Raw genomic sequence first — 72,089 nt, 5'->3', positions numbered from 1 at the left:
ACTCATGATCTGCTGGTGAAGAACGTCTCTGAATCAGATCTGGGACTGTACTACTGCGCTCTACAAGAGAAAAAGATTACCGAAGATGAAACTGGACGTGGTGTTTGGAAAGACGTTTTTCATTATGGAAACAGGACAACTCGACTCTCTCTGCTTGGTAAGGTTACTCATCCTGACCTGATCATTTTTGACCACTGGATCCTGTTAGAATTATAATGAAATCTTCAACATATATTTGCAAACGTGTGAAAACATCTTGTTGTCTTGTATGTCTTCACAAACTGCTTCATAGAAATGATTGAGTGAATTATGAGTAGTTTAAATTGATTAAAGCAGTATCATGTTCTTAATTCAGACACCACACCCCAGACCCCCTCCACCCCTCCTGTATCAGACTGTAGTGTCTGCTGGAAGCTGCTGCTCAGTGTGTGTCCTGTGTGTGTTCTCCTCTCCTCCACCTGTGTGTACTGCATCTGCAGAAACACAAACAAAGGTATTTTTTTTTTTTATCTCTCTTATTCTCTCTAACTTCCTGTTTCTCTATTAGCTAATATTTCTTCTTCTGACAACATTATTTCCATATATTAACATAATGTCCATAAACTTCAAGGGTGATCATTAATGGTGAAAAAAATTTTCCCATTACTGCAAGAATGTCTCAATCTCAATAATGTATTGAAGATATTTGTGTCTGGAACACAGCTAACATTTCATCTCTTAGCTCCGCCTTGCTGCTATACACATCCTGGAGACTGTAGCTGATCTGTTGAAGCACAGTCTGTGTTAGCCATCCTCTATCCCTTCATCAATAGTCAGCTTCTGACCGCAGAGTAGGCTTGTCTGGAAATGTATACACCACAAGGTGTACCACATATGAGTGTACAAAATAACAGAAACACCACATGGAATACTCACTGGCCCTTTTATCTGGTGCATCATGTGCTGCATATGTACACTTACCTGACAGTCTGGAGTAAAATAATCAGCATGTCCAACAGATCACTCTGCAAACTGAACATGCTTGGTCACTTTGGAAGTTGATTCACTGCAAGCGGTCACAGAATTCCAATATGTGATTAGACACTGACCACCCATGAAGGGCTCGTTCATGACAAACACAAACTGGAATGGAAAATGTGTCTAACTGTGTAACTACAATGTGTACCAAAGCAGTGATGGTGTGTGGGTTTGCAGTTGGGCTTTGTTTATTACTGATGAATTAGATATGAACATTTTGTGATTTATTTCATTGACAGGAGAGAAGAAACATGACGCAGAGAAGGGTGAGAAAAAACAGAACAAGACAAGTAGGAAGGTACTGGAGCACAAACACACACACTCACATTACACATCATGTATAAATATAAAAGACCATGTTATAAAGATTAATAATTAAATCTATTTACACTAATACGTGCATAAAACTTGCGCATAAAACTATTTTTTAACATTATACTTGTAGGAGCACTTCTCTGAAGGCCAGGTGGAAGGTGATGTTTGTTATGCGTCGTTGGACCTCCCGAGCAGAAGAGATAACCGTCTGACGAAGAAGAGAGTTGAGAGCTCCGATTTCAGTACATACTCTCGGGTTAAAACTGATCAAATGTAAAGCTGTAGAGAAGGATGTTTTCTTGACATTCAGAAGGTGGGGAAGCTCTTGTGACAGAGGCAGTGGTGTAACATTTGCACTTGGGCCCATAACACAATTAATACCCCCACCACCACCACCACCATACAAAAATTACTTTCTATAAATAATAATAATAATAAAAAATACAATGTAATTTGCATGTTTCATCATTAAAATCATTATTTTCATGTCTCAAACAAGTTGATGCCATCAAGGCATGCCACTCCACCCACTCACATCTACTGCATTTGGTTTGCTTTACAACATTAGAATAATGCAAATAAACACAAATACAGTAAAAAGAATTTGTTGTATGGCAAGTTATGTAGGTTAGATAAATACAGTTGGGAGAGCACAGGTGTGATTCCTGACTTCTCAATGTGCTCCAGTCAATGCCTGGATTTGTTCAGTTCCATCAGCAGTGCTGATTTAATTGATTAGATATACTAGGTGTTAGACAGTAACTGTAAATACTGGACTTCCTCCAGGATACTTTCCAGGAGGGTGGTGCCCTCAAGGGTACATCTCAGTACCTTTAGTCAGGGAACAAAATTGTACCATAATTTCCACTGAAATGATATTTTCTAAGTTGTATTGACTCCACACACCCCGTCTCGTCTCCAGGCTTTTTATTTGATTGTTGTTTTAAAATATTAGATTCTGAAATGGGATAAATATGTACTTTTTTATGAATAAATAAAAAAAAATATATAAATAAATTTATAATAAATTTATAAATAAATAAATAAAATAAAAAATATTTATAAATAAATTTATAATAAATTTATAAATAAATAAAAAAAATAAAAAATAAATAAATACTTTTTTATAAATATGTACTTTTTTCCGTTGGGAAAAAATATTGAATGTACACAATTGGACCTTAAAACCACTGTTGTTTCTTTGAGGGTACATTTACATTGTTTGTACCTTGATGAATGATTTTAAACAGTGTACCATAATCAGCTCAGTCATTCAAACATTCCAGTGTAAATATTACTCCATTCCATTTTAAATGCTTGGACATCTGAAGTGAAAGTTCAGTGATACTTTTAACTCACATTGTAACTGTAATTTTCTGTGTATGGGGCAAGTAAGTAGTCTGTAATATCAGTAAATTAAAGTACATGTGTAATGTAAAAAACTTTAATCTGCCTGAGCATAAACACCATATGGAAGAAAAGCTTCAACATGACTGAATACTGTTCTGTTGGGTGCTGTTTGTGTAAAATCAGCTGTAAGATGGATAAGCAAGGAAAAACATTGTGAGCTATTTTTTTTAAGCAAATGCTGAAAGAGCCATTTATTTAATGAAATCTGAAAATAACAGATTACAGATAACAGAGATCATCTCAAGTGCTGTACAAAGTGACAAACGGCTTAAGATAAAATATATAAAACATAAGACAGAACACATGTGAAATTAAAACGCCATGGTAAAAAGATGTGTTTTAAGACCAGCTTCTAAGTCTGTAAGAGACGGAGCAAACCTAATATCCATAGCCTTGTTGCTGCAACTGAAAAAGCATGAGCAGCATCATCAACATCAGCCACTCTAAAACAGGAAACCCACAATACGCACCTGCCACTCAGGACACATCAGACCACTGTTCACTGTCTTTACTGATCTTTGACTGATCTCACGTCTGTGCTGTATTGGGTAGACAACTTTTAGACCTGGTTAAAGTGGTTAAGTCTAGGATTTGAGTTAAATAGTACAAATAATTTATGAGTAAACTTAAGGAAGCTTGTGGATGACTGTATTTCTGCCACAGAAATCTGAGACAGCATTGTTACTTCAGGCTACGATCAAAGATTGAGAAACAGGCTCAGTTTCAGTTTCTTTTCAATTGACACAGATGAGGCACTTTTGTACTGGAGAGCTGTTTATAACTGTTTAACGCGGTGTGCTGGCCAACACACCCTTACAACTGGACATACATTCACTCACAAACACACACATATTCAGTTTAGACTGTAATGAGAACACATCGCTGATTGTAACAGCAGATAAACACATATGAGTGATGATTCACTTCCCTCCACCACATACACACAGTCTCAAGTCAGAGAGCTCACCAGCATAAAACTTCAGACATACAAAAACAGGAAACTCACAATGCATGCCCACCCTGCAGCTCTGGACACATCTGACCACTGCCCACTGACTGTCCTTAACAACTGATCTCAGAATTGGCTGTTCCTAACTTTAAAACTGACCTATAGTCTCAAATAAATTTGCTTCTAGGCTTAAATATTCAAACATTCACTCAGCTTGAGTTTAGTGGGCTACAAGTATTACTGATAACAGTGATCTATGATCGTCAAAATTGTTTTAGGCAGTTTCCTTTTATGTTTTAGAGTAATGGTGTGTAGTCTAGTCCTGTAATGCAGCTAATTCTTTACTTTAATATGTACCCAACTTTGCTCATTTGATGAATTTGACAATCAGCTGATCGGTTCATGAGCCCACTGGGTTTGAAATGGTTGAACAGTGTCCACGACTACTTTACAACCCCATGTCACTTAAAGATTTAATAGAAATGTTAAGAAAAGCTAATGTGATAGTCACATTGATCACACATAAATGAAGGTCTACCCTCTTAGGAAGTCAACAATAAAAGAGCATATATTTAGTTTTCACAGCTCTCATTGGGGAGTTGTTTGAAATATTATATCTTTAGCTCTCACGTCTCTCATTGGTGAGTTGTTGGAACAAGATTAACCACTATGCTGTGAGACATAATCGAAAACAGAAATGTTCCACTGACGTGGACCAATCAGACCTCAGCAAACACTTCCGCTGCAAAGACTCCCACCAACATCAGCCACCCAGTGCCAGTCTCTGAGATGGAGAGATCAAGAGTCTTTCTCATCACTCTCATGTGTAAGTAAACTTTCACACAGCATCTGGTGTTTGTATATCTTGAGAAAAAGAGACTTGTTAGATCTATTTAATAATGACATGCAAGATCTGCTCATCCTTCTTTATTCAGTCTAAAGTGTGATTGGTGTTGCAGGTGTTTTGTTCTCCAGGATCTCTGAAGCAGAAGTGGAGTTGAGAGCCAGACCAGGAGACAATGTCATTTTCTATTGTGACTGTTTTTGGGAGCAAGGAATTAATTTAGTTTGGATTAGAAACTCTTCACATGAGCATCAACCTCCTCTCATTATGTCGCCAGACAATTTGCCATTTATTACTTTTTCACGTTACACTTTTGTATGGAATTATTTCAACAAAACTCGTGACCTACTGGTGAAAAACATCACTGAATCAGACCTGGGTCTGTACTACTGCGCTATACATGAGAGAACACAGAGAGTACAGAAGATAAAACTACAGGTAGTGTCTGGAAAGATGTTTATCATTATGGAAACAGAACCACCCGACTCTCTCTCCTAGGTAAGGTTACTCATTCTGGCTTCCCTTAGTGTTGAAGATTCTCTTCTCTTAGTAACTTCGGCAATGTTCTAGGTTTTTTTAAGCATAAGCAAAGAAAAGTGTAGGAATATTTCTCTTGTATGTCTTTATCTGCTGTGATCTAGAGTTGATTCATATGCTGTTTATTTTAGTTTTATGTTTACTCTCTTTACCGTCTCTTAGCACTCCTCTGTTAATTAAAGTAGCCCTACTATCTCTCTGTGTTTTAGAGACCCCCTCCACCCCTCCTGTATCAGACTGTAGTGTCTGCTGGAAGCTGCTGGTCAGTGTGTGTCCTGTGTGTGTTCTCCTCTCCTCCACCTGTGTGTACTGCATCTGCAGATACACAAATAAAGGTCTCTCTCTCTCTCTCTCTCTCTCTCTCTCTCTCTCTGCTGGTTTGCTTTGTGGGTCCTAATAACATATTCAACATTAATTTCATGTCTTTAGTAAATTAGTGGCAGATCATTAAACAAGAAAGAGCTCAGTGGCTGATAAACTTGTACCAGTACCAAACTACCATTACAATATCACTACTGTACTGAGAAAGGGCCACCACCCAACAGGCTTACTGTGGCCAGATCCTGACCAATGACAATGGACACATGACAATACATGTATGACAACACATCTGTAATAGCACACCTATAATGTTCTTGGAGCACCTAGTATATAGGCAAAAAATACTATCCGGCTTTGCCTTGTTCCAGCCAGTCTACTTTTACTCCTCTTTTGTTAGCTTCACCTGCATTTGATTCATGGTTATCTTTTGATTTCAGCTGTTTCTCAGTGGGCTGCATGCGTACCCTCTTGTGTAGACTCGTGATACGTGGCTATGCAGATGACCACACACTAAGTCAACAGAGGGACTTTAAAAGCTATTTAATGTTGTTGTTTGTTAGTTTAGGTTATGTGTATGTGTAACGTGCTATTCAGTGTTGGAAACTGGGGTTTTGTGTTGAGAACTGGGTTGGGAACTGGGGTTTGTCGCCATCAGGGTGAAGCATGTGGGTTAGGGTGACTCACACGGTTTAGTGTTAAGAAACTGCCTTAGTTCAGCTTACCTGTGTTTTGCATTTGTATTTTGAGTTACCATTTTGGTAAACTGTTCTCCTCCATATGACCAGTTATGCTCCCTGATTTAATATCATGGTTGTTTATTTAACTAACAAAACAGTTCCTGAGTCAGCCCGCTGTACAGTTAGTGATTCTGTTTCCAGTTCTGTGCCTTGCCAATACCGTGAAGTACTCTCTGCTTTGAATTCATCCATTTTCATTTTCCTATACTTGCTCTAGAAGCCAGTTCAGTCAGAGTTTTTGCTCCAGTGCTTGTCTGAAGTTTATACTGAGCTACCAGTGATACACTTAGCTTGTACTCAGACTCATTGGCCATTTACTCAGGTACACCTACTATATAGGTGCTCTTTTTTGGTATACTGTTAATGACCTTAGCCCATCTGTTGCTGTAGAGAGTGTCACCCCTTTTTCATCAATGGGAAGAGACCACATAATATCTTGCTATGCTGTCTGTTTTATTTCACTAACAGGAGAGAAGAAACATTATAAAGTGGTGGGTGAGAAAAAAGAGAATCAGAAAGTTACAGAAAGCAAAAAGGTATCAGAACAAACGTTACACAGTTGATGATTAAAATGTGTATGATTAACTCTAAACATAATTTCTATCTTACTACACATAGACTTAATTTCTATGTATAATGTGACTGATAGGAACATTTCTATGAAAGTCACATGTCTTTAAATTGTCTGCAGGCCGATGAAGATGATGTTTGTTATGCTTCGCTGGATCTCCCGAGCAGAGGACAGAAACATTTGAAGAAGAAGAGAGTTGAGAGCTCTGACTTCAGTACATATTCTGAGATTAAAACTGATAAAATGTAAAACTGCTAAGGAGAATGTTTTCTTGACATTCAGCAGGTTGAGGCGTTCTTGTCACAGTCATGAACTCATTTAAATCAATAACTTGAATAAGTTTAGTGGTGAGAGAAAATATTGTCACCATATGTCATTTTCCTTTCTAATGTAATTCTCTCAACATATGTTACTCTTCTGTGTCTGTTATTTTCTTATAATCTTAACCATGTTTATTGTAGAGTTTTAGCAAATGGTCTTTTGCTTGCAGAAGTAGTGATAACTGTCACACTCTCACCTTGCCCCCTCCCTCCTTTGTTTGTATTTAAATGACCCTTCGTCTCATGACCTTAAGGTGATACTATCACCCCCCCATCTCTGCCCCCTACATCTCTATTCATACCCCCCGTCTACAACCCCTCCTTACCCCTCCTCAAAGTCCTTTTGTTCCCCCTTCCCCTTCTTTAGTTTTTCAATGTACATAAGGTCCTTCCAAAATATTCTTGTTAGACTGAACTCCAGACTGGACTGCAGACTGGACTAGACTAGACTGGTGACCAGACTGGTGACATACTGATGACCAAGCTGTGCCCGTGCATGATTGTCTGCATGCATGTGAATAAGACTAGACTCCTGATCCTGCTGATTGACTGCTGATCGACCACGCTGTGCCCGTACTCTGTATGTGGAAATAAACTCCAGTCAACGCCGAAGCTCCAGTCTCCTGACTCTTCTTGCCGAATTTCTAACAGTGGACTCAATTTTAGCTGTTTCAAAACATCAGATTCTTTTCCTACATCATTAGTCCATTTGAAATTGTTCAATTATTTTTTTTTTTTTTGTGGTCAATTTTTATTTATTTATTTTTTTTAAAAATTTGTTTCCTGTTAATCAAGCAGCATTTTATCGCAACATTACAGAACTGCAGGAAATAAAAAAAATTGAGATTGAGAAGAGGTGGTACAGTCTGGCAAATGTCTCGTTCAATGTGTGGAAAATGGATGGCAAAGCAGACGTTAATGATTGGCAAAAAGGAGCGATTGCATTTGGGTGCCAAAGACCAAAGTGTGAAGAAAGTAGCTGAATTTGCAGGTTTATTGAAGCCTAGAGTCATACAGGTCTACCAGCAGTGGCAAAAATCCCAGTCTACAGGAAATTCGTATCAGAATTGTGGTCAAAAGATGAATATGTTATATGATACACATATTTACTATTTGACTAATTTAGATACTTTTATCTGGTTTATAGTTAATGATCTTTCAGTTTAATAAAAAGGCTTATTTTTGAATATTTCCTTTTGATTTGTATTTCATGCGATAAAATTGGCTCTGTTTCAGTTTCAGAATCTCAAAATTATTTGAAATAAACTGATCAACAGTGCTAGCTTAAGAGGAAACTTCCTACAGAGATGTTTAAGGGTCGACCACATGTTTAAGGTCCTCCATGTAATCTGGAAAGTAAGAGCTACACCAATTGTATAAAAGATCCATAAAGTCTAAAACTTGCATGACAAGAGTACTGACAGCAGTTCCTTCTTCTGAAATCTCTGCAATATCCAAATATGAATGTTAGCTAAGTTCCATTTCTGAGTACAGATCCAATAGCTGTCTTCCAAGATGACTTTGACTGCCTTATTAGTTAGTTTCAATTGCATTTCAATGTGTTAAAACCTCTCAAATGTTAAGAAATTATAACCATGCAAGTGTTTGACCCAAATACTTTGTTCTGTATATTTAATCCAATGTTTCTCACTCTTAGTGGTATTCCAATGGGACCCTCTCATCGTTGTGGTCATAGTTCTAGGGTGCTTTTAAGAATTTTATTGTCCAGCAAGAGTTTTAGCACCATGGACAGCCAGCACTCACAGACCTGTGGTTCTCAACAGAAGTAAAAACTCAAATCCAAATGTTGAGATTGGAGGTTTTTCTTGCTTCTGGGTGGCTCCCAGTTTAAGTGTTTTGAATTTGCCCCTTTCTTATCTACCTTACCCAGTTTTCATTTCTGTTTTTATTAATAGTTAGTATTGTTTTCCTTCAAGACTGAATTCAGCTCTTCATTTGGGTCCATCTCCATTCCAAGTTGGTAGAATGCCCCAAAGTAGCCTGACCTCCAATGTTAGCATGCCTGGGATCGATTCCTGCATGAGGGAATGTATAATGCATTGAGTGTAATATACAATCAGCCCCACATGTACCATCGCTACATAGTTTTTGCACAATCCTCCCACATTTTGCTCACTCCTTCCTCAAATTCATGTGGATAAAGAGGAAGAACAAAGTTTTAGTTTAGGTTTGGACAGCAGTGTGCATTTGATTTGCACCTAAAATGAGTCTAAAAGGCTCAGTACACCAGAGAGCTTAAATGCTCTGTGTAAGTAAGCCTGTGTTTCAGCACCATGGACAGTACGAGCAGACAGTCAACACTCTTTGAACTGCATTTCTCTATAAATGTAAAAGTTCCTGATGCAATTTAGAGTGATTTCTTAAGAACTGCAGCTTTACCAGAAAGACTCAGGAGGGAAGAGTAAATGGAGACAATTTTAATTCTCAAAGGGATTTTACGAGTTGAGACATAACAATTCATTAGAAATGAAAGTCTTTGGTGTAGGCCCCATTCCCGGTCCAGGTCTTGGAGCGTAAATACCCTCACAGGTCCTGCTGGATCGGGATGGCAGGAGCAGAGACTACCCCTTGACAACCAGACAGGGACCAAACTGGTGGTGGTGGGAAGGAACGGGTGGAACATCGAAACATCAGCATTTGAAAACAGCAGAACATGTGCATAAATCATTTTGAAGACAGAGGTAGGTCAGCAGTAGTATGTAGCTCTATTTCATCAGGACCTTATATTGAACTCAGCTCTCATTATAGTGAAGCAATCAGAAATCTCTCTCTCTCTCTCTTGGTGATACAATGAGAATTGCTAGTCCTAACACATAGCTCACCTTTAATAACCAAAACAACCAAAAATATTTGGCCTTTTAATTTAAAAAGTCAATATTTTGTCATTTGTCTACTGTTAATGTAGAGAACTAGACAGAATAGAGGACTATTGAGTTGCAATCTGAAATACGAGAATCTTGCTCTTCTTTCAAGCTCATCAATGCACATTTAATTGATCCACATTCATACTTACACAAACAAAATGTACAACCCTGTTTCCAAAAAAGTTGCGACACTGAGCAAAATGTAAAAAAAAACAGAATGCAAAGATGTGCATCATCATTCTATGTTTAATTCTAAATAGTACAGAGACAACATTTCAAATGTTGAATCTGAGAAATGTATATGCCAATTTTGAATTTGATGTCAGCAACACATTTCCACAAAGCTGAGACAGGGGCAACAAAAGTCTGGTACATTTGTGTAATCTTGTGTAATCCTACAATAAAACACCTGGTTGAACATCTCACAGCTAATTAGGTTTGTTGAGAACCAGCCAGTAATATGACTGGGTATAAAAAGAGCATCTTAGAGAGGCTGAGTCTTTAACTAAAGATAGGGAGGGGTTTATCACTCTGAAAGACTGCACGGGCAAATAGTGCAACAATTCAAGAATAATGTTTCTCAACTTAAAATGGCAAAGAAGTTAGGAAAATGGTACATATACCATTGAATGATTCGGATAATCTCTATAAATCTCTGTATACAAGGAACAAGGCCAAAAACCAGTGTTGGCTGGACATGGTCTTCGGGCCCTCAGGTGGCACTGCATTAAAAACAGACACAATTCTGTAGTGGAAATCACTGCATGGGCTCAGGAACACTTCTGAAAACCACTGTCTGTGAAGACAGTTTGTTGTTGCATCCACAAATCCAAGTTAAAACTCAACCATGCAAAGAAGAAACCATATATAAACAGGATCCAGAAATGCCACTGCTTTCTCTGGGCCTGAGCTCATTTAAAATGCACAGAGGTGAATTGGAAAAGTGGCCTGTGGTCTAAGCATGCTAAACAGGCCTGCAGTCTCATTATAAAATGCAAAATATAACAAAGGAGACCCCAACTGTTGAGCAGCTGACCCAGGACTTTGTGGACTGGTGTCTGTGGAATCACCTCCTGATCAATGCTGGGGAGACCAGCATTTCACAGATGCAGTCACCTCCCTCCACCAGTGAACATCCAGGGAAGGGACATTGAGAGCGTGGACTCTTATAAGTACATGGGATTTCACCTCAACAATAGACTGGACTGGTCAAAAAACACTAGTGCACTTTATAGGAAAGGCCAGAGCAGATTCTACCTGCTTAGGAGACTGAGGTCATTTGGAGTGCAGGGGGCACTCCGGAGGACCTTCTTCGACACCATTATGGCATCAGCCATCTTTTATGGAGTGGTCAGCTGGGGTAGCAGCACCTCAACTGCAGACAGGAAGAGACTTGACAGACTCATTAAGAGGGCCAGCTCTGTCCTGGGAAGCCCCCTAGACCCAGTGCAGGTGGTGGCAGACAGGAGGATGTTAACCAGACTAGCATCCATGCTGGAGAACAGCTCCCACCCCATGACTGAGACTCTGGCAGCACAGGGCAGCTCTCTCAGGAACAGGCTGCCTCACCCCAAGTGTTTGACGGAGCTCTATCGCAGGTCCTTCCTTCCTGCTGCTGTTAGACTGTACAACCAGCACTGCTCCCAGCAGAATTTCTCAATTTTCAACATCTGAAATGTTGTCTTTGTTCTATTTTCAATCAAATATAAGCTTTAAATCATTTGCACATTATTGCGTTCTGTTTTTATTTACATTTTGCACAGCATCTCAACTTATTTGGAAACAAAGTTGTATTAGATAATAACATTTAATCACTTTATCTGATAAAAAGTGCACCCCCCCCCCAACCCAGCAGCAAACATCAGTCACTAAAACAGGAAACCACAATGAGACTCTGCAGCTCAGAGCACATCAGACCACTGTTCACTGACTGTCTTTACTGACTGATCTCACATCTGCTCTGTATTGTGTAGGTGGGAGATTCAGGCCTGTTTAAAGTAGAGAAACTGATCTGAAACTGAACTGAAACTGCAGCTCGGACGGCGCTTTGTCTTCTGCACCACATGCTGTCATGGAAACATCTGTGGTCACCAACAGCCACCAAATAAACCAAATGCACACTCAAGAAACACACAATAGCCCTCACTATGCATAGATCAGACCCCTTGAATACCTTTTATCACCATTCCAAACTCTCTTTCAGACAGTTTTGTTGGACCAGCTACTTCATGTCTGAACAGATTTGAATGTAAACAAAGGCCTAACCATTATAAGTTTCTCCAGAAACTTTCCAAGTCAGAATTGTTCACAGTGGTGGTGATAGGAACCAGACGTCCACCTCTAAAGGCTCGCTCAGATAAAGTTATTACATTAAATGGTTTTGAATATTCTGCTTGATGAATGAGGCATTATTTTACAATAGTTTTGAGTACATTTTGGCCTAATAACATATTTTAAAAAATATATTAATGGGGAAAAAGGAACACTTCAGGGTGTTGTGAAGCATTTAGATTGACCACTATTTTGTTATCATCAAAATTATATATATATAAAAACTCAGACACATATAGGTTGACTGGCAGATAAGGAGACTATAATAAAAATAAGCAGGTCAAAGTGCTGCGTTCATGCTCAGTTTAGAGGGTAATGGAAACTGTGGTTGCGATACACATATATATGTGTGCAGACTGAAACCCGCCCACACAGGTGCAAGTTTGACACCTCAGGCTTTAGACATGCAAAAAACAGGAAACCCACAGCAAGTTCTGCAACTCAGGACACTTTCAGACTACTGGACATTAACTGCCTTTAATAACAGATCTCAGACTTACGTATAATGGCCTCTCCTTAACTGACCTAAGTCTGACCTAAATTTGGTAACTGCCCTAGACTCATATTCAGTTTCACTCAGCTGAAGTTTAGAAAACAATACTGATAAAAATCAGGGGTGAAGCGATATATCAGTTTGTTTTCTTTGAAAGAAGGATCTCCATTTGAAACACTTCAGGCATTAAACAATGTATCTAACATATTAGAGGACATGATGTCCTCCTTGATACATCTTCCTGAGGTGAGGTGTAAAAAATCAAACATGTAAGCCCTCAGTGAGGGCAGGAGAAAGTAGCTCCTATAAAGGTTCCCTCTTTGCCTTGAAACCAAATATAAATGGTAGAAAACAATAAGGTAGCTAGTATTTTTGCCAGCAATTTGCAAATTAGAAGACAGCAATAGCATATCTACTTGTCTGCATAGTCATCATGGTTAACATTCTGTCAGTTGGTTCGAATGAAGTTCAAGAACAGCGACTATGAGCCATTCTAAAACAGGAAACCCACAAAAACACCTCCAAGCTCACTGTGCATTGTCTTCACTGACTGATCTCACACCTGTTCTGCACTGTGTAGACTCAACTATCAGGCCAGAGTAAAGTGGTGAAACTGACCTGGGATCAGATTTATGAATAACAGCATGTAATTAGCTCAGTTTAGACAAGATGAAGGAAATGAAACTGGTGTGTGGTACTTCAATGCACCTCGCATAAATACGCACACAATTATGGACACCTCTGTGGGTAGAGATGGTCATCTCAAAAATATACAGAGAAGAGCAAAAACTCTGTTCAGTTTCTAGAAGACCATAACACACAAAGAAACACACACTCAGGGCTGTGCTTGTTTTGCTAAAATGATGTTTCCTTTATTCATTATTTATTTGTCCTTTAATTTAGCCAGACAGGCCACTTCGGACACAATCTTATTTACAATGACGGCTTGGCGAATGCTAATAGACACCTGTAACCTGGCAACCGGCAAAAGACACTTGTAGTGAAGATGAAAAACTACCAACCCTGGATTTTCCCTTCCCTCCTTCCCTACAAGTATCTTTTGGTGCTTGCCAGGTTGCTATTGTTAAGCTGTTAGCCCACACTGCCGCAGTGCATGCACCTGAGTTGAGAGGGAAAGAGAGATCACTGCTCTGCCTCCCCGTTACTGCCTCTGCCCTGCATTTCAGCCACTGAGATTGGACATCAGGCATAATACAGTGGCCTTACTTCAGAACACGAGGTGGGAATCTCCTCCCAACATTCTTGGAGCAGAGACTAAAGGATAGAGAGGAAGAGCTCTGGGCCTTCTCGGAGCAGTGACCAGAGGTGTGAGGGGGAGAAGAGAGGGACTCCTGTGGAATGAGAGGCGGGGCTCAGGAGGGGCTGCTTGTGGCACAGGCGGTGTCCTCGACACCACATGCAGTTGTCATCATCTTTCCGCCATCTTGCGTGACTGTCGATCTCCTCTCGCAGGTTCTTGTGGCCGATGTCCTCCTCCTGCTGTCTCTTGTGGCTGTCGTCAGCAGGGTTTTGGCATTGTCTTTCCTCTACCTCTCACGGCCGTCATTGGTGCCAAAGGGACAGTTAATTTCACAGAGTTCATGAACTGGATTTAAAATAGGGAGAATGGTGAACCCAACCTATCAAAGACTTATTTGTGTCTGACTGTTAGTCTTACATATAAGTATTATATCTGTATTATAACTTTGTCATTACAAAATAAAAGAGGATTAATCACATACCTAGACAAAAGAATTATTTCCTAAGATGTGATGTAGCTTTTTTATTGGACCTAATAATTAGATGATGACTTCAGGAACTGTGTTTAACAAACGGAGAGAAGGAAACTCAAAAGTACTTTTATTATAGTCTTTGGAGTTAAACATGTAAAGCCTAAATAAAAGACCTGATCATAATTGCAATGCTGTTTCAGAATTTTTCTTTGTGTTTATGTTTATCGTAGTTAACATTATTTAGCTGATGGCCAACATGTATCCACAGAAATGAGGTTAAAAACCTCAGTGTGGAACGATCGGGTTAGCGATGAGTCTGAGTAAAAGGCCACCTTTTGAAGAGGTGAACGATCATGTGATTAGCTTGCCCATCTCTTATTGGTGGATTATCTTTACAACTATGCAGTGAGACATAATTAAAAATAGAAATGTTCCACTGACGTGGACCAATCAGACCTCGACACAGACATCCGCTTCAAAGACCCTCACCATCATCACCCACCCAGCACCAGTCTCTGTGATGGAGAGATCAAGAGCTGCTCTCATCACTCTCGTCTGTAAGTAAACTTTTACAGACTTTTTGCATATTTGGTGGTGGGACATTTTCAGTTTGTTTGTAATGCCTTTTAATCAATCATATGAGATCTTTTCATCCATCTTTGTTTAATATAAAGTGTGATTGGTGTGTTTCAGGTGTTTTGTTCTCCAGGATCTCTGGAGCAGAAGTGGAGATGAGGGTCAGACCAGGAAACGACGTCACTCTCTACAGCGACTGTGTTTGGAAGAGTGGATTTCTAATAGTTTGGTTTAGAAACTGCTCACATGAGCATCAACCTCCTCTCATTATGTCAGCTACAACTCAGAGTCATCATGCTAGGATACACAACGACTTGATGAAGAATCTTCTTCCACGTTACTTCTTTGTGCTGAATTCCTCCAGCCAAACTCATGATCTGCTGGTGAAGAACGTCTCTGAATCAGATCTGGGTCTGTACTACTGCGCTCTACATGAGAAAAAGATTACAGAAGATGAAACTGGACGTGGTGCTCAGAAAAATATATATCATTATGGAAACAGAACAACTCGACTCTCTCTGCTTGGTAAGATTTTTTTGTTCTGGCCTGTTGATTATTTTGTTTGTGACCTTTGATTCTTGTAAGAATTTTTTAAACACATATTTACAAAAAGTATAAGAACATACTGTTACCTTATATGTGTTCACAAGCTGTTACATAGAAATGATCAAATTATATGTTGTTTATGTAAATTGATTAATGCTGTATCACATTCTTAATTCAGACACCTCCACTTCTCCTGTATCAGACTGTAGTGTCTGCTGGAAGCTGCTGGTCAGTGTGTGTCCTGTGTGTGTTCTCCTCTCCTCCACCTGTCTGTACTGCATCTACAGAAACACAACTAAAGGTATTTACTCAATACCTCATGCTCTCTCACTTGCTGTTTTGCTACAAGCTAATATTTCATCAGATGACATTCTTTTCCATTAAACCTAATAACTGGTTGTGCCACTTGGCAGAAAGAACTGCAATCAAATGATTGCGATAACTTGCGAAATTTGTTTTAATTTGGCTACATTGGGGGCTTTTTGAGCATGAATTAGCTGTTTAGGTCAGTACTTTAACCCAGTCTCTCCAAAACCTTAATTTTGTTTCTTTTGAGAGGTGGACTTGCTTGTGTGCTTCAGATTATTGTCCTGGTGCACAGTTTAACTGCACTTGAGCTTTAGGTCACAGACTGATAGATGAACATTCACCTTCAGGATTTTCTGATAGAGAGCAGAAATTATGGCTCCATCAATTATGACAAGTCATCCAGGTGCTGCAGACGCAAAGCAGCCCCAGACTATCACACCACCACCACCATGTTCGACTGCTTATCTGATGCTCTAATGGTGGAACGTGGTGTTATCTTCACACCAGATGTAATGGGACCCAATGCTTCTAAAAAGTTCCATCTTTGACTCTGCAGTCCACAGAATATTGTACCAAAAGTCTTGTGGGCTCACCTAGATGTTTTGCAAATGTGAGTCATTATCATCTAAAATTGTGTCAGTTAAGCTTCTGTAAGTCAGAATCAAACCTAATTTTTGATGATCAGAGCTGGCAGCATTAACTAGGCTAATGCTAACCAGCTCCTCTCTCCTGGCTAGCAGTGCTGTTTAACATTTAAAAAATGGTGTTAGATTGAAGCTTTGTTGTTAATTAAAAGGTGCATTTAGTATTGTGCCTTGCTTTCATTTATTTGACATCTGTGTAAGTGAACTGAACTTATTTGATTGTTTTTTTGGGTGTGAAATGACACAGCAGGTTGTGGTGGCACAATAATGACATAAACATAGAACCAATTAGTAAATAACTATGTTGTTACATCATCCCACTAAATAGTTCTGAACACAGTTAGCCGTAAAAACAGCACTGAGGCTGATTTGTAAATGTTTCATGTCAAACCGTGTCCATGTGAAAATGCCACAAGAACGGTTACCCTCCCTGCTCAGAACCGTTATGCCCTGCAGTGGAAATAAGGGCAAATAATATTCAGCCAACTGTGGTCCTGTGAAACTGACCACTGATGAACCACAAAGATAGCTGTGCTTAGTAAAGTGGCCAGTGAGCATAATGTGCTTCATTTGCACCCCCTTTTTCCATAAAAGTGGACAGTGTATGCATGTGCAATTGTTCTTTGTTTGGTTCCAGGCAAGATTCATAACTGCCAGATTGGAAATGTATTTTTCTGATGTAATTCATTGACAGGGAGAAAGAATCATGGTGAGGTGGAGGGTGAAAAAACAGAGAGTCAGGAAAGTACCAAAAGTAACAAGGTATGCATAATCACACACCCCCCATGGACATATTTAAACATACATACATTTTTGTGGGTGCTGAAGGGCTCAAATTGTGTATCATTTTTACACTTACTGCATGTAAACTTTAACTCTATTCTCTAAGAGTCAAATGTCTTTGAATTGTCTGCAGGTTGGAGGAGATGATGTTTGTTATGCTTCCCTGGATCTCCCAAACAGAAGACAGAAACGTCTGAAGAAGAAGAGAGTTGAGAGCTCTGATTTCTCTACATATTCTGAGGTTAAAACTGATAGATTGTAGCACTGCTGAGGAGGGCGTTTTCTGGACATTCAGGAGGTGGAGTTCATGGACCAATCTCAAAATTTTTGAATCTGTAGTGAACAATCAACTCTACTTATTTCTCAGTGTGAACACCATTTTGTGTACCTACCAATCTGTTTTCAGAGAAAAACAATGACCATATGACAAATGATTTTCTTGCTGCCATTGTGCAGCTGTTTTATTGATCTTTCCAAAGCCTTTGATATACTGTAGTTAATCATTCACTATTTTAAAAAGTCTACAATATATTGCATTTGCCCAGAATTAGTAAGTGTCATTCTGTGCTGTGGGGTAGTAATGCCAGTGTTAGTGTCTACTGTCAATGGACAATGTATGGCTAGAAGTTACCTGCTTGCTATCCCAGCCATTCAAAAAGCATTGAGTGATCATTCTCCCTTGTTGCCTAATTAATAAAAGAGCATTTGCTTAAAGCACTATGTTTCCCGCATCTCCTTCTTTGCCAGGACGTCACAATATAAAGGTAGGTAAGGCTGTGTGAACACTAGATGATAGAACAGGGATTTCATCACCACAGAAAATGAAATCAGACAGCCAGCACTCTTAAACTGATGCTGGATTAAAAACAACCCAATTTGGATCATATCCATAACCCCAGTGCTGGGTTACTGCGTAACAAAACACCTGCTGGGTTAATCTGACCCAGCTTCACTAGATTATATGGATAGTCCAACAGGCTGGGTCATTAGAGTTACCCTCATATATATGGTTACCATGACCCAGCACTCTGCTTAAGATATACATAATAATAAAACCATAAAATCATCAAATTGCTGCTCAAGAATGACAAACTGACAATGACAATGACTCAAATCTGTATTACTATTAAACAGATACGTCTGGTTCTAAAATCTGATTGGCTGAGCTGTGTTCAAAGCCGTTGTAAAATCCACAAAATACACACACCTATGACCGCCTCACAACAACTGAATTGTATATTACTATGCCACGGCACGAAAAAAAAACCCTCATGCTGTTAATGGAATAATCTTTGACTCTCACACTTCTCAGATGGACCACCAAGTGTATTAATGAAGTAAGAACCTGTTTTTTGTTTTTTTTTAAACTGAGGGGCTGGCAACTTATGTTCTTAACTAGAACTAGGCTGGTCTAACAGGTAGCTAACAGGCTAAAAGGTAGCTAACAGCCTAAAGAACTCCATCATTAATATCACAGGCTTGAATTAAAGTACTTACGGTATGATTCACTGTAAAACGACAGTTTAAAAGTCTCCAAATTTCACTTGAATGGAAAAAAGTGCACTATGTAGGGAGTAGGGAGCTGGGATTAGGCCCAGCATGAGAAGAGGGGTGCAGTTGGATTGGTGGTAAATAAGACTTGCAGTGGTAATTTGGTGACCAAAAAGTACTTATAAAGCAAAAGGTTTTGCATTAACATTAATAATGCTATAAAAGCGCTACGTTACACATGTTCATTGTTATACAACAAAAAAGAGATTGATGCACATATTCTGGCATGTTTGTTCCAACCTGTAAACAAGGAAAGGTGACAAAATGTAGAAAGGCACACATGATAAACACTGATCACTTAAACACTTTATCCAAAGTAATGTGCTATATATTGAGATAAATGTGGTGATGTGAAGTCTTCCTGTTTGCTAGGTCAGCTATGTGATTTACTTGGCAGGCTAATGTAATCTAATCAGTTGTGAGGTGTCTGGAAGGTTTAGATGCGAGCAGAGTTGGCTGTTGGTTTAAACGTTTAATAAAGGAACAAACCAGTAATGGAATCCAAAAACAGGCTAAGGTCAAACACAGGCTAACGGGCATGTACAGGCAAGATAAAAACAGAGTCAAAAAGCAGGCAAAAAGGTCAGAACACGAACAAGACAACAGGGGTCTGGCAGTCTTGTTCAGTCATAAATGAGAAAGCTAAGCGAAGTCACAAACCAAGAAAACCAAGGAAAAAACAAATGGTAATGTACAACAGGCTGACACAATACGTTGCAATGTGAGTGTGAACACAGACAGGTTATATGGGGTGAGATACAGGTGGTGGAAATCAGTAATCAGGGGAGGCAGAGCATGGATAGGTGGATGATACTGTGTGTATTTTGGGTAGAAAAAACTACCGCGCAGTGTTTAGAGTGCACATATCTGCTCTTCTCTACAAATGTAAAAGGTCTCTGGAGAAAAGAAGATTGACTGATTTCTTAGAAAAAGGCAAATTTGCTTCTAAATGAGTCACATGCAGATCACAAGCCTGAGTGTTTTAGCTTAACCTGATCAGGACATTAAACTGAACACAGCTTTCATTATACTGAATCAGCCGATAGTGTGACTCTCACAGAGGCATTTACTCTAACTATAAGCTCAGTTTTACTAACCCAAAAGAAACATTTAGGACTTTCAGCCAAACAACAAAAATTTCTTATTTATATGTGTTAACTATGTGGGGATCTGGATAGAAATAGACTAATTTAATCTTGCGTTGAAAGAAATGCAGTCCTGAGACATGCACTTTCTTCCTCTCAACCCTGTGTGGGTGTAACTCTGAGAGATTAAGATCAGCAAACATCAGCTACTCTAAAACAGGAAATCTACATATAGACCCTGCAGCTCAGAGCACAGCAGACCACTGTCCACTGACTGTCTTTACTGACTGATCTCACATCTGTTCTATACTGTATTGACACAGCTTTCAGGCCTGGTTAAAGTGGAGAAACTGATCTAGGATCCGATTTACACATTTCTACTGTTTTTGAGTTAACAGCATGTAAATAGCAGTTATAAAATGATTTCTAAGTTTCAGTTCAGTAATTTGATAAAGAATATGACAATCCTGAGTACTTCATATGGCACTTCGTCTTCTGCACCACACAGAGACACACACACACTGAATGAAACATCTGTGGTTAAAGACTTACATCCTCCAGGTCATTCACTACACTCAGATTAGGCCTCATGAAGGCCTTTTTTATCAACTTCCACATGGTTTTCTGAACTGGTTACTCTAAATCTGATAAGAGATAAATAAAGACCAGTGAAGGTTCAAACACCCCAAACTTGAGGCTGAGAGCTCACTAGCAACAAAGTTCAGACATACAAAAACAGGAAACCTGTAACTCTGGTAGATCACACCACTGCACACTTTGATGAATGATGCCTTTGATGATTGACATCTACGAGCAACTGGCCATTCTTAACTGAGACTGAGTAGCAGCTGTATCAAAGTTCAGAAGTGCATAAAATGTTTCAGACCTGCTAAAATTGTCTGTCCTTACCTTTAAGACCAGTTCATAGTTGCTGTGTGACCTGTAATCAGTATATAGCTGAGTTATGTGAACAAATATTCTGTTTTTCGTCAGCTTGAGTTCAAAGAGCAACAGAACTACTGAATAGTGATCTGCTTTGGTGTATCATTTATAAAAAGTAACCTTGTTTAATTGATAGAATATGTGTAGATATCTACTCCTGGAGGCAAGTAGTCCTAAAATATGCTTTAATGATTTAAGCCAGTGCTGTGCAAGAACAGTGAAAAAAGGGAACTCAGGCCATTCAGAACTGATTCATTAGTGTCTGAATAACTGTTCTTCTTTTGGTTTGGTAACATGAATTTCTCCTATATTAATCGTGTTTACTTTATTTGGTATTTCTTACCTGTTAAACAAAACAAACATCCACCCATCAAATCAAGAGAATCCCATCATAAGACCACCTTCTCACAGTGGTACAGCTGCAATCACACAGTGACCAGTCAGGAAGCATGTGATCAATTTGCATGTCTCTCATTGGGACTTGTCTGAACAGAAAAAAAAAAAATATGTTGTGAGATGTAACCAAAAACAGGAACCTTCCACTGACGTGGACCAATCAGATCTCGACACAGACATCCGCTTCAAAGACCCTCACCTTCATCAGGCCCCCAGCACCAGTCTCTGAGATGGAGAGATCAAGAGTTACTCTCATCACTCTTATGTGTAAGTAAACTTTCACATCTGTTAATTTTAACCTCATTGCTCATTTCATATTACAAACAAAACAGCTAAGATTGTTTTATAGCTACATTTGTAAATGTATGTGAGATGTGTTCATACTTCAATGTTTAATTAGTTTGTTTAAAACAGTTGGTTGCACTTGTTTCTGGAGTGTGGAGACTTTAGGAGGGAAGAGAACTCAGAGAACTTAATAAGAGGGCTTTGGGCAGCTTCTAACACTAATAGCCAGATGCTACTTGAAGAACCAAGAGACATGATTAAGTAATAGAGAGACGACAGGGAGGTGGGGGTGAGAAAACTTCTTCAAATGGAAGGTAGAGAGCCTCAAGCCTGGTCTTCTTGGCTTCTGTTTCACAACTGCATTTTGATTGGTGTTTTGCAGGTGTTTTGTTCTCCAGGATCTCGGGAGCAGAAGTGGAGATGAGAGTCAGACCAGGAGACGACGTCACTCTCTACAGCGACTGTGTGCGGAAGTGTGGATTTAATGCAGTTTGGTTTAGAAACTCTTCAAACAAACATCAGCCTCCTCTCATTATATCAGCTCTTGATTTGATGCAGGGTGCTCACCCACGCTACTCTTTTGAGTCTAATCAATGTAATAAAACCTACAGTCTGCTGGTGAAGAATGTGACCGAATCAGACCTGGGTTTGTATTTCTGCGCTCGGCAGGAGATAAAGATTATCAACGATGGAACTGGGAGTTATACACTATGAGGATGTTTATCATTATGGAAGCAGAATCACTCGACTCTCTCTCCTGGGTAAGATTACTCTGTTGATTCTGGTGTTTACTTTGAGATTAAAGGCATGTACATGTACTATGACAAATTCATAGACAGTTAAATAATGGGTAAAGCTGCATTGTGTGTGTACAGACAGAGTTTAGATGCTCACAGACCACGCTTAGGTAAAAAGGGTTTATTAACAAAGGGAGTATGTAATCAAAGTCAGACAGTCCATTGTCAAAAACCAATACACCAAAACATGAACAATGAGGAGAGTCCAAAAAGCAATGTCCACAAAATGGAAACAGGGTCAAACCAGAAATCACAACAGTACTGAGAGAGCAAGGCAAAAAGGCAAGGTCGAAGAAAACAAAGCAAGCTTCATACACAAAATGGCAAACAGACAAAATGGAAGGCTCAGTAAGGCTCTGAAAACAAAGGCAATACCTCACACTAAGCTAAGCTAAAGCCTGGGCTTATAAACTAACTAACAGGTAAACATAACAAGGAGCAAGTGTGACTAATCAGTAGTCAGGTGAGGCAGAATGTTGCAGAGTCATGTGAGGGGGGTTGAGATTCATGTGATCGGGAGTGGGGTTCTGGGTAATTGAGTCCAGAGGCTGGGAGGCAGAGACAGTGGGCACAGAGGGAAGCATGACAGGAGTCGTCGGGTGTGTTCCTAGAATGAGGGCGCCCACACCGACCACTACCCACACGACTTGAGGTACCAGACGGCAGAACCCCAGAGCTGTCATGGTGCTGGGAAAGTGCGGGAATGACCACTGGAATGGGTATGGGAACGGACAGGACAAGAACTGGAGAGCGACTTCCTGGGGCGGCCTCTGGGACGTGGCACTGGCTGTTGGCATGGCGGCAGTGGAAATCAGCCACCAAGGCCAGATCAAGCACGTCCTTGGCCGCCAACATCTCTCCTCTGGGCCATATCCCTCCCAATCGATAAGGTACTGCAGATGACCTCCACATCTCCTGGATTCCAGCATCTTGCGAATGGCGCAGACCGGGAGCCGTCCACCTCCAACAGAGTAGGCAAGGGTCACATCAGGCGATGCCTTGTCCAGCAGACCATAAACTACAGGCTTGAGAAGGGATACGTGGAAAGAGGGTGAGATGCGATATTGAGCAGGTAAATCAAGCAGGTAAGTAACATTATTAATCTGTTTTACAATCTGGAATGGACTGACATACTTGGGGTGCAGTTTCCTGCAACCCTCCCCAAACCTGAGATCCTGACTCGACCACACCCGATCTACACGATGGAAGGAAGGGGTCTCACCACGGTGGCGATCTGCTTGCTCTTTACCCCACTGTAAAGCAGTTTTATTCTGCAATCAGTTTCCTCCCAGACCTCCTGGCTCTGCCTCATCCAGCCAACCACGGCTGTCACATCAGATGGCATGGCAGTCCAGGGGACCAAAGGAGGCTGATAACCCAAAACACACTGGTAAGGAGTTAATCCAGTGGCAGAACAGATGAGAGAGTTCTGGGCCATATCAGCCCATACCAGATATTTCGACCAGTCTGACTGGTTATTAAAATAATACAGTCTCAAAAACATCCCAAGTTCCTAAATAACCCTTTCACATTGGCCATTAGATTGGGGATAACTGGACACAAGACTGTGACCCCTAAATGTTCAAAAACATCCCTTTCAGACTCTGGGGACAAATTGTAGTCCTCTGTTGGACAGAATACCTCTGGGGATACCAAATTCCTGAAGATGTGCTGATAAATGGCCTGAGCAGTCTGAAAAGCATCAGGGATTGAAGGAAATGGGACAAACTGGACACTGCGAGAAATGTGTGACCATGGGCGACAGGAAGGGGCATGAGTTTCCCTGCAGGCAATGTCTTAGGGGTTTTGCATTGAGCACAGACCAAACAAGAAGCTACAAACTTGTGAACATCTGCTTTAAGGGTCTCCCAACAGTGTGTATTAGAGATAAGCTGTTGGGTGCATGTTTCGCCTGGGTGTCCTGATGTGAGAGATGAGTGTGCCCATGAGATCAGGCGCTCTCTAAACTGGTCAGGGACATAAATCCTATCTGGAGGGCATGGGTAGGTACGGCAATGTCTCTAAGAGCTAGGTTAATGTCTTCATTTAATTCCCAATGGATAGAGGCAACTTGAACAGATGGAGGGAGAATGGGTTCTGGTTCACAGACTGATTCATCTTTATCATTTTGATGTATGTGGGACAGAGCATCTGCTTTAGAATTACAGGTAGTGGGACGAAAATAAATGTTATACTGAAAATGTGAGACCAACGGGCTTGTTGTTTGGCTGGCCGTAAATATTCTAAAGTCTCGTGATCCGTGAGAACAAGAAAGGGATATTGAACTCTCTCCAACCAATGCTGCCATTCCTCTAACGCTAGCTTAACTGCGAGTAGTCCTCTGTTGCCTATACCATAATTGCATTCTGCGGGTGAGAGCTTGTGTGAATAAAAGGCAATGGGGTAAAGTTTTGGGGTGTCCCCGGTAAGCTGGGACAGAACGGCACCAACTCCAGATTCTGAAGCATCTATCTCTACTACAAAAGGTAAAGATGGATCTGGGTGTTTAAGTATGGGAGCAGTAGTCTTTAGTTCGATGAAGGTCTTTTCTGCCTCAGGACTCCAAACTAATCTCTTTGGGGCTCTTTAAGGAGGGCAGTGAGTGGAGCGGCAAAGGAACTGATGTGGAAATGGATATGTGAGTTTGAGTGCTTTATTTATACAGAGTCTTAGTCCTCCATCTTTCTTTTTTTACAATAAAAAAAGCCTGAAGCTGAGGGGGACGCAGAAGGATGGATGAAGCCCTGAGCTAATGCTTCATTAACATACTCCTCCATGGCCTTCTCTTCCTTTAATGGAAGGGGGTAAACTCTGGATTTAGGAAGAGTAGCGCTCTCAGTCAGATCAATAGCACAGTCATAGGTCCGGTGTGGTGGCAGCTTAAAACTTCTGACAGTTCTGAGTATACATCTGGAAGCTGAATGTCACAAGCTATGTCTGGACTCTCTATGAAAGTGGACTTAACAAAAATGGCTGGGAAAGTCAGTTCTCATTACAATAATCAGATTAATAATAAACTAAAGCCTGGGCGTGTATACTAACTAATAGGTAACCATAACAAGGAATGATTTTGAGATCATTTGAGACCTAAACATTGAGTCTGACCTTCTTTTTGAGCCTGTGCATGTGACAGAAATATATCTAAATCAGTTTTGACAACAAAACCCTTACATAGTGCGGCTTTCAGTTACATTTGACATTTTCTCTCTTATTTTAGAGCCCACCCCTCCAGACTGTAGTGTCTTCTGGAAGCTGCTGGTCAGTGTGTGTCCTGTGTGTGTTCTCCTCTCCTCCACCTGTGTGTACTGCATCTGCAGAAACACAATCATAGGTACCCTCTCTGGATCACAGTATTAGCTGTGATGTTTTCATACTCGTCTCTTTTACTTTATGAGAAAATCATACAATAACTGCAGGTTATTTCTTTAACAGTAGAGAGATCTTTATCTCTGAAAGTACTTTTTCAGGTGTGACTAACTGTTCTGTTAAAGCTGCTGCATGTCTTCTATTCACAGCGTCTTTCTAAACTGGATAAACTGATGCTGGTGGCTCTCTTTGGTTTATCTCCTCAGGTTCTGAAGAGAGGAGAGAACAACTCACTGGAAATGTGTTTCAGGTAGAAACATCCTCATTACATGTAGACAAACCCTCAATTGATTTTGTAGTTATTGATGGTTGTAGTTACTAATGTATTTATTGATTTCTGCAAATACTGATAGCAGTAGTTATAACTGTGGTTGTTGACAGGTGTAGTTATTGATAAATATGGTTATTGATAAATGTAGTTATTAATAGCTGTAGCTATTGACAGCCCTAGTTATTAAATGCTGTGGTTATTAAGAAATGCAGATGTTGATAGGTGTATTTATAGACATAGCTATTAATAGTTGTACTTAACTTAGCTAAAATTATGAATAGTTGTAGTTAGTTGTAGTTATTGATAGCTATAACTATCAATAGGCAGCATGGTGGTGCAGTGGGCAGCACTGTCACCTCACAGCAAGAAGGGCCTGGGTTCAGTTCCCCGGCCAGGCAACCCAGGGTCTTTTCTGTGTGGAGTTTGCATGTTCTCCCTGTGTCTGTGTGGGTTTCCTCCCACAGTTTAAAGACATGCAGTCATATAGATATAGTCATTGAGATTTCAAATTTTATTTGCAGTCTCTTGTGAACTTTAATTTGGCTAAATTGTGTAAATAACCTAGTAAGAAAGAAAAAAAGTTGCAAATGTCACACAAATTTTCTGTGCCCACTTAACCTGATGTTCAGTACCCCTTACGCCACTTAACCTCATGTCAAATTGACATGGTCACTGTCATATGACAGTGTTATTCTCGAAATCCAAAGCCTACAATAAAATAGGGGGCTCTTTGGGTGACATCTTCCTGCCACAGCGACACACAGAGCCCCCACAGGCCTCTGTCCAATCATGCTCAGCCAGCGCAAGTCACATTTCTACAATCTTATCCATGTCAGGTACAATAGAAGCACTATTAATGTAGACACCACATCAGCCACCGTGTGTAAAAGTTGATTTATGCTTATTTGTGGGAATGCTAGTGTTTTGCTGTGGTTTGCATTAAATAAATAAATGACAATAAGTAATTTACCATTACTGGGGCTGTTACCATGGTAACTCAGTTAACCATCACTAGGAACATGTGTAGTTGTAGTTATTCATAACTTTAGTTGGTAAACTAGTTATTGATGTGTTCCCTCTCTCTGATCAGGTGGGCTGTTCTGAGGATCATCAGTGTGAGAGGAGCATGAATGGAGAGTCCTGTTTACATACGGAAGTCTGTTACACATCTCTGAAATCTGCAATCAAATCAGACTAAACACACAAACATGCAGCAAATTAGCTTTGTTTAGTCACAAATAAAGTCTGCTTATTTGTTAATTTTAGATAATATTTCTTCCCAATGATAATATTCACTTTGTACTGATTATACTGTTTAAATAGATGTGTATATAATATGAAAATGATCTAACTAACCTAAGTATTTGTTCAGGCTAGCACAGTAAATCCTTTAACCCATTATAAACAATGCAATGTCTTACTGTATGATAAAACATGCCTTCTCCAAAATCTAAAAAAAACCATCTTCCTAATTTTATCAGTCTCCTTCTTTGTGTGGCAAAGTTACTTGTTTGCCCATTTAAACATGAACACTCCACTTTATACAGAAGATCAGTTCAGTCTATAGCTCAGCGAGATCTAATGAAGTTGGCTTTAAGAGTATTAGAAAAACAATGCTCTAAAAAAGATATTAAACTTTCACTGGCGAGGAAGCCTCAAAACTGCGTCTTTAGCACCTTTAGTCAGGGAATATAACTGTACTATATTCCATTGATTTTTATATGAGAGTTTATGAGAAGTTACAAATTCCTTTTCCTCTAGGGAAATAAAGGTAAGGTAAAATGTAAGGTACACAGTTGGACCTTAAAGCCACTGTTGTACCTTTGAAGGTACATTTACATTGTTTGTAACTTGATGAAAGAAAAAGGTACCTGCACTGTACCTTTTTTTCTGACAGTGTAGCTCTCTACAGCGTATCTTGTGGGCTGAGGAAGTATATTTTTTATGATTATTCCAACTTACTAAACAGTTCTTCTCTAGAATCGGACTCTAAATGCTTTCAATGTATTGATTTTCCTCTGAATTAAACATGATGTGATGAAACCCACAGATTTTGTTGAATCAGTATTTCTGGCACAGATGCATCCAGAGGTTTGGTTTGTTTGCAAGTTCTCTATTAGCTTAAGCACAGTTTCTACACTCAAACGACAGCCATGTGGGACAGAGTTTTTGTACTGCTACTCTGGCTTTAGCAGAACGTTTTAGGTATTATAATGCATAGACTGCAGTAAGAGTTTCAGCACCATGGACAAAGTCCTTATTTGCACAAATGAATAAACAACAATGAAAAAGTAAGGAATATTATACACACTATTAATATAATACAGACTATATATATATATGAAAGGATGCTACTAAACTCCTTCCTCATCGTCCATATCACTTTTGCATAGATATTGTAGATGGACCCACTTTCCCCAAATCCAGAGTGTATCCCTTGACTCAAGAGGAGGAGTAAACCATGGGAGAGTATGGTCCAATGGTACTATCTACCCACAATTTCAGTTCAGAGAGGATACAACACTGGTTAACCTTTTAATTGGTCAGGACCCACCGGCAGGTCCAGTTTTACTACACATGTCTACACCTAAGAATACCTCAACCAGTTCATTTTGTAGATCATGTGGTATAAGCCATAGCTTGTAATATGCCTGGGATTTTGAGGAAATGGAGCAGCCCTGGGAACAGGAACTGGAGTGACCCTGGGAACATGAACAGGGTAGTCTGCGCCAATTGTAATTGCTACCCCTTGGGAAGGTGGCTAGAGGAGCCACCACATGATGAGGGCAGGCCTTGATGAGCCAGTGCTCTCTGTAGCACTGGGTGGAGCCTTGGAACCCTGCTCTGTCTCAGTGGCGATCTCTGGAACCCTATGCTATGCCAGGCTGAAGACAGACTTGAAGAGGCTCCAGAACTTTTCTAATAAGTGAGCCACCTCATTAAGTGAGGCCCACATTTGATCCACCCAGTCTAAGGCAGGCCCTCACAGCAAAAGAACTACAAAGGCCACTTTAGCCTCCTCAGATTGGAACGACTCATTAAAGTAGGCCAAATAGCAGAGTCAAGTCCCTCCATACCTCCGGCTCCCTGTGGTAGTGGCTTGTGTGGAGTCCAGCTTGATGCCATTGGGGCTATTGAAGCCACTCGCTGCAGCCTTAATCAGCGAAGTCTTCTGTAACATATGGACTGAAGCAGGTTACAAATGCAAAGTGGTTTTGTTAGGGTCAGTGCAAAATTCATTGTCTATAAAACAGGCAGGGGTCAATATACAAGCAGGCAATAGTAAAGGCAGATCCATGTTAACAAAAACAGAAGACAAAGTAAGAGTAAAAACACAAAGAAAATACAACTTGGTACTCAGGTAAAGAAAACAGAGACTTCCCAAACTAACTGATATAACAAAAGAGTATATGTAGCAGTCTTACCAGGCCCAAGATCAGATGCAGGTGTGCATAGTGAGGAGGAGAGCAGGCACAGCCAGGGGGAGACCAAGTTGGGTCACCCCAGAGGGAAGGAGACATGACAATAGGTGCTGAGTAGTTTATCGGTGTTCCTCTAATATTCTCAACACAGCAGTGATACTGACACTGTAATGGCATGGTAGTCTGTGTGGCATAGGTTTCACTGTATCAGGCACTGCAGTGCTGCAGGAATTTTTAAACACTTTACACTTACAGGCTCCTTTATTATTCACACCTACCCACCTGGTGCACTTTTCTGGAGACCAGAGCTCGTCTTTTTCCTTTCACAGTTTTTGTTAGTCATATTCTAGCCTTTCATCAGTGTTCAGTTTCTGGCCTGGCTACTTCTACTGAAATGTTTCCAACCCCAAGACACCAGGTGGACCATTTTCTCCTCAATTTTATGGTACCTTCTCATTTTGACCAAGAACACAAAAGCAGACACCATGTAAAAATACTCGAGTCACTGTATCCATGGCATCAATTGATATTTGAATCTGAAGAGCATAGTATGGATGTTGACATTCTGAGTTTCATTCGTGTTATTAAATATGGTGATTCAGCGTCATGTGAATGTCTCAGTCTCCTGTGTTTTGTCCTTTTTTATACACTGTGCATAATTTGCACTCTGTGTATATATAATTATGTCCAGAATAGAATACTGAACAAAATTCAGAAACCACTTTTAATTTATTTAATTTGTGGCCATCTAAATTCTAAATTTAGAACAATTTGTTCATTTTTCAGGAAATATTTGTGATGAGTTTCAATATCAAATAATCGGTGGTTGGTGTAGTGTAGTGGGTAACACCTCTGCCTTCTACGCTGTAGACTCGGGTTCAATCCCTAACAACCACTTGGAAGACCTGGTAGACCACCAACACTGCCCCCATCAGATCAACAGCACTTAAAGCTTTCATCTTTGAGTAATAGGAGAAACTCAAGCTCCACTCTTGATTCAGATCTGAAAAAAATCCACAGCCATCCTTCCACTGTGAGAAGACAGCTCAGCGCTATGGGTCTGAAAGGATGTGTAGCTATCAGAAGAACCTCACTGAGAAAAAGAAACAGACACACAAACAAGCTGCTGGTGTTCTCAGAACAATGGACTGACCACCCCAGAGTCCAGACCTCATCACTCGTCTGTGATTACTTGGATTGTGAGTGGCAGAAAATGCCAAACCAGCTTCTATGACTGAAGTTTGGAAGTGTGATAAAACTTCACATTATGGCATATTCCTTTATGTTAGTAGTAGGTCTTTCAAACAGAATAAGATCTCTATATCATCCCTGTGCTTGTGCACTTCATGCTCACCATGTATATACCAGCTAGATATACCAACCTACATAGATTGTATGAGAATTCACCTATACAGTGTATTCTCATACATTCTAGGTAGTATCTCATAGTGTGTTAACTGTACCTCAACAGGCCTCATTTCACCCAGCTGCACTCCTACACTACTGCCCCTCAAACAAAGACTGTTTAGAAACTAATGGCACAATGTGCTTGGTCACTGAAACAGCAAATAAGAAAGGTCTCTGGCTTTCCTCTCCAACACCAAGAGACGAGCAAGTTTAACCACACTAAAACAGGAAACCCACAGAGAGGCCCTGCAGCTCAGGCAACCTCAAGTTTCTGCACGTTGACTGGTCTGAGATCTGCTTTGTGCAGACCGACTTCAATCTGAGGACTCTAACACCCCCCTGTAGTTCTGCGTTTGGTTCGACAAGACACGCAACTGATACAATTCAAATTAATTGGTATAGTGCTTTTTCATGCTATCAGGATTTTCAGGAATATCAGGATTTTCAGGATTTTCATAAAGCAGCTTTACAGTGATTGGAACCCAGATGTAAGAATTGAGTGCTAGAAGCCAAAGGAGAATGTTAGTGTTGAGGTGGCCACATCACATTAAGAAAAGAATGGGAATAGTAAGAGAAGAGTTGGGGAGATACGATTATGGTAATGAAGGATTTTACACAGTGTGCAAAACACGCTCTGGTATTTGGGGGGTCCATGCTGGCTGGCTGCTCCTAGTGTCTCGCCATAGTGGCACTGATGCTAGCTTCAGTGGCAACAAAATGTTTGGTATCCCTGGCATAGTTACAGTTGCTAGGCTATGAAGGACCAACTGGGTGAATCAGTCTGCTACAGTGCCTCCCAGAGGCAGACCGCTGCAGTAGCTCTAGTAAGTTAACAATACTAAAGACAGAAGGTTGCTGATTGTGGGTGACGCCGCTAAACAATGAAGTTTCCTTGAATTTGTAATTTCAGCATCTATTTTTCCCTGATGGACAGCATTTATTTCCAGGGACCCCCATAATTTTGATTTTGAGACATTCAGGGGGTCCAAGAGATTAATTAGGTAGTCCTTGAACCCCCAGGACTCCATGAATTTCCCACCTTGATTTTACCTCATAATAATGCTTTATGAGTTTTATCACTCTATATTTCAGATGAAATGCATTTAAAAGCCTCAAACTCCAAAAAATTAGACCAAAAACATGTTGCCCCTTGTCCTATCACTTTTGCAGTGCTTAACAAAGCCCTGAACAGAGTGAGTAAGTCACACCTACATAAAAGACGTTAACAGCTGTTTCATCTCATTGGTTGCTTACATAAAAAAAATAAAAAAATAAAATAAATAAAAAAAACACAAAACTAACCTGCAAGATGAGTGAGGGATAAGAGTAAGAGTGTGAGAAATGCTAACATCAGTTCCCATCCCCCCAAGACAGAAAACGTAAGAGTTATTTGTGCCTCTTCTCATTGGTCCATTTTAAGAACAGTTTAACTAGAAGCCAGACAGAAATGTTTCATTTACGTGGAAAAGGAAGCGTGTGCTTAGATTGTATCTCTCATTGGTGAGTTGCCTCATTAACTATGCAGTGATGCATAATCAAAAATAGAAATGTTCCACTGACGTGGACCAATCAGACCTTGACACAGACATCCGCTTCAAAGACCCTCACCATCATCAGCCCCTCAGCACCAGTCTCTGAGATGGAGAGATCAAGAGTCACTCTCATCATGTTTATGTGTAAGTTTTAAACCCCAGGAGATTCATTAAGTTGTTCTAACATAGATATTTAATATGGTTGTTTATTCTAATGTTAAATTGGTGTGTTGTAGGTGTTTTGTTCTCCAGGATCTCTGGAAGAGAAGTGGAGACGAGAGTCAGACCAGGAGACGACATCACTCTCTACTGTGACCATTCTTGGGAGGCTGCATTTAGTAAAGTTTGGTTTAGAAACTCTTCAAACAAGCATCAACCTCATCTTATTATAGCTGAAAAAGATTTGAAGATGAAGTTTCCACGCTACTCTTTTTGAACTCTCGTGTTGAATCCATCCATCAGAACTCATGATCTGCTGGTGAAGAACGTCACTGAATCAGACGTGGGTCTGTACTACTGCGGTGGACATGAGAAAAAGAAAACTAACAGGAGAAATGATGCTGGCTTTCTTTTTGAGGATGTTTACCATCATGGAAGCAGAATTACTCGACTCTCTCTCTTTGGTAAGACTACACATTCTGACCTGTTCATTCTGTTAGTTAGTGACATCTGTTTAAAATTTTGGTAAGACTTCATTATAATATCTTTATTAAGCCTTAACAAATTAGTAGTAGATCATTGAATGTTTATTACTACATTATTATGTAGTAAAGGAGGTGAAACAACATTTCCCACAGAATCTTTAGTGCTCTGATTAGGGCTTGTCCAGATAGTTTACCATCAATTGCTTCCAGAAGTGAAAATGTACAGCTATGTTTATCTAAAAGAGGTTGAACGGCTAATTATGCTTACTTTTTAATACTTATCACAGTTACAGTCCTGAGTCTCAATATGGCTTAATGAAAGCATTACAATGCTTAGTTCACCTGAGTTACTGCTTTCTAATGCAGTACTGAGCAGGTAGTTAATTACCAGATACTGGCTTCATAACAGCATCACAATGTTTCCTTAGAGTGTTACTAACTTTTTTTTTTTTAATAAAAGACTACAGAAGTGTAGAAACATTTAGTTTTTCTTGTGCTATAATGATAAAGACTGATTTATGAGCTGTTTACTTGAATTCTATCTGAACCTCATCACCATCTTTTAATGCTTAACTAGAATAGAATTAACTGCAGTTCCACTTTGTCTCTTATTTCAGACAGGACAGTTTATTGTGCTGATCTCCAGGCCACCTCCACCCCTCCTGTATCAGACTGTAGTGTCTGCTGGAAGCTGCTGGTCAGTGTGTGTCCTGTGTGTGTTTTACTCTCCTCATTCTTCTCCTCCACCTGTGTGTACTGCATCTACAGAAACAGAAATAAAGGTAACGCTCCTTCTCCAACTTTATTTTTTTCGTTCATTAATAGAAACTCCTCTCTTGTAGCTCCTCCTTGCTGGTCGAATGAAGTCAGGTCAAAGTGTATTTATATAGCGATTATTACAGCAGATGTTGTCAATCCAGGTCGAAGCCCCCATGAGCGTCGCCTATGGCAACAGTGGCAAGGGAAAACTCCAAGAGCAAGACGAAGAAACGACTTGGCAAAGAAACACACAGAGTTAGTTCTGTTAAGTGAGACTGATCACAGTATACAGTGTTAACAGAGTGCAGCAGAGACTCCAGCAGGTCTAGTTATTGCAGCTTAACTAAAAGGGAGAGCCAGAAAGGAGACATGAGGGCTCCCTGAGATGTCAGCGCCCCTCCACTCCACGATCAACCTGAGTGAATGTGTGAGAACAGTGGGACGACAGAACCAACACTCCCAGTCTACCATAATACTCCATGACCATGAACCCCCAGATCTGCACCTTTTATCTAACAGGGAAAACTAATTGCCAAAGGCTCGACTGAACAAGTAGGTTTTTAGCCTAGACTTAAAGACTGAGGCTGTGTCTGAGTCCCGAACACTGACTGGAAGATTAATCCAAAGCTGGGGGGCTTTGTATGAAAAGGCTCTGCCCCCTGATTTAACTCTATTAATTCTAGGTACTAATAGTAAGACAGCACCTTGTGATCTAAGTAGGCGTGATGGTTCATAATAAGAGATAAGTTTATAGAGAGTTAAGGACTGTAGAGTTGAGGACTGTAGTTCATTCTCATCACCCTGTAGGCCTTCAACAGTGGCCAGGTCCTGAGCAAATATTATCTGGACAACAGCGGTCCACACATATTGACTGATTACAGTGTAATACGATCCATACTTTACTACTATAAAAAAGCATGATTACTGCACATTTCATTGTGATTGTTTTAATTACATGTTGCGCTGCTTAAGTATAATAACAGTCTACGGATTCTATTTAAGTTTGCATAGTTATTATTGCACAGTATTGTCCAGATTGTGTGAATCACATATTGAACTGATACAGTCTAATAACAGTGGAACTGATTACCATATGAAACAGTCTACGCACTGCTGCTCCTATTACATGTACATAAATTTTAGCCTTGTTTACTGATTGAATGTGTGTGTTGTTACTTATTTAATTCATAAGGATTTTTATTCCTTTTATTGACAGTGGAGAAAGACACCAATCAAGGGGACAGTGAGAAAAAACAAAGCTGGAAAAGTAGAAAAAGTGATGAGGTATTGAAACATGCACAAATACACACACATAAAAATGTCTGCCTTACAAAGTAATAGTTTTGTGGTTTGCTGCTGAAGAGTTTCAGTTGAGACTCAGTTGAGACAGTGCCATCTAACACATTTTTTTGTCTGCATGTAGGCCCACACTTCTTTCTCACTCTTATAACTATATAATAACACATTAGTTTCATAGTAGTTACTGAAACTCTGGATTCAGTTGTCAAACTAAATGTCAAACCTCTACAGAGTTTACAGTATTTAACTTTGTAAATTATGTAAATGAAGTCTCGATTCTTTTGTGTGGGATGATTCCTGAGTGCCCACTCCCAGTTCCAGTCTACTGCTGGCTATCAATCAGAATTTATTTCTTTCCTGACCAAAGTATAAATGATGCCATAGGTGGGAATATCTTAAAAGTAACTTTCTGAGAAACAGTAATACTGTCATTTTTATACAGTATCAACTGGAGTCACTTGCAAAGCATTGCTAATTGCATTGTGATTCATCCACCAATATTGGCTGAGGGTTAAAAAACTGTATGACATTTATTTGAAAGCCAGCTAGCTAACTCTGGTTGATGTGATTGGCTAAAGTGGGCTGCACTAATACTAACTTAAATTAGTTGTACAGATTTTTTTAGCTGACCAAATCCTATAGAGTTAGGTAGCTTACTAGTCTGGTTCGCTGCAGTTTTCTATTATATGTGATCTATAAAGGTACTTCATTTAAAATGTATAGATATGGGAACATATGATTGATGAAAGCCAAACATTTGTAAACTGTCTGCAGGTTGGAGGAGGTGATGTTTGCTATGCTTCGTTGGACCACCAGAACAGAGGACAGAAACGGCTGAAGAAGAAGAGAGTTGAGAGCTCAGATTTCAGTACATACTCTGAGGTTAAAACTGATAAAATGTAACTGAACTGATTCAATCATAAACTTGAAGAGATTCAGTGGATTAAAACTCACTTTTAACTCTGTTGATCAGACACATTCTTGAACATTTTCTACATTTTTATATGTTTCTGAATTTAAAAAAAAATATGAAGCATTAAATATTTCAACAAAGCTTTTTTATTTTTCTAGTTGCTATGTGCTTGATGCAATGTCAATGCGCTAATTTAAATAGCTAATAGCTTATTTCTGACCATTTTTGTATTTTTTTCTTAAGAAATATATATTTTTGCCTTTGTTGCTTCTTAATAGATCTCATACTAAATATCTGCTTTAACAAGTTCTGTTATGATTTTTCAAACTGCTTATATGTCCAAGTATATCATGTGCTTTGATCCAAAATTATCAATAAGTGTTTTTTTGAGTGATTAGCACACGCATACAATAACTGTTTATTTAATTTTAGAATTACACAGAATTAAGACCATGCTGAATATAACATTGCTGAGCATAACATTGCCAACTTTAGGGCTACGAAGCTCGAAAAGACACCTCAAACAGACCAACACCAAAGATCCACCACAATGCAATTGTATGTTTTCAGTGAGTTCTCCTTTCCTTCAAGATGCATCCTCAAAAGGGGTTTTTGAGTACAGCCAGAGCACCTGTTTTCGCCCCTTAAATGGCCAGGGCCAACCTGCAGATCCAGGGTTTTATTACACACTTCTAAAACCTAAGACCAGCTCAGCCAGTTTGCACTGAAGTCCCTGTAGTTACTAAATAACAACCCTTAGTATGTAATAAGTCTGGGATTTTAAGTGGTTAAATAGAAGAAAAGGAAGAAGAAACAGAAGAAGAAGTTCAGAATCTTTTACACAGAAAATCAAATCATATTTGAATTTGTACAAGCATTCTCTCTTCATTCTTCTCTTTCACAATCTCATATTCATACATGCATACTAACACAAAGTTAAACCCTATAAATTCCCAGTCATAAAGTTTATAATTCAGTAATTACATAGAAAACAATACAAACTAGCATGTCTATTTCAATATTATAGAAGCCAGAATTTGAAGTTGGGACCAAACAGTGGCTCCTGGCCATCTGTGTCTGAGCATGAGAGCGTTCAGCAATGTTCTCAGCACCTTGGACAGTGAAAGCAGAGAGTGCACTCACTGGCCTGCTGTTCTATATAAACATAAAATCTCTGTTCTAACACAAACTGATCTCTTTGGAAATGCAGTTAAGCTTCCTGAAGAGAAGCATGCTGGTCACATACCTATACTTATAGCTTTACGTTCAACTCATTTTTCACTACACTGAAAAAGTCAGTAGTCTCTGTTTCATTCAAGGTCATATACAGCCCTGCAGAGTTTAGCTTCAACCCTAATCTAACACACCTGATTTGGGTAATGAAGGCCTTCAGAAGTATTTAAATATTATAGCAAGATGTGCTAGATCTGAACTTTTCAGGGTGGAGACCAGACCAGACCAGGACTAAATTTTCAAAATCACATCAAAAAGAGACACTGCCAGCTACACTTCCAGAATGAGATACTAAGCTAACTTGGGAGCAAATTCCTGCCAGTAGGGTTTAAGTGTATGGTGATGTTTACTGATCATGATATTTTCATTCATCATTCATTCATCATCATTAACCACTTAATCCAGATCGGGTCACGGTAGCAGTTGGGAGAACAGGGAATCCTAGATGACCCTGTCCCCCGTAACTTCCTCCAGCTCATTCTGGGGAACTCCAAGCTGCTCCCAGGCCAACTTGGAGATATAATCCCTCCAGCAGGTCCTAGGATGACCCCTGGGGTCTTGTCCCAGTAGGGCATGCCTGGTAAACGCCCACTGGGTCCATGGGGCATCCTGATCAGATCCCCGAACCACCTCAACTCATCATTACCCACAGCTCATGACCATAGGTGAGGGTCGGGATGTAGACCGATTGGTAAACAGAGAGCTTTGCCTTATGGCCCAGCTCCCTCTTCACCACTACAGTCCAGCACAGTGACCACCTTACTGCTGCCACCTGTCCCAGCCTGTGGCTGATCTCACCATCCCTCTTCCCATCACTCATGAACAAGACCCCAAGATACTTAAACTCCTCCACCTGGGGCAGGTCTTTTCCCCTTACCTTACAGAATCCGCATTGTTCCTCCTCAATGTGAGGTTCGAATATCGGTCAGAGTCTCCTTTCCAGCACCTTTGCATAAATTTTCCCAGGGAGGCTGAGCGGTGTGATACCCCGATAGTTGGCACACACCCTCCGGTCTAAAGGTACTGTTCCTGAGGTCCATGCAATATTGCAGAGCCCCACAACATCCAGAACCTTAAGCATTTCTGAGTGAATCTCATCCACCCCCAGCTTGCCAACTACCTCAGTGACCTCCACCAGGGAAATGGAGCCTGACACGCCAGAAGCCTCTGGCCCTGACTCCTGTGAGGGAGGCATATCTCTTGGATTAAGGAGTTCCTCAAAGTTCCTCCTTCCACTGACCGACATCCTCATTATACGATATCCTCATTTGAAGTGAGAGTTTATCCACCCCTGCCGAATACAGCTTGGACGAAGCCACCTCAACTGCTCCTGAGTCACTGGACAGTTGTCCAGAACCTCCTTCCGGCCGACCGAAAGTCTTCTGCCATGACCTCGCCGAACTCCTCCCATGCCCTGGATTTTGTTTCCGCCACCATTGCCGCTGCCACCTTTTTTGTCCTGCCATCTGATCCAACACACCACCAGATAGTAATCGGTTGACAGTTCAGCACCTCTCTTCACCCGAGTGTCTATAACATATGGTCCCAAGTCAGCTGAAATGACAAAGTCCATCATTGACCTTTGAGCCATTGAGCTCTGGTACCATGTACACTTATAAACATCCTTGTGTTCAAACTTGGTGTTCGTTATGGACAACCCATGCCTAGCACAGAAATGCAATAACAGTTCACCATTCAAGTTTAGACCTAGCAGGCCATTCTTCCCAATCACCCAACCGATTTGGTGCATAAGCACACACAACAGTCTGAGTTTCCCTCTCTGTAATTTTAATTCACGACCCTCTCGTCCACCAGGACAAACTCCAACTGCACAGCAGCCAGCCGGGGACTCGTGAGCATCCCCACACCTGCCTGGCACACCCTGTGCAACTCCTGAGTAGAAGAGGGACCAAACCCTATCAAGGAGTTTGGTTCCAGAGCCGACACTGTGGGTGGAGGTGAGCCCAACTATATCTAGTTGGTAGCTCTCGACCTCCCACACAAGCTCTGAAGTAAGGTTACATTGCATGTACCAAGAGCCAGTTTCCGCCCCAGGGGTTTATGCTGCCAAGGGCCTCCCTGCCTTTAATTGAACATACCAAGTGAGTCCAACTTTTTTCTGTTTTCAGTTTGCAGGGTTTTCTTGGTAATGTAGTTCTTAAAAGCAATGATACAGATTGTTAGAAAATGGACTGGTCTACAACAGGCAGGGAGTTGTCAACACCTACAATCTGAAATAAGTTCAAACACATTAATGCAGACTTAAATCCACACATTCACATATGTATGAACACATATACAAACACCCATAATAAGCAATTAAAAGGCCCCCCTCCCCCCGAGAGTGTAAGAGCAGCAGACATCAGCCACTCTAAAACAGGAAACCAACGATGAGACCCTGCAACTCAGAGCACATCAGACCACTGTTCACTGACTGTCTTTACTGACTGATCTCACATCTGCTCTGTGTTGTGTAGACAAGAGTGTCAGGCCTGGTTAAAGTGGAGAAACCTCATAAACATGTTTGTCAATGTGCTGATCAATGCACACTTAAAAGAGCACATACACTCACTCACAAACACTCTCGTTCTCACTTAAGACACACTTTAGAAATGGAAATTCAGCTTGTAGTTGTGATGAATATATATGTGTGTAAGGATTCAAACCCACCCACATACACAGGCGTACAAAGTCTTAGACATACAAAAACAGGAAACCCACAACAAGGCCTGCAGCTTAGGCCCATATCTGATCATATATATATATATATGCACACACACACACATATACATTATATCTATAGAGACAGTCATAGTGTTACAAACTAAACACAGGTGACTGATGACAGGGGGACAGAGCTAAAGTGACAGGGAGATTAAACAGGGCATAGCCTGGCTGAGGAAACTGTGAACCCCCTTTAAGGCAGAGCTCCTCTGACATGACAATGAACCCTACCAAAAGGAGCACTGAATAAGTCGCAGGAGACAAGAAAGGAAAGGGGCTTGGGACTGGGACTAGGGTGGGACAAAGGGCAGGAATTGGCCTGGCAGAACTCAGACGGTACTAAAAGAGGAGTGAGCAGTGAAACTATATCAGTTGACACTGAGCGCCTTTACTGACTAACCTTGATCGGCTATAGATTTGCTATCATTGAATTTCAGACCAACTTACAGTTGGTAACTTTCCTAAAAGTAAGTTATTGCTTGTTAAACTGGTCAAAACTGGTTTCACTCAGTTTTCAGTTTTCAGGTTCAGGGATCTACTATTACCTGCTAAGCTGCAAATGCCTGGAGACTATTTAATGATTTCCCTGCTTTAATTTAGCAGATTCAGCTAATTTTTTAGAAATAATGTGACGGACTCGGGAAAATGGTGAACTCAAGCCTACAAAGAACCTACAAACCCAAGCAGTCCACAGAAATGTGGTAAAGCTGTGGGTTGAAATGAAAAACCATCCTCTTAAGATCTGACCAATCAGAAAGTGTGTGCTTACTTTGCACATTTCTCATTGGTGAGTTGTCTGATTAACTATGCAGTGAGACGTAATCAAAAATAGAAATGTTCCACTGACGTGGACCAATCAGACCTCGACACAGACATCCGCTTCAAAGACCCTCACCATCGTCACCCACCCAGCACCAGTCTCTGAGATGGAGAGATCAAGAGTCACTCTCATCACTCTGATGTGTAAATACACACGTGTACTGTCTTTTAAATAATAGTATGTGATGCTCTCCTTCTTCTTTGTTTAATCTAAAGTGTGATTGGTGTTGCAGGTGTTTTGTTCTCCAGTATCTCTGGAACAGAAGTGGAGATGAGGGTCAGACCAGGAGACGACATCACTCTCTACAGTGACTGTGGTTGGAAAACTGGATTTATAATAGTTTGGTTTAGAAACTGTTCACATGATCATCAGCCTCCTCTTATTATGTCAGCTACAGCTCAGAGTCATCATGCTGCAATATATGATGATTTGATGCAGAATCCTCTTCCACGTTACTTGTTTGTGTGGAATTCCTCCAGCCAAACGTATCATCTGCTGGTGAAGAACGTCTCTGAATCAGATCTGGGACTGTACTACTGCGCTCTACGTGAGAGAAAGATTTCCGATAATACAGGACGTGGTGTTCAGAAAGCTGTTTTTCATTATGGAAACAGGACAACTCGACTCTCTCTCCTTGGTAAGATCATTCATTCTGACCTGTTATTGTTTTCATTTGTGATCTCTGATTCTTTTTAGAATTGTTGTTATGTACAAATTAGAAGCTGTTATATACAAATGACAATGAATTATGAATTGTTTATTTAAATTCATTAAAGCAGTTTCACTTTCTTATTTCAGGTACGACCATTCTTTGTGCTGATCTACTCCTGACCACCTCCACCCCACCTGTATCAGACTGTAGTGTCTGCTGGAAGCTGCTGCTCAGTGTGTGTCCTGTGTGTGTTCTCCTCTCCTCCACCTGTCTGTACTGCATCTGCAGAAACATACCTAAAGGTACTCTCTCTCTCTCTCTCTCTCTCTCTCTCTCTCTCTCTCTCCCCTTTGCTGTTTTGCTATTAGCAAAATATTTCTTCTTCTGACAACATTCATTTCCATGTATTAACTTTGTGGCCATAAAATTCAAGGAGGTCATTAATGGTAAAATCATTTTAACCACTGCTGTAGGACTTCCTCAACCAAATTAGTGGAGATAATTCTATCTGAAATGCAGTTACATCCCCTGTTTTAGGTAGAGCCACCTTGCTGTTGTACATTTCTAGGCTGTTCTAGAGTCAGTTGTATTCCCTATCGATGACTGAGCTCCTGAATCAGCTGTCCTGCATTTCCCTGACTTGACTCCTGATTTGAATCCTCTTACAGTTGCCCCTTAGATTCACAGATCAGTTCCTGAGTTCATTTCCCATCCAGTCGCTGGTTTAGTTTGTGATCCTCTGCGTAGCCAGTTCTGTGAGCTCCTCTCTGTATTGAAATCTGTCCCTTGCTCTGACTTACATTTACCTCCTGCATCAAGAATGGACCATCAATCACTGATAGTCAACCCGTTATCAGAAACTGACTACTGATAGAGTATATAGTCTAGAAACGATAGGCTCTAAATGAGCACTTACAACGATCAAGGTAGGTGCACTTAATAAAGTGGCCTGTTGAGTGTATTGTGCTTCAGAGTCGACAGTGTATGCATGTATAGTTGTGCTTTGTTTGGTTTCAGATAAGATTCATAACTGCCAGATTGGAAATGTATTTTTCCGATTTCATTCATTGACAGGGAGGAAGAAACATGGTGAGGTGGAAGGTGAAACAACAGGGAATAAGAAAAGTACAAAAAGTAACAAGGTAAGGGAGCATCACACACTCTCCTATGGACATATTTAAACATACACACATTACTAAGAACACATTTTTTGGGTTCTAAATGTGACAGAAAAACATGCAAACAGTTCTGCTAGAAAGACTCATGAAGCAAAAGTGAAGGAGGGTAATGTTTTATATACTCAATGGAATTTTACAAGTTGAAAGAAAACAATTCAGTAGAAATTAAAGGGTCTTTGGCGTAGGTCCCGTCCTCGGTCCAGGTCTTGGAGTGTTTAGACCCTTGCTGATCCTGCCAGATAGAAACGGCAGGGGCGGAGCCTACCCAAGTACAACCAGACAGGGACCCAACTGGAGGTCGCGGGGAGGAAGGAGGGGAATGTCAAAATGTAGGCACCTAAAAGCAGCATTTTTCATTTAAAGACAGGTGTAGGCCTGTGATTGGTCAGGAGTAATGAATGAATGACGTAGCATTAGAGTCTTTCAGGCAGAACTTTTGCTAAAGCTTCCATTTCTCTGAAAGCCAAATGTAACAAATTATACACTTCATGATGTGAATATTAATGACTAAAACACTACAAGCATCAATTTAAACTTACTGTAAATAAGCTTTAAAATTAAACCGATATTAGCAGTTTTCTCAAAGTCTGATGTTTTTAAAATGTCTGCAGGTTGGAGGAGATGATGTTTGTTATGCTTCGCTGGAGCTCCCAAGAAGAGAACAGAAACGGCTGAAGAAGAAGAGAGTTGAGAGCTCTGATTTCAGTACATACTCTGAGGTTAAAACTGATAGATTGTAGCACCACTGAGGAGGGTGTTTTCTGGACATTCAGCGGGTGGACGAGCTCTTGTGGTAGTCAGAAAATGACTCAGAATTAGTGGACTGAAACCAATTTTAGGTTATATCAGGTTCCTTTCCTACATTTTCACACAACCTGAAGTTTCCAATTAAACATTAAGTTAAAACACACAATGTAAAAAAATATTTAACATCATGTGATATAAATCATACTTGAAAGGTGGTGTACGGAATGCACCAGAATCCACAAACTGCTTCCAGCACCCCGATCTCATATTGTTAATAAACAATGACACATTCTTATTCTTATTCTTATACTGAAATTTCAGAATTGTGTGGAATAAACTGACAGACATAGTTTGGGAAGCTTTATGTATTATTTATTGAATATCCACTCCATTTCGTGAAGGAGGTGAGGCATCCAATGTTAATAATTTTGGATCTCAAAGCTGTCATGTCTAGCCCAAATTTTAGAATCTGTAATGAACGATCTGAATGAATTTGAGTTATTTCTCACTCTGAATTCCATTCTGTGCACCTACCAATTTGGTTTCAGTGAAAAACACCATACCAGCCTTGTTATGAATGATCTTCGCGCTACTGTTCTGCAGCCATTTTTATGGATCTTGAAGATTTTGAAGATTTTTAAATAGTTGATCATTTGATACTTTTAAAAGTCTACAAAATATTAAATTTGCCCAGAAAAATACTACATGGGTTTAGAATGATCTGCCTGAGAGAGAGCAGTAAGTGGCTCTGGGGCAAAATAAATCAACTCTGTTTCTAGTTATAAAAGTGTTCCTCAGGGCTCAATCTTTGGACTGGTTTTTATTTCATATCTGTAATAATTATGTCACCACCTCAATGGTGAACCGCAAAGTGCACCTCTATGCAGACAACACTATTCTGTATTGTTCTGCTGACTCTGTCTTAGAAGCAACAACAAACTTACAGTGCACTTTTATTGTCTGGACTTGTGTCTGTGTTATGGATCTGTCAAGGGCCTTATAAACCCTTTTGTAGGGCCACTCGGCATGTCTGACCACAGTGTTGTGTATTTAGTTCCATCCTACAAACCGGTTCTAAGCTGATCTGGTCAGAGGACTCCATTCAGTATCTCCAGGACTGTTTTTTGTTGAACAGGCTGGGACTTGTCTACGTAGGCCTGTAGCAGCTTCTGAATACGGTGCAGGGAAATTTGGACCTACGCCAATTTGCATATAGGTCTTTTGTGTGACTAATTTTTATTGATTTCTTCTCAGCTTTTTTGTATTCACCCTCTTTTCTAAAGCACTTTGAATGACTGCAGTGTATGAAAGTGATATTTAAATAAACTTGCCTTGCCTTGCCATAACATTGATCCTGGCCATGATATTTTGGTTGGTGGATTTCTTATTTGTAAGGTCACCATGTGTGAAGGTTAATGGTGAATTACCAGATGTTGTTCTCTCCCTCACCAGATCATCCAAAGGGTGTGTCCTCTCTCCTCTTTTGAGTGCCAAAATGTAAAATGTGAAATTCAAAATGTGAGGCATCATATCATTCATTTCTGTGATTGTGTCACTCCTTAGCAGTGATGACCCTGACGATGGCCCTGTAGTGGCAGAATTCACAGACTGCTGTCATCTATCTTGGACAGTAATGTGAATCTTGGCTGATTCTAACCACTCCTATTTAAGGAGTAGGTATTTAAGTAGCTACTATCTGGCCATAGATACAATTCACCAACATGCAGGACAAACAGACTTAAAAACTTATTTGTCATAGCCATCATTGGCCTTTTAACCCCTTAAAAGGCTAAAGTTTTCTTACACACGTCCACACCCTAACAATAGCTCAACCAGTTTCCATGGAAGTCCCTGTAATTACTGTATAATAAGCATTAGTATGCAATATATCTGGGATTTCAAAGGGTTTAAATAACACATCATGAGTTTTATGTTGTAGTTATCATCCACTGGCTCTCTATATCAATCCAATATGACCTTTATGTTTAATTTACTGTTTATTTATTATTGATTGTCTGATGTTTTTGGTGGATACTGCAGATTGTACCACAAATTGCACCTCAGGGATGATAAAGATCTTTAAACAGAATCAACCCAGCATTTGGGTAGAAAACACAACCCAGCAGTGTTTAGAGTGAACATATCTACACTTCTCTATAAATGTAAAATTTTCTGGAGCAAACAAGATTGATTGAATTCTTAGTAAAGACAAATTTGCGTCCTAATGAGTCACATGCAGATCACAAGCCTGAGTATTTTAGCTTTATCTGATCAGGACATTAAACTGAACACAGCTTTCATTATACTGAGTCAGAATCATTATACTGTGTCTCACATATACACTTACTTAAAGGCCTCACACTAATCTAAGCTCTAAACAATCTACACTTGCATTTACTCGAATACTAACCACAAGCTCAGTTTTACTAACCCAGAAGAACTGCTTAGGACTTTCAGCCAAACAGCAATATTTACTTATTTATATGTGTTAACCATGTGGGAATCTGGACAGAAACAGACTAATTCAATCTTGTGTTGAAAGAAATGCAGTCCTGAGACATGCACCTTCTTCCTCTCAACCCTGTGTGGGTGTAACTCAGAGAGATTACGATCAGCAAACATCAGCTACTCTAAAACAGGAAATCTACATATAGACCCTGCAGCTCAGAGCACAGCAGAGCACTGTTCACTCACTGTCTTTACTGATTGATCTCACACCTGTTGTGTAGTGTGTCAGCACAGCTTTCAGGCCTGGTTAAAGTGGAGAAACTGATCTAGGATGTGATTTAATCATTTCTCAAAGCTGCTTTTTAAGTTTAAATTCAGTGAAACAATAAACATGAAAACTGTTGAGTACTTCAAATGACACTTTGTCTTCTGCTCCACACAGATACACACACACACACACACACACACACACACACACACACACAAGGTCACTTCACTAAACTCAGATTAGGCCTCATGAAGGCCTTTTTTTTATCATTGTCACCTTCCACATGGTTTCTTTAACTAGTTACCCTAAATCTAATAAGAGATAAATAAAGACCAGTGAAGTTTCAAACACCCCAAATTTGAGCCTGAGAGCTCACTAGCAACAAAGTTCAGACAAGCAAAAACAGGAAACCCGCAACTCAGGCTAGATCACACCACTGCACACTGCCTGCCTTTGATAACAGACATCTACTAACAGGCCATTCTTAACTGAGACTGAGTAGCAGCTGCATCAAAGTTCAGACATTCACAGTGGACTGCCTTTTATAGCTGATCTCAGACCTGCTAAATTTGGCTGTTCTTACCTTTAAGACCAGTTTGTAGCTGGCACCTGTCCTGTAATCAGTAAATAGCTTAGTTACATTACGTTAAGTTTTCATCAGCTTGAGTTCACAGAGCCACAGATGTAACTGAACAATGATCTGCTTTGGTGTATCATTTATTCAAAGTAACCTTGTTTAATTGATAGAATATGTGAGGATATCTACTCCTGGAGGCAAATAGTCCTAAACATTGTGTAATGATTTAAGACAGTGCTGTGATAGAACAGTGAAAACAGGGAAACAGGGAAACAATCTCTGATATTACTCATGTTCACTTCATTGGACATTTCTTCACTGGTAAACAAAGCTTAAGTACTCACCAAATCAAGAGAATCCCATCATAAGACCACCTTCTCACAGTGGTACAGCTGCAATCACACAGTGACCAGTTTGCATCATTGGGAAAAAAAAATTACCGCTATGTTGTGAGATGTAACCAAAAACAGGAACCTTCCACTGATGTGGACGGAGTCCCACAAAATGGGACTTGCAATGCAAACATCTACTGAACAAGGATTTCAACTAATGCATGCACTATCATTTTGTCAAGTTAGTTACTAATCTTTCCATTTGAGTCAGTTTACTGGCTTATTACAAATGTTTCACTTTTTCCTCTCTAAATAATTTATATTTTTAGTTTGTATATTTGGCTCTGCATTCTGTTAATAACATTTGTATCAAAAATATTGTTTAGGGAGAGCCTGGGATTTTGTAAACTGCATCCTGCACTATGAATATTATAAATAAAGAGGAACAAATACTGAGTGAGTGAAGTTTCAGAATTGTTTGAAATTAACTGTCAGACTTCGCTAAGGAAGCTCAGGAGGAAGCTTTTCTTATAGTACTTTTATTGTCATACTGGTTGATTGGCAGCTGTAACCAAACTTACCAATTGGTAACAAACTTACCAATAAGCAATTATTAGTACAGCCATGCAAGCATTTAACCCAAACCCATACTAATACAGATCACACGCTTTGATAGTGTTGGAATTGTTGGGTAACAATTTCTCATTCTTGATTCAGAAACCACTAAGCCATTTCACATTTCCAATGAAGCCCCTCTTAGAAAGTCTCAGCTCACACAGTGGAGGTTGGAAAGCAGGTGGTCATGGCTCTTGACTGCTTTCCAGGAAACTTAGACTTTGACTTCAATCTAGATTTAAGTTTGCTCCTGGCTGACTCGCCAATTGATATATTCCAATAGTTCCTAATTGCCATCCTTGAATATCCTGTGGCTGCATATTTTGGTGTTTCCCTGCTCTAACACATCTGATCCAACTAATCAGGTAATTTGATTACATCTTTCACTTTTGAAGCATTTTTAAGTGCCTAAACAGCTTTATTGCTGTAAAATAGGCAAGCCTATGTGAACATTAGTTGAGTTTCAGCACCATGGACAGTACAAGCAGACAGCCAGCACACTGAAAAAGGTTTTTTTTATTGAGCTTACATGATTCAAAAGTGCACATTTTGCCAAAGAAATTAAATGTATCACAACGCATTATTACCATTTATTTTATTCATGTGGAACCAGGGTACATATTTGAATTAAGTAAACACAAAGCAACATTATTTTCATTGTGGTTCTCTACAATTGTAAAAAGTCTCTCTTGCAAAGTAGGTTGATTTCTTAGAAAATAGAAATTTGCTTCTTGATGAGTCACATGCAAGTCAAAATCCTTAGTGTGTAGCTTTACATCTTCAGGACATTTTAGGACACTGCACTGACCACAACACTCATTTTGCAGTGATACACTCCCTGAGGCACCCACACACTTATTTGAGTATAACTATAGGCCTCACTATAATCAGATCTCTAAGTATAACTGCTGAGGTAGTGGAGATGCGGAGCTGCTGCCTATCCCTAAGCACATGATGCAAGCTCCTCCGTAATCAGGGACAGAATCCGAAGAGGAGCATAGACTATGTAAAACTGGCACTCTCTCTAGTGAGAGAGGAAGCTGGCCTCTTGGCAGCCAGAGCACCCAAATCTTAGCCAGAGCGACTTATTAGTTTTGATCATTTTACAGAGGTAGGCAAAGATAGTGTTAAGGGTCTTAGCCAAGGATTCTTAATGGTATTACACAGGGTACATGCCCAACTGGGGGATTGAGGCCCAGACTACAGCAGAGAAGGTGGTGGTGTTACCCACTTGACTATACCAATCACTGTCCATGGTTTTCCCAGTGGGTATGTGTTGGCCCCTTCCCAGGCTGGCATCACACTACCATTAAATGTACTCTATTACTAATCATAAACTGATACAATAAGCAAGAATCATTAAGGAATTTTCCCCAACAATATCAGTATTTTATTATTTCTATAATTTTAACTTGGGCTGGAAGTTTGGGAACCAGCCCTGTGACCGGACAGTACGTGACTGAAGTGCCCATGAGCAAGCCACCTAACCCCCAACTGCTCCCTGTGCACTGTGGATAGGGCTGCCCACCACTCATGGCAAGTGTGTTCACTGCCCCCTGTTGTGTGTGTGTTCACTAGTGTGTATGTGGTGTTTCACTGCATGAATAGGTTGAATGAGGAGGTGAAATTTCCCCGTTGTGGAACTAATAATGGGTCACTTAATGTTAATAATAACTTGTTAATAATAACAAAATGTTGTTAATGTGGAGATCTGGATAGAAATTGACAAATTTTAATTCCTGAAACATGATAATGTCTACTTACACCCACATGTACAAATTAAATCAAATCCACAATCATTTGAAGTAGTATCTGATCACTTTGTCTCAAGTACAGTGCAGCTCCCCCTCCCCCTCTCCAACCCTGAGAGTTTAAGAGCAGCAGACATCACCACTCTAAAACAGGAAACCCCCAATGAGGCCCTGCAGCTCAGAGCACATCAGACCACTGTTCACTGACTGTCTTTACTGACTGATCTCACATCTGTTCTGTACTCTCTAGACTGGAGTTTCAGATCTAGTTAAAGTAAATACACTGATATTTTATCTGATCTAACATTTCCTTGTTTCTTTTATGTATGTTTGATTAAACAGCATGTTGTAAAATTGAGACAAGACCATCTTTATTTTGTAATGCAAGTTCAGTAAGACAATGAAGAATATGAAGCTCATCAAACTGAACTTTAAAACACATAGTCATGGTAACATCTGTGGTTAGAGGCTGACTTGCTTCAGCTCATTTCACCCAGATAAGGCCTTGTGAAGACACACAGGTCAATGTGCTGGGAAATGAGCACATGCTCAGGTTACTTGTTTGCTCACCGTAACATCAGGTAAACAAAGAGATTCCCCCCCCCACACACACACCTTTGAACCTGAGAGTTCACCAGCAACATCATGCAGACATGCAAAAACAGGAAACCCACAGCTCAGGCCACATTAGGCCACTGCACACTGCCTTCAGAGTCTGGAATCCACTACCAGCTGGCTGTCCTTAACTTTGAGTTACAGTAGGTAGCTATCATTAAGTAATTTGACAGCCTTTTATAATTATTCAGGTATTCAGTGTAAGTTCATTGAGCTACAAATGTTACTTATAACAGTGAACTACTAAGCTGCAGGATTTATCTTAAAGTCAGAGAATGAAAACAAGGACTGCCATCTCAAATCTGGTGAACACTGTTTGTTTGAAATTTTGAGCCCAATTTGCACATTTGGTACCTGTCCTATCATCATTATAATCACTTACTTATGTGAACAGAAATTCAGTTTTTCTCAGAAGATCTGTTAGAACAGGTAGAACAATGAACTCAGGCCTGATGTGATGCAATTCTAATTCAGTGTTAAACATTGTTAAATTCTGTTCATGGTTCAATAACATTACATTTTCTTATAATTTGACTTTTAAACCAAACCTTAACATCCATGAATTCAACAAAAATCCATTGGGCTGAAACTACCAGGTTATTCATACATGTAAAGACCATGCTCTTACAAAGTGACCAGCCAAGAAGTATGTCAGCTTAACCACTACATGGTGAGACGTAATCGAAAATAGAAATGTTCCACTGACGTGGACCAATCAGACCTCAGCACAGACATCCGCTTCAAAGACCCTCACCATCGTCACCCACCCAGCACCAGTCTCTGAGATGGAGAGATCAAGAGCTGTTCTCATCACTCTCATCTGTAAGTAAACTGTATGTTTGTTTATCTTCATTATACTGTAACTTGGCTGTCACCAGGACAGCGGGGATTTGTTATGGTGTGTGAGATCTTCTTTTGGATATAATCCAAAAGTGTCTTGCAGGTGTTTTGTTCTCCAGGATCTCTGGAGCAGAAGTGGAGATGAGAGTCAGACCAGGAGACGATGTCACTCTCTACAGTAACTGTGTTCAGAAGGCTGGATCAAGACTCCTTTGGTTTAGAAACTTCAAGCATCAGGATAGACCTCATCTCATTTTAACAATGAAAAATGTGAAGAACGATCCTTTTCTATGTTACTCTTTTGTTTTGAATCCTCGCACAAAATCTCATGGTCTGCTGGTGAAGAATGTTACTGGCTCAGACCTGGGTCTGTACTACTGCGCTCTACATGACATTACCAAGAAAACTACAAGTGGTGCTCGGAAAAAAATCATTTCATCATTATGAAAACAGAGCCACTCAACCCTCTCTTTTAGGTAAGATCACTCATTCTGGCCCACTGGATCTCTATAAAGACTTTAAAAATGTAAGAAGAGTTTTTCTTGTATGCCTTTGTGTTGTTATTTATGTTGCCTTTGCATACTCACCAACCTCTTTTCTGTTAATTAACATAGTTCCACTTTCTCTTTTATTTTAGAGTCGACCGTTTCTTGTGCCAACTTCTCTCAGACCACCCCCACCCCTCTTGACTGTAGTGTCTGCTGGAAGCTGCTGGTCAGTGTGTGTCCTGTGTGTGTTCTCCTCTTCTCCACCTGTCTGTACTGCATCTGCAGAAACACAGCTAAAGGTACTCTCTCTCTCTCTCACACTTGCTGGTTTGCTTTCAGGTGTTTTCTAACAACTTTTTCCTCTCTCATTTCCACTGTATTCAACTTTAATGTCTTTGGTAGATTTATACATTAGTAGTGAACCAATAAATACACCAGCAACACCCCTGTGATTGATACACTCACACTTGCGCCATTACACACAACATAAATAATATGTTGTCAGTGGTGGTTCTATATTGGTCTGAGATATTGTTTAGGTTATGGACCATTTTCAGGACAGCGGTATCAGCATGGTAGTGTGTGTTATGCTTAACAGTTTCAGAACTGCCAGAATAGTGTATGTTTTCTGATTTATTTCATTGACAGAAGAGAAGAAACACAGTGAAGAGGTGGGAGAGAAAAAAGACAATCAGAAAAGTATAAAAAGTAACAAGGTATCAAAGCACAGTCACACACAAACTCAGTGGACATGTTGAAACAAACTCACTACATAGAGCACACTGTATTCTGTTAAAGATTGAGAGTTGAGAATAATGATTAACGATTGATGATTGACATACTATAAACTTACTATAAATAAGCTTTAATTCTGTACTTTGAATTCAACTGATAGGACCCGTTCCCTCAAAGCCAATTGTTGTTGAATTGTCTGCAGGTTGGAGAAGATGATGTTTGTTATGCTTCATTGGATCTCCCGACCAGAAGACAGAAACGGCTGAAGAAGAAGAGAGTTGAGAGCTCAGATTTCAGCACATATTCTGAGGTTAAAACAGATAAAATGTAGAACTGCTGAGGCAGATTCCGGATATTAAGCAGGTTGAGGGGCTCCTGGTGACAGTCATTATTTTGAATTGTTTATAGAATAAAAAATAACTAAAACTCATTCTTAGTCAACTTTAATTTTCTTATAAAATAATTAATGAAAATGTGATTATCATGCAAATATTTTATGCATTTAACAAAATTACAAGTAATTTATCTAACTCACGTACTATTATTAGATTTATCCTTACTAATTGTTCAGTTTGATACAGCTCTGTGGCTTATTTTTTGAAAATTTCTTTCTCTCTTCTAAACAGTATGTAGTTTTAGTTAATATGGTTGTCCCTGCTTGTTTCTTAATCATATTCATACTAATGATATCTTGTACAGAGTCCACTTGGATATTACACACTAGATATGCTAGATAGATCAGATCTATGCTCTGATCTAACTTTGTCAATAAACAATGGCACAATCTGTCTGAGTGAAGTTTCAGATTTAGTTGGAATAAACTGACATACGTTGCCACCTCAGAAGGAAGATTTGTATGTAAAGGTGAACATGTCTAATGCAAGTCTGCTGAAGAGTCTCCTGTGCTCCTGGCTGGCTCGCCAATTTATATATAATAAAGCGGTTCTTATTCTTGATCCTTGCGTATTCTGTGCCTGTATAATTTGGTGACTTCCTGTCATAGCATATATGATTCAATTAATTATCTCACTACAAGTTCTTTATAATTGAAATGTGAGAGGCAGAGGTGGGAGAACACCTATATGAAGATCAGGGGTGCTCCCTGACCTCCAGTTCTGATAAATACAAGGAAAAATAATGACTGTCTTGCTGGTATTTGATTATGACTTTTACTTCTGGAGCTAGTTTCTTTTTTAATAAGACTGGCCTAAACAGTTTTAACCCTTTAAGTGGCCAGGACCCATGTGGGTCCAGTTTTCCTACACACTTCTATAACCTAAGAATAACTCTGCCCATTTGCATGGTAGTCTATGTAGTTACTGAACAATAGTAAAAACCTTAGTAAAAAGGGGTTAATAATATTAAAGATAGGTAGTGAACACAGAAAACTAGATGATGCAGCAGGAGTTTCAGTTCTATAGACATTGAAGGCAGACAACAACCACTTACATGTTTGTACTTCTGGGGCAAAGAAAATGTCTTAGAATATACAGATTCGATTGCTGTGTAGATTCCACTTATAAGGACATTGCACTGACCACAGCTCTCATTATACTGAATGTCCCTCTCTCACAGAGGCAAACATACACTTATTAAACCATATGCTTAACACCATTCTTAACTCTAAACTTGGACAGAAATAGACTCATTTTGTAAAGAATTGACAGAGTTTAACATTTCATTCAAATATTGTCTGATTACTTTGTGCGATACATAGCACGGCATCTGCTCCCCACTCTGAGAGTTTCAGAGACATGTAAGACCAAATTCCAGTGAGATGAGGAAGAAAACAAAACTGGTGTGTGCAACTGTTTCTTTAATTGACGTTTTGCTTCTTCTGCACTATATACAGACATCTGTGGTTAGTGACGGCCATCTGATGAATGACATCACCAAACACAAACTGACTCCCCAGCTCCATTTCACTAAACCTCGATCAAAGTCAAAGTTTATTTATATAGCACTTTTTACAACAGACATTTTCACAAAGCAGCTTTACAGAAAAATCTGGGTCCAAGCCCCCATGAACAAGCCAATGGCGATATTGGCAAAGAAAAACTCCTGAAGAGCAAGAGGAAGAAACCTTGAGAAGAACCAATACTTCAGTCTGCTGCTGCTTGTCTCTTTGTCCTTCTCTTTGGTCCCTTTTTGCTCTTTTTAAAGGAGCTCCTGAGGCGAGAGGGACAGAGAGCTTGTTGCTTTGCCTCCTCAGGCCAGGCCTTGCTGCGGAAAAGGAGGTGGGGCCTCGTCGGTGGAGTTCGGGACTCATGTCTCACCTTTGTGGCTGACTTCCTCCGCTCTCTGGTGGCTGGCATCCTCATCCCGCTGTCACTCATGTCCCTCGGCAGTGTTCAGGATTTGGGCCCCGATGACAGCTGTGAGAGCCGGCGGGAAGGTGGGGCCCAAATCCTGAACACTGCCGAGGGACATGAGTGACAGCGGGAGGAGGACATCAGCCACCAGAGAGAAGACGGAAGATGGGTGCATGGCACACGAAAATATACATGAGAAGTGCCAGTCATGTGAAATAGAGCAACATGCTGTTGTAGTTTCTGCACTCACTCATTCTCAGGTTTCTCCACCTCTTCTCTTTCTCAACACAGTTATGATATCAAATTTTATCCTCAAATTTCAAGTCTCAAATAAACTTTTTGAATGAGTGAACTCCTAAGATCAGCTGGAGAGACATCACTACATCAACTAAAACAGCATGATGCTCAGAATTCATTTTGGCAAAGTCACATGACAGACACTTCTAGCATTTACTTTAGACATGAACTAATTATGAACCGTTTCAACTTTAACGGCTGTAAAAAGCTCTACAACTACATATTTTACACACATCTGTTAACAAGAGTTATAACATAAACTACTCTGCCATAAGATATTTTGTCATCATTTATACATATTAGACAAATTACAAAGCTTATGTTATGCATTTGAGTAATTTGCTGCAGTGATTTCTCATCTTGGACAGATAAAAGATCTAAAAATCTAAAGCTTGCATGGCAAAAGTTCTGACAGTGGTTCTTTGTGATATCCAAGCAGTGCTGTTAGCTGAGTTCCTCTTCCAGTGAAAAGAATAGATCTTTTCCAAGAGGACTTTTACTGCCTTACTGGTTAATTTCAATTGCATTTCAACACATTAAAACATCTCAAATGTGAAGAAATTATTGGTGCAGCCATACAAGTGCTTGAACCAAATACTCAGAGAACTTATTTGGTCTTGTTTATTTAAATACTCCCATGTTTTTCACTCTTCATGATATTCCAATGGGACCTTCTTAGTGGTCTCAGCTCACCCAGTGGATGTGTGATTTTTGTGGATCATGGTTCTTGGCTGCTTTCTAGGACATAAAGATTCATTCATTCTAATCTGAAGTTTGCTCTTGGATGGTTCGCCAACTGATAGTTTGTTTGGTCCTGGAGTTCCCCTGTTCTGCAGTTTATGGTGGTTTACCACCCTTCCTGAGCTGAAAGGTTAAAACAACTGTTTTAGGTACAATTGTGTCCCCTAAATAAGTTTTTTCCAGATGAAAAGTACATATTTGTATCTTTTTATAACCTAATGTTTTAAAACAGAACAATAAAATAAAAGCCTGGAGACAAGACGGGGGGCGGGGTGTGTGGAGTCAATACAACTTAGACAATATAATTTCAATGGATTATGGTACAATTATGTTCCCTGACTAAAGGTAGTGAGATGTGCCGTTGAGGGTCCCACCTCAGGACAAGAGGAGTACTGCCCCAGTGACAGTTTCATACCTTTATTTCTGAGAGTGAAATATGAACAATAAATTGTTCAGCAGGGGTTTCAGCACCATGGACAGCCAGTACTCACAGACTGCGGTTCTCTACAAATGCAAAAACTTAAATCCACATGTTGGTCTTTTAAACCTGAGAGTGGAGGTTTTTACGAGCCACTGGGTGGGTCCCAGTTTAAGGTAAAAGAGTGTGTTTTGAGCCCATTTCCTTTCTACCCAGCCCAGTTTTTGTTAATAATAATTATTAATAGTTAATATATAATTATATAATATAATTAGCCACAGGTATAAAATCTCCACTCTCTTTTTGTACAATTTGTGAGGGCCTCCCTCAGATTCATATGCATAAAGATGAGAAATAACTTGAAATGTGTGCAAAAGGCTCAGTGTGTCAGAGTTTAAAAGCTATCAGAGTATGTAAGCCTATGTTTCAGCACCAAAGCCAGTGCAAACAGACACATAAACACTTTGATTTGTGTTTCTCTATAAACATAAAGGCCTCTGGTGCAGTTTAAAGTGGTTTCTTAGGAACTGCAGTTCTGTTATTTGATGAGTAGCTGAGTTTGGAACAAGTCTGAGAATGTAGCTCTTAGTATAATGAAGCAGTCAGTAGTATCTCACTATCTCTGAGCTGATCTTTAGTAAACAGAACAAAAATATTTGAGGTTCTTCAATTAAAAAGTCAGTATTTTGGGAATACCCCTCCCCCCTCTCCAACCCTAAGAGTCGAAGAGCAGCAAACATCAGTCACTCTAAAACAGGAAACCACAATGAGACCCTGCAGCTCAGAGCACATCAGACCACTGTTCACTGACTGTCTTTACTCACTGATCTCACATCTGCCCTGTACTGTGTAGGTGGGAGTTTCAGGCCTGGTTAAAGCAGTGAAACTGATCTGAGACTGAACTGAAACTGCAGCTTTGATGGCACCTTGTCTTCTGCATAACATACTCACAGAAGAAAATGTAGTCATCAACGGCCACCAAATAACCCAAATGTAGTCAATAAACATAAAATAACCCTCCAGTTCTTTAAACAACACACAGATCCGGTCCCATGAAGGTCTGTTTTTACCATTACAAGTTCTTTTTCAGATAATTTTCTTGGACCAGTTCAAGCTTGAACAGACGTGAATGTTAACAAAGGAGTAATTCAGACTGGTTTGGTCTAGAGAAACTTGCAGAGTCAGAACTGGTGGTGAGAGGAACCAGACGTCCACCTCTAAATGCTCCATTAAATGATTACGATTGTTTTTTGAAAATTTTGAAAAAGTTTTGGCCAACAATATATTTTTAAATTCATTCTCATGAGGCAAAATAGGCCCCAAAAAAACTTTACCACTCTTTTACCACCATCAACACTCAGAAGACACGTGTAGGTTCACTGGTGGTTTTGGATAGTAAAAAAAATGGATATATTTGTGTTGTGGATATGGCAACCTCAAGTTCCTATCACCACCACTGTAAAGAAATCTGAGTCAGTAAGTTTCTCTAGAATGGAACATTCCACATCAAACCACTCTGAATGACTATGTGTTAAATGTTACATCTCAATCACTGAATTATGAAAATTAATCAACAGAAACCTTCTTTATAAGGTGAATCTGATAAAGAGAAGAGGGTCAGTGTTCTTCGGATACACTCACTCTTATACATACACAGGCTCACTTTAGACTACAATGGAAACTTTGTGCTGAACACAAACGTGTGAAGATTCAACACCACCCATGCAAGTGCAAGAGCCTCAGACCTGCACAAACAGGAAACCCACATCAAAGCCTGCAGCTCAGGACACTGTCAGACCCCAGCACACTGACTGCCTTTAGTAACTGATCTCAGACCTGCTTACAGTTGTCTCTGCTTAATTTTGATACCGACTTAAATGTGGTAACTGTCCAATAATCAGTTTATAAGCTTAAAGCTGCATTATGTAAGATTGTTCGGTTAAAACTGAAATAAAAACAGGCTAAAATATGGTGAGCATGCTCAGACTGGTGGCAAACATATTATTGGAAGACAGTAAAAGCATGACCATCTTCATAGATATCACTGTTGATTTTCTGTCAATCAGTGGAACAAGAACCTGTTACCCTGCAGGTTTATGATTCAGCTATTATAAGAGTGAGGAGTGTGGGCCTGCATTCGACCCTTGCAGCTTCAGCAAACATCCCCCACTCTAGAACAGGAAACCCACAATGACTCCTCTAAGATCAGGTCACATCAGGCCACTGTTCAGTGACTGTCTTTACTCACTGATCTCGTATCTGTTCTGCATTGTGTTGACTCAACTATCAGGCCTGATTATAGTGATAAAACTGTTCTGGGATCAGATTTATGAGTAACGGCACATGAATGGCTCAGTCTAGGCAAAAATGAAGAAAATGAACCAGTGTATGTTATAGTATCCCAAATGTACCACACTCAAACACAGTTTTGGACACATATGTGGTTAGAGGTGACCACCTCATAAATATGCAGAAAAGAGCAAAATCTGCTTTCGGTTTCTGGGAAGCCACAACACACACAAACGCATGCACTCTGTGCTGTGGCTGTTTAGCCAAGAGGATTTCATCTATATACACTCACCTGGCACTTTATTAGCAACACCTGTACACCTAGTCATTCATGCAATTATCTAATCACCCAATTGTGTGGCAGCACAGCAGTGTATGAAATCATGCTAATACGAGCCACCAGCTGCAGGTAATGTTCACTTCAACCATGAGAAGGGCGGAAAAAAGTGACCTTATTTTGTGATTTTGACCAAGTCATTTTGATTGTGCCTTGATTATTGGTGCCAGACTGGTTTGAGTATTTCTAACTGCTGATCTATTGGGATTTTCACACAATGGTCTCTACAGTTTACTCAAAATTGAGCAATAAAGAAAAAAACATCCAGTGAGTGTCAGTTCTGTGGATGGAAACATTTTGTTGATGAGAGACACCAGTGGAGAATGACCAGGCTGGTTTGAACTAACAGAAAGTAACTCAGATAAACACTCTGTACAATTGTGTTGAGCAGAAAAGCATCAGAATGCACAACACAACCTTGAGGTGGATGGGCTACAACAGCAGAAGAACATGTTGGGTTCCACTTCTGTCACCCAAGAACAGAAAGCTGAGGCTGCAGTGGGCACAGGCTCACCAAAACTGGACAGTTGACGACTGGGAAAATGTATGCTGGTCTGATGAATCTCAATTTCTGCTGAAGCACACAAATGGTAGGGTCAGACTTTGGTGCATGAATCCATGGACCCGACCTGTATTGTGTCAACCGTTCAGGCTGGTGGACAAAGTGTAATGGTGTGGGGAATGTGTTTTTGGCCTGTAAATACTTAGCAGTTATTGCTTGAATGCCACAGCCTCTTTAATTATTGTTGCTGACCATGTGCATCCCTTCATGGCCACAATTTACCATCTTCTAATGGCTACGTCCAGCATGAGAATGGAGCATGAAACAGCAAAAGTTGTCTCAAACTGGTTTCATGAACGTAGTGCAGTGTTTTTCAGTGGCCTTCCCAGTCACCAGATCTGAATCCAGTAAAATGCCTTTGGTATGTCGTGCAATGGAAGATTTGCAGCATGAAAGTGCACTGAAAAATCTGCAGGAATTGCATGACACAATCATGTGAACACGACCCAGAATGTCCAAGGAATACTTTTCAAATCTTTTGGAATCCCTGCCATAAAGAATAGAGACTGTTTTGAGAGCAAATGGAGACCAAGACCCAGTATTAGTATAATGTTTCTAAACAAGTGCTTGGTGAGAGTATATCCTGTAATTTATGCAGGCAGGCCATTCAAGTCTTATTTACAATGGCAGTTTGGTGAGCACATATGTAGACATCTATAACCTTGCAAGTCGCGAAAGATACTTTTAGTGAATGGTGAAACTTCCAGCTCTGGAGATGGGGCTTAATTTGGCTGAGGAAACTTTCATTCGTTTTCTTTGCCATCTAAGTTACTCTCAAAAGTCTTTGACAACCGAAAAAACTGAGCTGGGATGTATGGATGGAGCTAATAATGGCAAAACCACTGATTGATCAAATGCAATCAAAAAGTTAGATGATTATCAGAAAATAAAAAAAATCTAGCCAGAATTACTGTTTGTGACTTTTCACAAAGAACAAAATCCAGAGTAAAAGTTATATCAGGCTCCTCCATTGCTGCTACTATTGTTTGTGTTTAGTGTTAACTGTTTATTCCAACTATGTGAGCTAATAGGAAACCCCACCTACTTTCACAGTTCTGTTGTGTGATGGGAAAAGGACACAGGTACTCAGTCAGGGTACTGATAGTCCTGGGTTCACATTTGTTATCATACTATGCTGTACTGTACTGGCCAATGGAAACCTAACAATGAATTCATCAACATCAAAGACTTTATTTTCCACCTGAAGTTTAGCATTGAATTCGTGTAGCCTGTTTATAATTTATAAAATTATAAAATTCAAGGAGGAATAATCACGTGCCTAATAAAAGAATAAGCTAAGATTTCTCTCATTTGTTAAAATGCGGTTTAAAAAATTTTTCAGCGTGGAAAAATCAGGTCAGCCATGCGTCTGAATGAAAGGCCACCTTTTCAAGAGGTGAAGCATCAGGAAGCATAAGATTAGCATCTCTTACTGGTGACGTATTTTACCAACTATGCTGTGGAACGTAGTCAAAGATAGAAATGTTCCACTGATGTGGACCAATGAGACCGCTACACAGACATCCGCTTCAAAGACCCTCGCTATCTTCACCCACCCAGCATCAGTTTCTGAGATGGAGAGATCAAGAGTCACTCTCATCACGTTCATCTGTAAGTAAACTTTTACAGACTCTTTGTAGGATATATTTTTAAGTTTGTTTGTAATGTCTTGTGAATAATAGTATGAGATCTGCAGGTGTTTTGTTCTCCAGGATCTCTGGAGCAGAAGTGGAGATGAGAGTCAGACCAGGAGACGATGTCACTCTCTACAGCGACTGTGTTTGGAAGAGTGGATTTATAATAGTTTGGTTTAGAAACTGCTCACATGAACATCAGCCTCCTCTCATTATGTCAGCTACAACTCAGAGTCATCATGCTGCGATATACAATGATTTGATGCAGAATCCTCTTCCACGTTACTTCTTTGTGCTGAATTCCTCCAGCCAAACTCAAGATCTGCTGGTGAAGAACATCACTGAATCAGATCTGGGTCTGTACTACTGCGCTGTACAGGAGAGAAAGATTACAGAAGATGAAGCTGGACGTGGTGCTCAGACAGATGTTTTTCATTACGGAAATAGAACAATTGAACTCTCTCTACTTGGTAAGATCACTCAGTCTGACCTTATAATTCTTTTTCTTGACCCCTGAATCTTGTTAGAATTGTTACAGGATGTATAACTTTATAAAAATGTATAAAAACATCTTTCATTTTCTTGAATGTCTTCACAAGCTGTTATGTAGAAACGACTGAATGAATTTTAAGTTGTGTATTTTAATTTATTAAAGTGGTATTGCGTTCTTATTTCAGACACCACACCTCAGACCCCCTCCACACCTCCTGTATCAGACTGTAGTGTCTGCTGGAAGCTGCTGGTCACTGTGTGTCCTGTGTGTGTTCTCCTCTCCTCCACCTGTGTGTACTGTATCTACAAAAACACAACTAAAGGTACTGTCTCTTTGAATTCTCTTACACTCACCCATTAGACTCACAATCAGTTTGTATTCTGGGTCTGGTCAGTTCCATGAGCTCCTCTCTGTATTGAATTTAGTTCTATGCTATCACCTCAACTTACCTGCTTGGTTAAGAATAGACCATCAGTCAATGATATTTAGCCAACAGTGGTCCTATTATCATAACCTGACCACTGATGAAGAGCTTGAGGATGACTAACAGAAACTGTGAATGGAAAAGGATCAACTATAGTGTCTAACTGGGCTCAGACAACTGTAAATGTAGGTGTGCTTAATAAAGTAGCCTGTTGACTGTACTGTGTTTTACTTGTGTTCCATGTTTTTCCAATAATGTGGACGGTTAACATATACAGTTGTTCTTGTTTGGTTCCAGGTAAGATTCATAACTACCAGAATGGAAAATGTATTTCCTTATTTTTCTGATTCATTTCATTGACAGGGAGGAAGAAACATGGTGAGGTGGAGGGTGAGAAAACAGAGAATCGGAAAAGTACTAAAAGTAACAAGGTATGGGAGCATCATACAAAATCCTTTAGATCTATTTAAATACACACATTACTAAGAACATATTTTTTGTGATGTGCTGAAGAGTTCCAATTGTTATATTTCACTTTAAATTCACTGCATATAAATTTTAATTCTATTCTTGCTATAAAATTAAACTGACAGGATCATTTTTCTGAAAGTCACATCTTTAAATTGTCTGCAGGTTGGAGGAGATGATGTTTGTTATGCTTCGCTGGATCTCCCAAGCAGGAGACAGACACAGCTGAAGAAGAAGAGAGTAGAGAATTTTGATTTCAGCACATATTCTGAGGTTAAAACTGATAGATTGTAGCACTGCTGAGGAGGGCGTTTTCTGGTCATTCAGGAGGTGGAAGAGATCTTGTGGTGGTCAGAAAGTGATTCAGTCATTCATTTGAATGAACTGAGTGAGTAAAACTAATTTCAGTGCTTTGTAATGATGTAATGGTTCCTTCCCTACATTTTCAGATAACCAATTTATTTTAACTGTGGGGCAAAATAAATCCGATCTATTTCTTGTAACTAAAGGTGTTCCTCAGGGCTCAGTCCTTGGACCAGTTTTATTTAAAATCTATATTAATGATGTTGCCACCTCCATTGTGGACTGGAAAGTGCATCTCTGGGCAGACAACACTGTTCTGTACTGTTTAATTAATTATTTTTATTTTACCTTTCTTATGGTTTTACTGGTTATATTTTGTCTTCTTTTACTGTTTTCCTCTAGTTTATGTATTATTTTATCTGTTTTACTGGTTTGATGTGTTCTTACGCTTTACATTATTACTTTAATGCTTACCCTTCTTTTCAGTTGTTGTTCAAAAGCTCAGCTACATTGCAAATGAAACTCAGTGTACTCTGAGTTTAAATTAAAGTTGATTGACTGACTGACTGATTTATTGATTGATTAATTTGCCTTTCACAGAGATATTAAAGCATGCATTCTGATTCCAGTCCTGGTGACCCCACAATTTTGTGCTTTCTTCATCTAGCACATCTGATGCAAATCCTAAACTAATTACCAAGCTCCATTAAGTCACCAGGACTTACTTTGGGAAATGCTGTGTTAAAAGTTAGAGCACATGTTTCAGATCCTCCTTGTGCTCTGAAAAGTTATAAGATGGGCAGATATATGTCTAAAGCTAAGTCTAATAACTTAGTTTTTCTGAAATCTTAGGTCTTGTTCAGACTGCCAGCCTAAATCTGATTTTTGGCATATCCAAATTGAATGGTTTATAGTCTGGACAGCAAAAAAAACACATGAAATTTGATTTTTGCAAATGAGATCTGTAATAAAGTGCGTCCCTCGACCTGGCAGTATGCTGTGACAGGGGACACACCTTATGGTGAACCCATTCAGTTCTCTTTGCTCCCCAAAGCAAGGATAATCAGTCTTCAGGTAAGTACAGGTAAGTGTTTACAATCAGTCATTATATTGTGATGTGTAAAGAGGTACTTTACATCATCACAGGATCCAAAGCACATTTAAAGGATACAATCCAGAAAATCCAATCAGATTTTTACAGATGCATCTCAGTTTGGCTGCTCTGGGCCCTCGAATCGAATTTTAAAGTGTCTTTTGCATCACTTGTAACACAACAAACAATGACAATGCCAAATTCAGAGTAATGGAAATGTTGGGATTGAAAACGAGTGCCAAAGATTAAGGTTTATGTGTACAATTTGCCAATTTGCAGGACAAATGTATTTGTCTCGGCGATCTTTGGTCTTGTAACCCTTTAAAATGCTAAAGATTTATTACACATTGAAGTCCGTGTAGTTACTGAATAAGATATAAAAGGTCTGGGATTTTAAGGGTTAAATAACTACTTATTATTAGTCAATATAGTATGATAGTAATATTAGCTATCATCCACATCTACTTTAATCCATTGTTGAATTTACAGTTTATACATTATTGTCTGATGTTTTTGGGTGGATACAGCAGATTCTACCACACATTGCACCTCAGGGATAAAAAAGATGTCCTTAAACAGACCCAACCCAGCATTGGGGTAGAAAAAAACAACACAGCAGCCTTTAGAGTGCACATATCTGCACGTCTCAAAAAAATGTAAAAAGCTTCTGGAGAAAAAGAAGATCGATTGAATTCTTAGTAAAGACAAATTCACTCCCTAATGAGTCTCATGCAGACAAGAAGCCTGAGTGTTTTAGCTGTATCTGATCAGGACATTACACTAAACACAGCTTTCATTATACCGATCTAAAAGAAATGTTTAAGACTTTGAGCCAAACATCAATATTGTCTTATTTATATGTATTAACTATGTGGGGATCTGGACAGAAATAGGCTAATTTGATCTTGTGTTGAAAGAAATGCAGTTCCTGAAACATGCACTTTGTTTCTCTCAACCCTGTGTGGGTGTAACTCAGAGATTAAGATCAGCAAACATCAGTTACTCAAACAGGAAATCTACATATAGACCATTGTTCAGTGACTGTCTTTACTGACTGATCTCACACCTGCTCTGTAGTGGGCCAGTACAGCTTTCAGGCCTGGTTAAAGTGGAGAAACTGATCTAGGATCTGATTTACATATTTCTCAAGCTTTGATAACTACATTGGAGTTAACAGCATATAAACAATGACTAGACAAGACTGTTTTTTAAGTTCAGTGAAGCAATAAAGAAACTGCTTCAAATGGCCCTTTGTTCTGCACCACACAGAGACACACACAGTGAAGGAAACATCTGTGGTTATAGATCTACATCCTCCAGGTCATTCCACTACACTCAGATCAGGCCTCACGAAGGCCTTCATCATTGTCAGCTTTCACTCTTGAACTGGTTACCCTAAATCTAAATGACAAGTGAAGGTTCATACACCTCAGCAATGAAGTTCAGACATGAAAACAAAAACAGGAAACCTGCCACTCTAGGCTAGATCACACCACTGCACACTGCCTGCCTTTGATAACAGACATCTACTAGCAACTGGGCATTCTTAACTGAGACTGAGTAGCAGCTGCATCAAAGGTCAGATGTGTAAAAACAACACATTCACAGTGGACTGCTCTTAATAGCTGACCTCAGACCTGCTAAAATTTCCTTTAAGACCAGTTTATAGTTGGTATCTGTCCTGTAATCAGTAAATAGCTTAGTTATGTGAACTATTCGGTTTTCATCAGCTGGAGTTCACAGAGCTACAGATGTTACTGAACAGTGATCTGCTTTGGTGCATCATTTATGCAAAGTAATCTTGTTTAATTGATAGAATATGTGTAGATATCTACTCCTGGAGGCAAATAGTCCTAAAAATTGTTTAATGATTTAAGCCAGTGCTGTGATAGAAAGTGAAAACAGGGAACTCAGGCCATCCAGAACTGATACATTAGTGTCTGAATAACTTCTTTAGGTTTGGTAAAATAAATTTCTCCTATATTACTCATGTTTACTTCATTGGACATTTCTTCACTGGTAAACAAAGCTTAAGCACTCATCAAATCAAGAGAATCCCATCATAAGACCACCTTCTCACAGTGGTACAGCTGCAATCACACAGTGACCAGTCAGGAAGCATGTGATCAATTTGCACGTCTCTCATTGGGACTTGTCTGAACGGATTAACCGCTATGTTGTGAGATGTAACCAAAAACAGGAACCTTCCACTGACGTGGACCAATCAGAGCTCAACACAGACATCCGCTTCAAAGACCCTCACCATCAGCCCCCCAGCACCAGTCTCTGAGATGGAGAGATCAAGAGTTACTCTCATCACTCTTATGTGTAAGTAAACTTTCACATCTGTTAATTTTAACCTCATAGCTCATTTCATATTACACACAAAACAGCTAAGATTGGTTTGTAGCTACATCTGTAAATGTATCTGAGATGTGTTCATCCTTCACTGTTTAATTTACATTTGGTTACATGTGGTGGTGGGTTGAGGAGACTTTAGGAGGGAAGAGAACTTAGTAAAAGGGCTTTGTGCAGCTTCTGCTTAACACTAAAAGCCAGATGCTACTTGAAGAACCAAGAGACATGATTAAGTAATAGAGAGACGACAGGGAGGTGGGGGTGAGAAAACTTCTTCATGAGAAATGAAAGGTAGAGAGCCTCAAGCCTGGTCTTCTTGGCTTCTGTTTCACAACTACATTTTGAATGATGTGTTGCAGGTGGTTTGTTCTCCAGGATCTCTGGAGCAGAAGTGGAGATGAGAGTCAGACCAGGAGACGACGTCACTCTCTACAGCGACTGTGTGCGGAAGCGTGGATTTAATGCAGTTTGGTTTAGAAACTCTTCAAACAAACATCAGCCTCCTCTTATTATATCAACTCTTGATTTGATACAGGGTGCTCACCCACGCTACTCTTTTGAGTCTAATCAATGTAATAAAACCTACAACTTGCTGGTGAAGAATGTGACTGAATCAGAACAGGGTCTGTATTTCTGCGCTCGGCAGGAGATAAAGATTATCAATGATGGAACTGGAGTTACACACTATGAGGATGTTTATCATTATGGAAAGACAATCACTCGACTCTCTCTACTGGGTAAGATTACTCATTATGACCTACTGATTCTGGTGTTTGCTCTGAAATTAAAGACATGTGTATGTACTATTATAAATTCATAGACAGTTAAAGAATGGGGAAAGCTGTATTGCATAAGATATGAGAATTTGGAGACCTCTCTGGTGCAAATGTGTAAATGCACACAACATGCCCATTAACTTTTTGTATGCTTTGTGCTTTGGACCCCTTCCCCAACTGGATTAATCAGATTATTGAAAGAGAATTCAAAGAGAACTCAGTTCAAAAGTAGTGAAGACATCTTCATCAGTATGATGTATCTGAGTATCTGAGATCATTTGAGACCCAAATATTGAGCCAGACCTTCTTTATGAGCCTTTGCATGTGATGTTAATACATTATAATTTTTTGTTTTGACAACAAAAACCTTACATAGTGCAGCTTTAATGTGTTTTCTTGAGCATTTTCTGCACTTTCTTAATAAAAGTCAGGTTCCCCAAGTTCAGTTCAAGCAGTTACATTTGATATTTTCTTTCTTAATTCAGAGCCCACCCCTCCTGTATCAGACTGTAGTGTCTGCTGGAAGCTGCTGGTCAGTGTGTGTCCTGTGTGTGTTCTCCTCTCCTCCACCTGTGTGTACTGCATCTGCAGATACACAACTACAGGTACTCGCATTTAATCCAAACCCATGCACATGTATCCACCTCTGCTCCCTTTTTCCAATAAAGTGGAAGTTGTATGCACATGGCATTGGGCTTTTCTTGATTCAATGGAATATTCTTAATTGCCGGATTGGATATTTATGCTTCTGATTTATTTCATCAAAAGGAGAGAAGAAACATGGTGAGGGGGAAGGGAAGGAAAAAGAGAATCAGAAAAGTACAAAAAGAAACAAGGTATGAGTGCAAAAAATACTTTGAAACACTTTTAAAAAGTTGAAAGAATAAATGGAAATGCAATATGTAAATTTATCATTGCCAAAAGTCAGTTTGTTGGTAACAAGTGGTAAAAATAACACTTATTTAAACATTTACATTTTATCATTTACAATTTGAGCAGAAAGTTGATGGAAACATAGCTACTGTGGTCGACAAGTGACAGATACCACAAATGACAGAACTTTTCTGGCAGTAGATTTAAATGATTCACTTTATTTCTTCCTGGTGGGCCCATCATGTTTATGGGATTAAAAATATGTACACATTACTAAGAATAATGTATTTGCTCTGCTGAAGAGTTCCTTTTGAGACAGGAAAATAGGAAGAAATTATGCACAGCATCATACTTCATATTTTACTGCATATAAATACTTCTATACTTTAAAATTACTTTTAGGAAGAGTTTGCTCAAAGCCAAAATGGAGGACAGGATGTTTGCTATGCTTCGTTGGATCTCCCGAGCAGAGGACAGAAACGTCTGAAGAAGAAGAGAGTTGAGAGCTCAGATTTCTGTGCATATTCTGAGGTTAAAACTGGTAAAATATAAAACTGCTGAGGAGGACGTTACTTTCAACATTCAGGAGGTCAAGCTTAAGTCTAAAATTCATTTTTAGCTCTTTAAAATGATCAGATTCATGTTCAATATTCTTAGACAGCTTGAATTTTAATATCAAATATTGAATATTACATTGAAAATGGGACTTGCAATGCAAACATCGACTGAACAAGGATTTCAACTAATCCAGGTACTATCATTCTGTTACTTAGTTACTAATCTTTCCATTTGAATCAGTTTTCTTGCTTATTACAAACATTTTACTTTTTCCTCTAAATAATTTATATTTTTAGTTTGTATATTTGGCTCTGCATTCTGTTAATAACATTCATATCAAAAATATTGTTTAGGGAGAGCCTGGGATTTTGTAAACTGCATTCTGTACTATGAATGTTCTGAATAAAAAAGAGGACAAATACTGATTGAGTGAAGTTTCAGAATTGTTTGAAATAAACTGTCAGACCTTGCTAGCTCAGGAGGAAGCTTTGTGTTCATTGAATATACCTGGTATACTGCCAGTAGGGAATTAGCTCTGGTAGGGGGAGAAAGAGATTTCCAATGAGACTCCTTTTGAAAAGTCTCAGCTCACACAGTGGAGGTTGGAAAGCAGGTGGTCATGGCTCTTGGCCGCTTTCCAGGAGATTTAGACTTTCACTTCAACCTAGATTTAAGTTTGCTCCTGGCTGGCTCGTCAATTGATATATTCCAATAGTTCCTATTAGCCATCCTGGAATATCCTGTGGCTGCATATTTTGGTGTGTTTTCTGCTCTAACACAACTGATCCAATTAAATCAGCTCATTTTATTACATTTTTCACCTCTGAAGCTACTTTTATGTGCCTAAACAGCTTTAATGCTGTAAAACTATGTGAACAGTTTCAGTACCATGGACAGTGCATGCAGACAGTCTACACACTGGAAAAACATGTTTGAGTTTACTTGATTCAAATGTTCATTTTTCCAAAAAAATGAAATAAATTACAATGCATTATTGCCATTGATTATATTCTATCTGATGTACACATTTGTATAAAGTAAACACAAGGCAACATTTTCACTGTGATTCTCTATAATTGTAAAAAGTCTCTCTTACAAAATAGGTTGATTTCTTAAAAAAGACAAATTTGCTTCCTGGTGAGTCACATGCAAGTGAAAATCCTTAGTGTGTAGCTTTAAATCATCAGGACATTTCAGGACACTGCACTGACCACAACACTCATTTTGCAAAGATATACGCCCAGAGGCACTCACCACTCACACACTTACTTAAGTATAACTATAGGCCTCACCATAATCAGAACTCTAAGTATAACCACCGAGGTAGTGGAGATGTGGAGGCGCTGCCTATCCCTAAGCACATGATTCACTCATTGGTTTTCCCAGTCGGTATGTGTTGGCGCCTTCCCAGGCTGGCACCACACTACCATTAAATGTACTTTATTACTAATCATAAACTGAAACAATAAGCAAGAATCATTTAGGACCTTTCCCCAAAAATATCAATGTTTTATTAATAATTTAATTTTAACTTGGGCTGGAAGTTAGGGAACCAGCCCTGTCACTGAATCGATCCTCTGAGCCGACAGTATGTGACTGAAGTGCCCTTGAGCAAGGCACCTAACCCCCAACTGCTGCACTGCAGATAGGGCTGCCCACCACTCTGGGCAAGTGTACTCACTGCCCCCCAGTGTGTGTGTTCACTAGTGTATATCTGGTGTTTCACTGCACAGATGGGTTAAATTTCCCCATTGTGGGACTAATAAGGGTCCCTTAATGTTAATGTTAACTTAATATTGTTAATGTGGAGATCTGGATAGAAATTGACTAATTTTAATTCCTGAAACATGCTAATGCCTGTTTACACCCACATGTATAAGTTCATTCAAATCCACAATCATTTGAAGTAGTATCCCCCTCTCCAACCCTGAGAGTTTAAGAGCAGCAGACATCAGCCACTTTAAAACAGGAAACCCCCAATGAGGCCCGGCAGCTCAGAGCACATTAGACCACTTTTCACTGATTGTCAGTGATGCTGCATACTTGAAAAGTCTATAACAGGGGTGCTTAACCCTGGTCCTAGGGATCTACCACTCTGGAGAGTTCAGATCCAGCACACCAGGCTCATAGTCAGATGCCCATGAAAGCGTAGATTACTTGGATCAGGTATATCAGATTAGGGTTGGAGCTAAATTTTGCGGGGTGGTAGATCTCCAGGACCAGGATTGGGCACCCCAGTCTATAGCAATGAATTGGCTAGAGATCTGTAATTGTGCTTCTATACAGTGGGCCTAGGTAAAACTGCTGATATGATCAGTGAATGGAAGCTTAGACCTGTACAATATGACTTTGTCTTGTTCCAGCCTGTCTATCATTGCTGGTAGACTCTGAGTATTGGATTTGGCCCCCTGCTCTCTTCCTAGTCCTGCTCTAGAAGCTAATCCAACCCGTACTTTTGCTGCAGTCCTGATCTCATCTTCACTGGTGTTGCTTGATTATTAGATGCATCAAATCAATTGACATTTTATCAAGTTCACCTAGTATATAGAGGCACTTTGTAGGTATACAGTTGACAGTGCACTTTGTAGTTATATGACTGTGGCCTGTCACTGCACAATTTATCAGCCTTCCTCTACTTTGTCTCTCAATTGAAAAGGACTAAATATGTTGTCCATGGTGGTTCTATGGTGGTTGGGGATATTGTTTAGGTGATGGACCATTTTCAGCACAGTGGCATCAACATAGCAGGGTGTGTTATGCTTAACAGTATCAGAACTGCAAGAATAGTGTGTTTTCTGATTCATTTCATTGACAGGAGAGAAGAACCATGGTGAAAATATGGGTGAGAAAAAACAATCAGAAAAATATAGAAGGTAACAAGGTATCAGAGCATAGTCATACACAAACTCAATGGACATGTTCAAACCTATGCTCACTATATACAGCACATTGTGTTCCACATGAGCTGTAAGGATATATAACAAATTATATATTTAACTATGTAACTGTTGATTAATATACTCTGAGCATCAGTTTAAACTTATTACCAATAAGCTTTAATTCTGTACTTTGAATTCAACTGATAGGACCGGTTCCCTCAAAGCCAATTGTTGTTAAATTGTCTGCAGGTTGGAGGAGGTGATGTTTGTTATGCTTCATTGGACCATCAGAACAGAGGACAGAGACGGCTGAAGAAGAAGAGAGTTGAGAGCTCAGATTTCTGTACATATTCTGAGGTTAAAACTGATAAAATGTAGAACTGCTGAGGCAGATTCTGGATTTTCAGTCAGCTGAGGGGCTCCTGGTGACAGACATTATTTTGAACGGTTTATAGAACTAAAAACACATCTTTGTCAACTTTAATTTTATTAATAAATAATAAATGAAAAGGTGACTGTCATGCAAATATGTTATGTAATAAAATTTCTAATAATTTATCTAATTCAGGTACTATTATTAGAATTATCCTTATTAATTGTTCAGTTTGATACGACTCCGTTGCTTATCTTTTGTAAATTTCTTCCTCTCTTCTAAATGGAATGTAGTTTTATTTAATATTGTTGTCCCTGCTTGTTTCTTAAATCATATTCATACCAATGATATTGTGTAGAGTTCACTGGGATTTTACACACTAGATATTAAGTTATGATCTAACTTTCTCAATAAACAATGGCACAATCTGTCTGAGTATAGTTTCAGATTTAGTTGGAATAAACTGACATACTTTGCTACCTCAGAAGGAAGATTTGTATGTAACATGTGGTGAACATGTCTAATGCAAGTCTGCTGTACATCTCCTGTGCTCCTGGCTGGTTCACCAATTTATATATAATAAAGTGGTTCCTAATCTTGATCCTTGCATATTCTGTACCTGTATAATTTGATGTTTTCCTGTCATAGCATATATGATTCAATTAATTATCTAATTAGTTCTTTTAGTTAAAACGTGAGAAGCAGAGGTGGGAAGAACGCCTATATGAAGAGCAGTGGTACTCCATGATCTCCAGTTCTGATACAAACAAGGAAAAAAAAACTGCTGTCTTGCTGGTATTTGATTGTGGCTTTTACTTCTATAGCTAGTTTCTTTTTTAATGAACTGGCCTTAACTGCTTTAACCCTTTAAGTGGCCAGTTTTTCTAC

This window comes from Colossoma macropomum, unplaced genomic scaffold (assembly GCF_904425465.1).
Source record: "Colossoma macropomum unplaced genomic scaffold, Colossoma_macropomum, whole genome shotgun sequence".
Classification (NCBI taxonomy): domain Eukaryota; kingdom Metazoa; phylum Chordata; class Actinopteri; order Characiformes; family Serrasalmidae; genus Colossoma; species Colossoma macropomum.
This window is presented reverse-complemented; position numbering follows the sequence as displayed.